We start from the raw sequence: 71773 nt of genomic DNA, 5'->3' as shown, positions 1-71773 counted from the left end.
CTCTGGTGGTTTCTGCCAGGACCAACCTCCGACACACCAAGGGAGTCTCCGCCACCTGCACATGGAGATAGAGGTTGTGTAGCAGGGGCCACAAAGGTGGCCACAAAGGACCTGGTCACCGAAAAAAAGCTTCCAGGTCCGGAGGAGGTCCTGGTAGAAGACCGGCAGTTCTGAGAGGTTTCACGGAAGACCTCTCGGATGGAGAAAAAAGAGCTGCCAGTCATATCTGAGCCCTCAGAGGTGGCGGAGGAAGGCGTGTGCCAATGTGCTCCACGCTGGACTACCTGCACCATAAAGGAGCCTCTGCAGGGCCTGGAGGTGGAAAACATGGACCTGGCTGCGCAAGCAAACCAGGCCCTGTCCTCCCTCCTCCAGGGGAAGACTCAGGACCCCTGCAGAAACCCAGTGCAGTCCCGGCCAGAAGAACTCCAGAGCCATCCTCTGGAGCCTGGCCAGGATCCTTGGGGCTGAGCTCAGGGTGTGAGTCAGTGCCAGAGCATGGACAGGACCAGTTGGTTCAGCACCAGCACCCTCCCTCGCAGGGAGGGACACCGGAACAGTCCTGTCCATCTCCACAGCCGCTCACCCACCCTGGCCTCCAAATCCTGCCAGTTCTCCGGCGGAGAAGGATGTGTGGCGGATAGATAAATGCCAAGATAGAGCAGGGGACCTGTGCTCCACCAGATGGCTTGAAGCGTGGGTGGGAGGGTGCTCGCCTGCCACCCGTCCCCGACCACCAGGCCAGAGCTCTTGACCCAGTTGACCTGGGTGGAGGAGGCCACCAAGTAAACGGCCTGGCAGGTCTCCACCCACATCAGGTCGTCCAGGTCCTGGACCATGAGGAGCACGTCGTCGGCATACGCCGACAGGACCAGCCGCAGCTCCGGCTCCCGAAGCGCCAACCCCATCAACCTCTGGCGAAGGAGACTGAGGAAGGGCTCGATCGCCAGAGCAACAGCTGGCCCAAGAGGGGGCACCCCTGCCATACTCCCTGCCCAAAGTTGACCGGTTTGGTCAGGGTCCAGTTGAGCCTGACCAGACACTCCGCATCAGCGTACAGCACCTGGAGAGAGCCTACAAACTGGGGCCTGAAGCCAAACGCTCGCGGGGTGCCCAGGAGATATCCTTGGTCCACCCTGTTGAACGCCAGGGACAGGAGGGCAAACAGACCATCCCTACGCCCCAGCTCCAAGAGGTCCCAGACCAAATACAAGTTGTCAAAGATGGTCCATCCCAGGACAGTGTAGGTCTGGTCGGGATGGACCACGTCCACCAGCACAGACCCCAGCCGCAGCGAGATGGCCTTCGCTACGACCTTATAGTCCGTGCTGAGGAGCGAGACGGGACGCCAATTCTGTAGGTCGTGGGGGTCCCCCTTCTTCAGCAATAAGGCGAGCACAGCTCACCTGCACGAGAGAGGGAGGACTCCACTTTGCAAGGACTCGGCCCAGACGATGACAAGGTCCAGGCCAAGGACGTCCCAGAACACGCAGTAGAACTCCACGGTCAGCCCATCCATGCTTGGAGATTTATTAGTGGGCATGCGACAGAGGGCTTCCGACAGCTCTGCCAGAGAGAGAGGCAGCTCCAGCCAGTCTCTGTCGCCCGCGCTGACCAGCGGGAGTTCGGTTCAGAGCACCCTGCAGGCATCGGCGTCGGTCAGATTCAGGGAGAAAAGGCTAGTGTAGAAGGCTCTGGCCCTTCCACACATCTCCTCCTGATCTGTGACGGGGGTCCCGTCCTCCACCAGGAGGCAGGTAACGTGCTTTTTGGCCCCCCTCCTTTTCTCCAGAGCATAGAAGAAGCAGGAGCCACGATCCATCTCCCAAAGGAGGAGGATGCAGGATCGAACAAAAGTGCCCCAGGCTCGATGGTCCTCCAGGGCCCGGAGCTCCTCCCAGTACGCTGCACGGAGGGGTGGATCCTTGGGGCCGGAGGCCAGACACCTCTCCAGCTCTAAGACCTCCCGCTCCAACTGCCCTATCACCGCATCCCTCCTCAGGGTGGCGCCCCAGCTGTAGTCGCAGCAGAAGAGCCCTGCGCACACCTTCCCCACATCCCACCACCGCCTCACTGAGGGAAAGGCATGCCGCTGCCCCCACCAGGCCAGCCAAAACTCCCGGAAGGACGCCACGAAGCCCACTTCCTCCAGCAAGCTGTTTTTAAAATGCCAATAGGCTGGCCCTGGCCTCTCCGAACTGAGAGAGGCTGTCACGGTCACCAAGTGGTGATCCAAGAACGGGGCCGGGTGGACGCCGGAGGTGTGGGCTCGTGCCAGATGGAAGTGTGAGAAATAGATGCAGTCCAACTGGGAGTGGTGCGACCAATCCTCCTCCACCCAGACATAGGTAAAGGTGACATCATCATCCGGGGGGTGGTCGCACCAGATGTCTACCAGGGAGTGATGGTCTACAATCTCCCTGAGGATGCCCACGGCTGCCTGCGATGTCTCAACTCCTGAGCGGTCCCAGTCCTCGAGGGTGGTGTTGAAGTCCCCGCCCAGGATCAGGCACTTGTGAGGATCCAGGGTGCCAAGGAAGGCCGACATCTGCCAATATAAATGCACTCATTCTGGGCCCGTGTTCAGGGCATAGACGTTGACCAGGTTTAATACCAGCCACTGCACGCAGGCCCGGACGTGCAGTAGGCGACCTGGCACAACCTCTGCTACCCCTAGAACCTCGGGCCATAGCTCAGGGGAGAACAGAGAAGCCACCCCAGCCAAACGAGCACCAAGGTGGCTAAAGTAAACCTCATCCCCCCACTCCAGCCGTCAGCTAGCCTCGATGGCTGGAGCCATGTGGGTCTCCTGCAGGAAGATCAGAGTACCCCACCTCCCAAAGGAAGGAGAGCACCTCGCTCCTGTGGAGACCCACGCTACAGCCCCTGATGTTCAATGTAGCAAAGATGGTGTCCTTCATAGGGAGGGCTGGGGCATATTCTCACTGGCAGAGTGATCGACAGCCTCCAGTGGGCCCCACAACAACCCATGTTCGACCACAAAGGTCATCAAGGAGTTGCAGAACTTGTGATCCCGCTGGTAGGCCGCAAGGCCCTGCCTCCCGGTCCCTCTCCTCTCCCCCAGGAGGGCCTTCACGGCCCGGAGGATGTGGTGGAAGTCCCCCCCAGCGCTGAAGGGCGAGCTGCACCTTGACCTTTGAGCCATGGGTGTCCAGCAGGAAACAGCACAGCTCTTTCTTCAGCCCAGAGGGGGATGTGGCAACCAACCCGCTGCCGTCCTCCGGTGGGGCCCGCGAACAACCCTTGCGGCCTGCAGAGACAGGCAAGCAAGGGGCGGAGCCCTAGCGTGGTTGTGCCTGGCAGCCCGTCCCCATCCCTGGCATGGGAGGGAGTGGCGGACGGAATAGTGCAGCCCCCACAGTGTTTGGAAAAAGGGGACACGAAAACTGCCCCCTGAGGGTTGTTCTCAAATACAGACGTAAATTCAGTCCCCACGGCCCCAGAGTCCTCCCTGCCAGCAACTGGGGCAGTAATAGCCTCAGTAAAAACGGCAGCAGGGGGGCACAGATGGAAAAGGGGCCAGGGGAACTCCTACAGAGGCCTCCTCAGGAGGGGACTCAACAAGGGGAGCAGTGGTGTCTCCGTCCGCTGCCATGGCTACCGTGGCCGGCGTCTCCTGCTGGGCTCTATCTGGGGGCGCGATGGAAGTAGTAACAGCATCAGCCCCCCACAGCATCTTTCGGGGGGCCTTCTCTCCCTCTTTGTCGGAGGGGAGGAATCGAGCCCGTGATTTACGGGCTCCGCGCTTCCCCCGGACGAGCACCCAACCCTCCGAAGTGGAGGTGGAGGGCTGGTCAGCAGGGGCAGGGCCAGGGGGCAAGGGCGATCATTCCAGGGCTTGGGGCAGCAAGGGCGGGACAACAGGGGGAAGGGAAACCTCCCCCTGGGGCGGGCCCTCAGCCGGCAAAGGTCTTGCCGCCCTCTCCTCCACAGGAGGCGGGGCAGTGGCAGCAGCAGCCGGGCTACCAGGGTCGCTGGCGGTGACAGGGCCGGTGCCCTCCTGGGTCCTGGAGGCTTCTCCGGGCCGGGCCAGAGGGCAGTCCTTCCGGACGTGCCCCATCGCCCAGCAGAGAAAGCACCGGGCCTCCCCCATCGAATAATGGACCCAGTAATGGGCCCCCTGATAGGGCACCAAGAAGGACCCCTCGAGTGCCACCCCACCATGCGTCACGGGCGGCACTTGGATCTGCACCTGCCGGCGGAAGGACAGAACGTGGCAGAGGGTGGGGTCCTTGCAGCCCAGCGGGAGAGGGCTGATGATGGAAATGGGCATCCCCAGGATAGAGAGGGCAGGCAACCGGGCAACGTTGGGCAGAAAAGGCAGGACGGATGTCAGTACCACCAAGTCCTCCAGGGGTTCTAGAGGGATGAGCACGCCCCCTCCCCACCGCCAAGCCCTTCTCTACCACCTCCTGAGCGGCAGCCTCTGACGCTAGGAAGAACACAACTTTACCATACATCTTAGAGGCCGCCACGACGGCCGTGGGCCCTACTATCCTTGCCAGCGCCTGCATGTACGTTTCAATGTGGGGCGGGGCGGGCACCAGGAGGCAGCGGATGCTGTGCCTCCTGGTCAGCGAGGGGAAGGGGCCCTGGCCGCCAGGAATGGTACCGGAGGCTGCAGTCGGGGCAGATGGCGCGGCAGCCACCTGGGCGTACGCTCTAGGGGCTAGGGATGGAGCTCCTCTGGAGCTGGTGGAGGGAACGGCTGGGGAGGAAGGGGCCGCGGCAGGGAGGGCAGCCCCACCAATGGGAGGTTTTATTTTCCGAGCGGGGCCTTTGCCCTTTTTATTCCCCTGGCCCTTTTTGCCAGGGGAAGGGGCGGCCATGGCAGTGGCGGAGTCTGGGCTAGTGGTGGCCGAGAGGGCATCTGCTGGGGTGAGCGGGGGCGGTGACAAGGGAGGAACCATGGGGTCAGCAGGGGCAGGAACAGGGTCCTCCTCCATGATAGTGAGAGGCAGGAGGAGACCCTAATATGGGGCTGGGGGCACGATGGGCAGCCACTTCTCCCCAATAAGCAATGCGCAGGGGAGGAGGGTCCAGTAGGAAGGGCAGGGGAATGTGGGGGAAGGGGCTAACCACTCCTCCCTGTTAAGCAGTAGGCAGGGAAGGAGGGCACCCCTGGGGTGGGGGAGGGGGAAAAGCAAACATTGCTCCCCGCTAGGCTGCGGGCATGGGAGGAGGGCGTTAGCAGTGGGGATGGAGGGGTAAGAGGGGAGTCACAGGCTCTGGGTAGGGATACAACTCCTCCAGCTGCACTAGGAAGGGGGGGAGCTACAATATCATTGGGGAGTCTGTGAACAGTGATGGGGGGCAATGGAAAGGGGGGACACAAGTGCTTATGGAGGGGGCATGGGCACTTAGGTAAGAGGGACTGAGCTTGGGGTGGGCAAAAAAGGACAAGGGGGAAAAAAGGGAGCAGGCAAAGCACAGGAGGGAGCTTCAGGTCTAAGGGCGGGGCAGGCAACCAAACCAAATCTCAAAGTTTGGGGCAGGGCAGGTAGCAAACGCGGAAGGGCCGGGGCGGGAAAGGCAAAACTAACAAAAGGGAAACTCCCAGGGGAGCAAAGCAAGTAGCAGGCGGGACAGGCTGTGGGGGGGCAAACTAGCACAGGAGGGCTGGGGGCACAGCAGGGAGGGGACCCCACCAGCCAAATGCAGCTGGGGGGAGGGAAAGTCCAAGGTAGGGAGACACGTGCGCCCACGTGCACCTGTGTAGCTCGGTCTAGTGCTGCTCACTGCTGCAAATAGTCCCAGGTGGTGAATGGAGGGAAACAATCAGCCACATCGAGGAGCGAAGAGCAGGTCCGGTTGGTATGTGGGGCGGTGGAGTGGGTAACAATGATGGTGGTGGTAGTGGGGGAGCAGATAAACAAGGGGGAGGGCTCCATGCCTCTCCCCCGTGCTCCCCACAACAGCAATAAAGGTCACCACCACCCCAGGAGCAGAGATGTCAAAAGTCACTCCGTTTATAAATAAACCCCCTCCACAATGTCCCTCTGCAGGAGTCCTCCTCAGCAGCAGCGAGCAGCAATCAGCCAGCCAGGCAGGAGGGACCTATAGATGGTGGTGGGGTCCTGACTTCTCCCTCCAGAGGCTGGAGGGGCGGGGTCAGGCTGACAAGCCCCACAACTCAGCAAGAGCAGCAGTCATCCAGGAAGGGAGACTCCAGCCAGCAGAAGTAGCAGCCCAGGAAAGGAGAAGGTTCCAGCTAGCAGCAGCCCAAGAAGGGAGAGAGCTCCAGCCAGCAGAGCAGTCTGAGCAGACTGACCCTCCAGCCCTGTGTGGCTTAAAAGCCAGCCCTAGGAGAGAACCAGGGCTGAGGGCAAGGAAAGCTAGGTTGATTGGGGAAATGGCCGCAGCTGGGCCAAGCCCCAATCAGGCCGCAGCTGGGCCTATAAAGGGGCTGCTAGGCTGCATTCAGAGAGAGAAGGGCCTGGCTGCAGAGACCTGAGGGAATATCGAAATTGGAGCAGGGCTAAAGGGGAAAGGCCTTTGGAGCAGGGAAACCCCCTGGAAACCCCCAGGCTGCAAAGCCTAGCTTAGGGCCTATTAGGTACTGGAGTTGCAAGGGGGCAACCCATGGGTAGACAGAGGTAGCAGGTCCAAACCCTCTCACCTGTGATGAGTGGCTGATACACTGCAGTCTGCCCTGGGGAGCAGGACTAAGCGATGACTGGCAGTAGCCAAGACTGAGCCAAAATGGGGGTAGTGGGTGGGGTTTCCCCAGGGGGGGAGACCCTTGGGGATTATTGGGGTTTACTGTCGGGGGCAGCACCCCAGTGGGGGTCTGGGAGGGACTGGGGCAGGCGGTAAGGCGGATCACCAGACGGCAGAGGGTTCTCCAGAGGCTGATGAGCTAATTCCCAAGGACAACCAGTAGGAGGCGCTGCTAGGTGAGTCCATCTCCATTACAGAGAGTAACTCCCATTGACGTAAATAGGAGTTGCATCACACAACTGAAGGCTGAATTGGGCCCTTTGACTCTGATTTTCAGAAGTGCTGAGCACCTAGAACTTCAGCTAAAGTCAATGGAAGCTGTGGGTGCTGGGTGACTGAAATCAGACTCTCTGCCTTTAGCCACCTTCACTATATTCAATCCTATTATCCAAGGGTACTGATGCATAATATGGCAGAATGAGTATATTCTTGTTATGTTACATTGTTTTTTTTAATTTATTTAATCACTACTTAATTTTTTAAAATACAATTCTAGGTATCCATTCAGTGCTCTGGGAGCCTATTGCATAATTAAAAATTACAGCACAAACAAAAGGACTGCCCTTAAAAATATCCATCTCAGCCCACACCTTTCTCCTTATTTTTTCTTAAAATATCAGTTTGCACACTTTACAATGTATATCATTCTAATGATGCACCAACATCCAGTAACGTGTCCAGAAATTAATTCTTGCTGCTCTGTTGGATTGATGAGGGCAGAGCATAGAGCGCTGGCTTTAGCAGCATAAGTGTGGAATGATCACCTCATGCTGCTTTTTTTCAGAATTGCCATTGAACTGAAAATCATCCAACTCTAAAGATCTCTCTCACAGACGGATTATTTGTTTTTAAATATTTGAAAGAGCTTTGGGAGTTGGACTGTCGAATACATTCCCATGGATGGATTAGTGGCCAAATGTCAGGTGATGTGGCTGAAGGAGAGTAAGAAATAAATGCACATTTAGGACCTAAATTTAAAATGGCCTGATTTTCAGAGGTACTGTGCATATGTGACTCCCTTTTTGATTTCAACAGGAATCATTAGACTCAAGGCTGGTCTACGCTGAACACTCATGTCAGCATAGTTATGTCCATCAAGCCCTTGGGTAGCTACCCCTTCCTGCTTCTCCACGTGGGCACCAATGATACTGCCAAGAATGACCTTGAGCGGATCACTGCAGACTGTTTCTCTGGGAAGAAGGATAAAGGAGTTTGAGGCGCAAGTGGTCTTCTCGTCCATCCTCCCCGTGGAAGGAAAAGGCCCAGGTAGAGACCATTGAATTGTGGAAGTCAACGAATGGCTACGCAGGTGCTGTCGGAGAGAAGGCTTTGGATTCTTTGACCATGGTATGGTGCTCCAAGAAGGAGGAGTGCTAGGCAGAGACTGGCTCCACCTAACAAAGAGAGGGAAGAGCATCTTCACAAGCAGGCTGGCTAACCTAGTGAGGAGGGCTTTAAACTAGGTTTACCGGGGGAAGGAGACCCAGAGCCCTGAGGTAAGTGGGATACTGGGAGGAAGCATGAGCAGGAGAGCGCGAGAGGGGAGGGCTCCAGCCTCATACTGAGGAAGAGGGACTATCAGCGAGTTATCTCAAGTGCCTGTACACCAATGCAAGAAGCCTGGGAAACAAGCAGGGAGAACTGGAAGTCCTGGCACAGTCAAGGAATTATGATGTGATCGGAATAACAGAGACTTGGTGGGATAACTCACATGACTGGAGTACTGTCATGGATAGATATTAAACTGTTCAGGAAGGACAGGCAGGGCAGAAAAGGTGGGGGAGTTGTATGTAGGAGAGCAGTATGACTGCTCAGAGCACCAGTATGAAATTGTAGAAAAACCTGAGAGTCTCTGGATTAAGTTTAGAAGTGTAAGCAACAAGGGTGATGTCGTGGTGGGAGTCTGCTGTAGATCACCATGAGGTGGATGAGGCTTTCTTCCGGCAACTAACGGAAGTTACTAGATCACAGACCCTGGTTCTTATGGGAGACTTCAATCACCCTGATATCTGCTGAAAGAGCAATACAATGGTGCACAGACAATCCAGGAAGTTTTTGGAAAATGTAGGGGACAATTTCCTGGTGCAAGTGCTGGAGGAACCAACTAGGGGCAGAGCTCTTCTTGACCTGCTGCTCACAAACTGGGAAGAATTAGTAGGGGAAGCAAAAGTGGATGGGAACCTGGGAGGCAGTGACCATGAGATGGTCAAGTTCAGGATCCTGACACAAGGAAGGAAGGAGAGCAGCAGAATAGGGACCCTGGACTTCAGAAAAGCAGACTTTGACTCCCTCAGGGAAATGATGGGCAGGATCCCCTGGAGAATAACATGAGGGGGAAAGAAGTCCAGGAGAGCTGGCTGTATTTTAAAGAATCCTTATTGAGGTTACAGGGACAAACCATCCCAATGTGTCAAAAGAATAGTAAATATGGCAGGCGACCAGCTTGGCTTAACAGTGAAATCCTTGCTGATCTTAAACACAAAAAAGAAGCTTACAAGAAGTGGAAGATTGGACAAATGACCAGGGAGGAGTATAAAAAATATTGCTCATGCATGGAGGAGTGAAATCAGAAAGGCCAAATCACACCTGTAGGTGCAGCTAGCAAGAGATGTTAAGAGTAACAAGAAGGGTTTCTTCAGGTATGTTAGCAACAAGAAGAAAGCCAAGGAAAGTGTGGGCCCCTTACTGAATGAGGGAGGCAACCTAGTGACAGAGGATGTGGAAAAAGCTAAGGTACTCAATGCTTTTTGCCTCTGTCTTCACGAACAAGGTCAACTCCAAGACTACTGTACTGGGCAGCACAGCATGGGGAGGAGGTGACCAGCCCTCTGTGAAGAAAGAAGTGGTTCGGGACTATTTAGAAAAGCTGGATGAGCACAAGTCCGTGGGGCCAGATGTGCTGCATCCAAAAGTGCTAAAGGAGTTGGAGAATGTGATTGCAGAGCCATTGGCCATTATCTTTGAAAACTCATGGTGATCGAGGAGGTCCTGGACGACTGGAAAAAGGCTAATATAGTGTCCATCTTTATAAAAGGGAAGGAGAAGGATCTGGGGAACTACAGGCCAGTCAGCCTCACCTCAGTCCCTGGAAAAATCATGGAGCAGGTCCTCAAGGAATCAATTCTGAAGCACTTAGAGTAGAGGAAAGTGATCAGGAACAGTCAGCATGGATTCACCAAGGGCAAGTCATGCCTGACTAACCTAATTGCCTTCTATGATGAGATAACTGGCTCTGTGGATGAGGGGAAAGCAGTGGACATGTACCAATGGAGACATAGTTGTTATTGGGGCATTTAGTGCCACTGGATGAGTCACACCACATATTGTGATATAGCTCCTGGTCTGTGGGGAGCTTGTTTCTGATTAACTTGGTGAAGGGTGGGCAAAAATAAGGGACGGTACTTGGTCCTGCTATGAAGGCAGGGGACTGGACTCAATGACCTTTTAAGGTCCCTTCCAGTTCTATGAGATAGGTAGATCTCCATATTAAAAATATGGATTTAAATTTCTAATTTTAGGCACTTAAATTTGAAAAACAAAATGGCTAGTGTATAGTTACATGTAATAGTGCAAATGTGTATCTCCTAACCATTCCTTTCTCTGAAAGTCAGTCTTGAAAATGCCATTGTTCCAAGGCAAAATCTTAGAAACTGGTATGTATATTGCTCATCAGAGGTTATATATTTGTCACAATCAATTGATTTTAAATTAGAAGTCATATGTGTTGTATCTACATTAACAAATACCACTTTAAGTTGATTTTTACGGTAACATCAGTCTATTCATATAGTTGCCAATGTCCCTCTTGATAAGTTTAACTCTTCCCCCAGACCTCTTTTAATATTGCCCTTCTTGGTGGTGTTTTTTTATTTTTCTGTGTGTGTGCTTGTGCCCTCTACTGAACAGATAGTTGCTGTAGTGTTCACACAGCTTGTACTCCTTAGTTGATGAGCTGAAGAAAAGTGATCATTAGAGATGATTTATAGATATTATTCTTTAATTCAAGTGCTGTAGACCTATATTTTTGGAGCAGGAAGTCATGATTGCTATTTCTGTTTCAATTATGCTATTAGCTGGTAATGTTAAATGGTATTTACTTGGCCTATGGATCATTAAATACAATGTGTTTAGCAAGAGCAGCAAAAATAATATTAACAAGAGGTAAAAATACTGAACTGATTGCTATAGAACAGATAATCTAAACATATATAAAACCTTTCAACCACTTTTTTTGTTACTGTACTGCAATTTGTCCTCAAGAATAACAGATGTGGATTATTTGCAACATCCTTTGCTAAAGAGGTAAACTAAGTTACAAATAGTTGTTTTCTTAAAATTTTGTGGCAATGCTAATGGTATTTTAATTATAACAAACATGAGACAAGGTGGGTGAGGTATCAAACAACTACAGCCCATATTTGATGGGGACCCTATCCTGAAATAAATCTTTCCTGACTCCCTCTTCTGGCCTTCAAACAACTTTTTCCCCACCCCCACACCTGACCCTTCACCTAGGGTATGTCTACACTACGAAATTAGGTCGAATTTATAGAAGTCGGTTTTTTAGAAATCGGTTTTATATATTCGAGTGTGTGTGTCCCCACAGAAAATGCTAAGTGCATTAACTCGGCGGAGCGCTTCCACAGTACCGAGGCAAGCGTCGACTTCCGGAGCGTTGCACTGTGGGTAGCTATCCCACAGTTCCTGCAGTCTCCGCTGCCCATTGGAATTCTGGGTTGAGATCCCAATGCCTAATGGGGCTAAAACATTGTCGCGGGTGGTTCTGGGTACATATCGTCAGCCCCCCGTTCCCTCCCACCACCACCCCCGTGAAAGCAAGGGCAGACAATCATTTCGCGCCTTTTTTCCTGAGTTACCTGTGCAGACGCCATACCACGGCAAGCATGGAGCCCGCTCAGGTAACCGTCACCCTATGTCTCCTGGGTGCTGGCAGACGCGGTACGGCTTTGCTGCACAGTAGCAGCAACCCATTGCCTTCTGGCAGCAGACGGTGCAATACGATTGGTAGTCATCCTCGTCGTGTCCGAGGTGCTCCTGGCCACGTCGGCTGGGAGCGCCTGGGCAGACATGGGCGCAGGGACTAAATTTGGAGTGACTTGACCAGGTCATTCTCTTTAGTCCTGCAGTCAGTCCTATTGAACCGTCTTATGGTGAGCGGGCAGGCGATACGGACTGCTAGCAGTCGTACTGTACCATCTTCTGCCAGGCAGGCAAGAGATGAGGATTGCTAGCAGTCGTTTTGCACCATCTTCTGCCATGCAGGCAAGAGATGGGGATGGCTAGCAGTCGTACTGTACCATCTTCTGCCGAGCAGCCATGAGATGTGGATGGCATGCAGTCCTTCTGCACCGTCTGCTGCCAGCCAAAGATGTAAAAGATAGATGGAGTGGGTCAAAACAAGAAATAGACCAGATTTGTTTTGTACTCATTTGCCTCCTCCCCTGTCTAGGGGACTCATTCCTCTAGGTCACACTGCAGTCACTCACAGAGAAGGTGCAGCGAGGTAAATCTAGCCATGTATCAATCAGAGGCCAGGCTAACCTCCTTGTTCCAATAACAACGATAACTTAGGTACACCATTTCTTATTGGAACCCTCCGTGCAGTCCTGCCTGAAATACTCCTTGATGTACAGGCACACCCTTTGTTGATTTTAGCTCCCTGAAGCCAACCCTGTAAGCCGTGTCGTCAGTCGCCCCTCCCTCCGTCAGAGCAACGGCAGACAATCGTTCCGCGCCTTTTTTCTGTGCGGACGCCATACCAAGGCAAGCATGGAGGCCGCTCAGCTCACTTTGGCAATTAGGAGCACATTAACCACCACACGCATTATCCAGCAGTATATGCAGCACCAGAACATGGCAACGCGATACCGGGCGAGGAGGCGACGTCAGCGCAGTCCCGTGAGTGATCAGGACATGGACACAGATTTCTCTGAAAGCATGGGCCCTGACAATGCATGCATTATGGTGCTAATGGGGTAGGTTCATGCTGTGGAATGCCGATTCTGGGCTCGGGAAACAAGCACAGACTGGTGGGACCGCATAGTGTTGCAGGTCTGGGACGATTCCCAGTGGCTGCGAAACTTTCGCATGCGTAGGGGCACTTTCATGGAACTTTGTGACTTGCTTTCCCCTGCCCTGAAGCGCATGAATACCAAGATGAGAGCAGCCCTCACAGTTGAGAAGCGACTGGCAATAGCCCTGTGGAAGCTTGCAACGCCAGACAGCTACCGGTCAGTTGGGAATCAATTTGGAGTGGGCAAATCTACTGTGGGGGCTGCTGTGATGCAAGTAGCCCACGCAATCAAAGATCTGCTGATATCAAGGGTAGTGACCCTGGGAAATGTGCAGGTCATAGTGGATGGCTTTGCTGCAATGGGATTCCCTAACGGTGGTGGGGCTATAGACGGAACCCATATCCCTATCTTGGCACCGGAGCACCAAGCCGCCGAGTACATAAACCGCAAGGGGTACTTTTCAATAGTGCTGCAAGCTCTGGTGGATCACAAGGGACGTTTCACCAACATCAACGTGGGATGGCCGGGAAAGGTACATGACGCTCGCATCTTCAGGAACTCTGGTCTGTTTCAAAAGCTGCAGGAAGGGACTTTATTCCCAGACCAGAAAATAACTGTTGGGGATGTTGAAATGCCTATATGTCTCCTTGGGGACCCAGCCTACCCCTTAATGCCATGGCTCATGAAGCCGTACACAGGCAGCCTGGACAGTAGTCAGGAGCTGTTCAACTACAGGCTGAGCAAGTGCAGAATGGTGGTAGAATGTGCATTTGGACGTTTAAAGGCACGCTGGCGCAGTTTACTGACTCGCTTAGACCTCAGCGAAACCAATATTCCCACTGTTATTACTGCTTGCTGTGTGCTCCACAATATCTGTGAGAGTAAGGGGGAGATGTTTATGGCGGGGTGGGAGGTTGAGGCAAATCGCCTAGCTGCTGGTTACGCGCAGCCAGACACCAGGGCTGTTAGAAGAGCACAGGAGGGCGCGGTACGCATCAGAGAAGCTTTGAAAACCAGTTTCATGACTGGCCAGGCTACGGTGTGAAAGTTCTGTTTGTTTCTCCTTGATGAAACCCCCCGCCCCTTGGTTCACTCTACTTCCCTGTAAGCTAACCACCCTTCCCTCCTCCCTTTAATCATTGCTTGCAGAGGCAATAAAGTCATTTCTGCTTCACAGTCATGCATTCGTTATTCATTCATCACACAAATAGGGGGATGACTACCAAGGTATCCCAGGAGGGGTGGTGGAGGAGGGAAGGAAAATGCCACACAGCACTTTAAGCACAGCACTTTAAAAGTTTACAACTTTAAAATTTATTGAATGACAGCCTTCTTTTTTTTTGGGCAATCCTCTGTGCTGGAGTGGCTGGTTGGCCGGAGGGCCCCCCACCGCGTTCTTGGGCGTCTGGGTGTGGAGACTATGGAACTTGGGGAGGAGGGCGGTTGGTTACAGAGGGGAAGCAGTGGCAGTCTGTGCTCCAGCTGCCTTTGCTGCAGCTCAACCATACACTGGAGCATACTGGTTTGGTCCTGCAGCAGCCTCAGCATTGAATCCTGCCTCCTCTCATCACGCTGCCGCCACATTTGAGCTTCAGCCCTGTCTTCAGCCCGCCACTTACTCTCTTCAGCCCTCCACCTCTCCTCCCGGTCATTTTGTGCTTTCCTGCACTCTGACATTATTTGCCTCCACGCATTCGTCTGTGCTCTGTCAGTGTGGGAGGACAGCATGAGCTCGGAGAACATTTCATCGCGAGTGCGTTTTTTTTTTCTTTCTAAGCTTCACTAGCCTCTGGGAAGGAGAAGATCCTGTGATCATTGAAACACATGCAGCTGGTGGAGAAAAAAAAAGGGACAGCGGTATTTAAAAAGACACATTTTATAAAACAGTGGCTACACTCTTTCAGGGTAAACCTTGCTGTTAACATTACATACATAGCACATGTGCTTTCGTTACAAGGTCGCATTTTGCCTCCTCCCACCGCGTGACTACCCCCTCAACCTTCTCCCCTCCCTGTGGCTAACAGCGGGGTACATTTCTGTTTAGCCACAGGCAAACAGCCCAGCAGGAATGGGCTCCTCTGAGTGTCCCCTGAAGAAAAGCACTCTATTTCAACCAGGTGACCATGAATTATATCTCACTCTCCTGAGGATAACACAGAGAGATAAAGAACGGATTTTGGTTGAATGCCAGCAAACATACACTGCAATGCTTTGTTCTACAGTGATTCCCAAGTACGTGTTACTGGCCTGGAGTGGTAAAGTGTCCTATCATGAAGGACGAAATAAGGCTGCCCTCCCCAGAAACCTTTTGCAAAGGCTTTAGGACTACATCTAGGAGAACCGCAAATGCCAGGGCAAAGTAATCCTTTCACATGCTTGCTTTTAAACCATGTATAGCATTTTAAAAGGTACACTCACCAGGGGTCCCTTCTCCGCCTGCTGGGTCCAGGAGGCAGCCTTGGGTGGGTTCGGGGGGTACTGGCTCCAGGTCTAGGGTGAGAAACAGTTCCTGGCTGTCGGGAAAACCGGTTTCTCCGCTTGCTTGCTGTGAGCTATCTACAACCTCCTCCTCATCATCATCTTCTTCGTCCCCAAAACCTACTTCCGTATTGCCTCCATCTCCATTGAAGGAGTCAAACAACACGGCTGGGGCAGTGGTGGCTGAACCCCCTAAAATGGCATGCAGCTCATCATAGAAGCGGCATGTTTGGGGCTCTGACCCAGAGCGGCTGTTCGCCTCTCTGGTTTTCTGGTAGGCTTGCCTCAGCTCCTTCAGTTTCACGTGGCACTGCTTCGGGTCCCTGTTATGGCCTCTGTCCTTCATGCCCTGGGAGATTTTCAGAAAGGTTTTGGCATTTCGAAAACTGGAACGGAGTTCTGATAGCACGGATTCCTCTCCCCAAACAGCGATCAGATCCCGTACCTCCCGTTCGGTCCATGCTGGAGCTCTTTTGCGATTCTGGGACTCCATCATGGTCACCTCTGCTGATGAGCTCTGCATGGTCACCTGCAGCTTGCCACGCTGGCCAAACAGGAAATGAGATTCAAAAGTTCGCGGTTCTTTTCCTGTCTACCTGGCCAGTGCATCTGAGTTGAGAGCGCTGTCCAGAGCGGTCAGAATGGAGCACTCTGGGATAGCTCCCGGAGGCCAATACCATCGAATTGTGTCCACAGTACCCCAAATTCGAGCCGGCAACGTCGATTTAAGCGCTAATCCACTTGTCAGGGGTGGAGTAAGGAAATTGATTTTAAGAGCCCTTTAAGTCGAAATAAAGGGCTTCATTGTGTGGACGGGTGCAGGTTTAAATCGATTTAACGCTGCTAAATTCGACCTAAAGTCCTAGTGTAAGACCAGGGCCAAGTTAATCAGAAGCAAGCTCCCCACATACCAGGATGCACCAACTCAAAGCAGCACCAGACTCTGCCAGAACCAATACATACAAAACCTGCAGATATCTCCATTGGTACAATGATCAACACACCCCACAACATACCTTTCAAGATCCATAGATTCTACACATGCCTATCACAATATGTGGTGTGACTCATCCAGTGCACTAAATGCCCCAATAACAACTATGCAGGTGAAACAAGACAGCAATCACTACACTCTCAAATGAACTCACACAGGAAGATGATAAAAGACAAAAACACCCTATCAACTGTGGGTGAACACTTTTCACAGAGTGATCATTCAGTCCTCATCCTCAAAGGAAACCTGTACAACACTTTCAAAAAAGACGAGCCTGGAAGCTTACACCCATAACTTTGCTAGACCATGCTAAAAGCATGGTCTTAATAAAGACACTGGATTTATGGCTTATTACAACAATCTGCAACCCCCTTTTTGTCCTATGATTATAGGGGTGTTGATGGGCCACTTAACCTTGAATGGTCCCTTATAATATGTGCTAACTATTTATGCTAAACTACCTGTTCAACTTTGAATTTAACTGTGACACTCTGAGTACCTTCTCTAGACCTGAAGGAAAGCTCTATGTAAGCTTGAAAGTTTCTCACTCACCAACAGAAATTTGGTCCAATAAAAGATATTACCTCACCCATTTGGTCTTTCTAATATCCTTGACTGACATGACTACAACACTGCATACATCATAACAAAGGTGGCATTTTTCAATTGAAGAGGAAAAGTAATTGCAATAAACAAACACATGAAAGAAATCAAATGGATGAAGGGAGAGAGAAGGAGGATATGGATGCATTGTACTTCAGAACAAACAATACTGACACTTGGCATGTAAGGAGCCTTATTTGCTTTCTCTTGGAATTGATTTGCAATGTTGCACAAAGCCATCAAAAAATTGGATGCCACAAAGAATTTGTGCATTTCACAATACCTAGAACACTGATTTGATTTTAAGATACTTTTAGCAATGTATTCCCAAATAGAAATATTAGCTAACAACAAAGCCTCCTTTAAGCTATCCACACTGGATTTTCCAAAAGCAAATTCAGTGGATTCATTTTCATTTGATAGACTTTGGCTGTTAGGCACCAACACACTTTTCTTGGTAGAGAAACTGTTTGCTACCAACAATGGCCCATTAAGAGTCAATGTAAGGGATTCCTTTTTTCCCCCTCATCCAGCACAATTATTGACTTCTCACAGTCTTTAAAGACTTCACTAAAATTCCTTCCTTTCTGCAGTACCATGAACTGCAACAGATTCTTTTTGAGCTCTAGTGATGTTTAGAACCAACTTTGGTATAAAAAACAAATTAACAAACTCCTTCTGATTTTTCACTCAAATTCAGAACTACCTCCGGACCATCAGGAAGAATTTCACACAACTTCCTTTCAGGCAAGCTTCTAGACTCCACAGTCAAAAGTTTAGAGGCATTCCCTTCCCCTTTGCAGCTCTTCTTGCAGACAACATGCAGGTTACCAGGCTCAACACACACAAGTTTCCATTCTTTCAGTGGGTAACACAGTCAAATCACCTTTATGCTTTCCTTGTGCCCTGGTCATGATATAAACCTAACCAGACACGGTTGTCATATCTTTACCTAGCAACAGGCAAAATAGAAGCACCAGAATCTCCTGGTCCCTGGGACCTACTTATGATATCACCTGGATGCAAGCTGGTTACAATGTCATTCTCCCTAGCCAAAACAAACTTAGGGACACTTCCTTCCTGGGCTTCAGTTGTGTCCAAAATCAACTCTGAGACATCTGATAAATTTTTAACCATCATAGGTTGACAGGCTTCTTCTGTCTGCTCCACAAAGAACTAGAGAAACATTCTTCTTTAGCAAACACATTGCAATTCTCAACAGACAAACAATTTGAGATATCCTTTCTTTTGTCCCAGTACCCATGGCTGTCTACAGACAAATACTTGGAAAGTGGGACCGCTTCCTTAACAGGCAAGTTGCCAGTGCCACTCCCAACAGACAAACTGTTGCTTTCCACAGGCAGTGGTGGCTCATACTGAACTACCTTAAGCAAATCTCTTTTATATTGTCTAGGCTCACTTTCATAAGCTTCGCTTGCCAACAATTCAGTATCTACACAAAATGTACCCTCTTCTTCCACAGTTAGGGTATTAACCTGACCATCAACTTTAATTTGCTCCAGAGAAACATTTTCCTGAGCAATGAGTTCTTTCTCTGCCTTATCTAATGCCAGATTCACTTCTGGGATATTAGACATTCAGAAATTTCTTCCACATATAAACTGCTTTTCTGGTCAGTCAAATACCTACTTTCCTCAGACAAACATTTGGAGAAACCCTCCATAAGCAAGTCATTGCCTGTAATAGACACAGGCTTAGGATCATTTCTTTCCTGTGACTGGTTCATGATATTAACTTGACTGCACAAAGCTTTAAGATAATTCCCTATAAAAAGATCTGAAGGAATTGTATTTTTTGCTCCCACAATCGTGGTGCCATCAAATCCCTTCCACTAAGGGGGATTTTAGCCAAAGGCATTCTTACAAAATATTCAGATAATGCTACAACAGTTACACTTTCACTGGCAAATAATCTTTCTCCCTGACAAGTCTTGCTTCAACCAAAGTAATATCTGCTGCAGTGTCCCTCCATGCCATACACCTTATTCCATTAACTTCTGCATTGCTAATAAACTCTGTATTATTGTTCCCATATTTATGATGTAGATAACCTTCTTAAAGAATGTGTAGTATATATGTGCACGTATTATATGTACAGTATATGTGTGTATATATAGAATGTATGCAGTATTAATAATCACTCAACTTCTACAATGTTTTCTGTTTGTAGGAAAATATTTTACTGTGAACTCTGAATAGATATCTTCTCTCAGATGTTAATAAATGAGGCCCTGATCTAATTAGCTGTTCTGTATACCAAGACAGAGCCCTAATAACTTCAATGTCATCAAATATTAAAATATTTCATAAAAATAAGTGAGATAGAAGAACACATTGGACGGTTGTCTCCTGTGCCATTCTTTGGAAGTGTAAGTATTTTGCAAATATTCACGCTACAGTCAAGTTTCTTTTGTATTCTGCATAATTTTTATCTACTGCTCATGCCTTAATTTTTTTTTTCTCTGAACAAGAGGTCACTTCTGGTTCAAGTCTATACTCCATTATTGGGGCTACACTTACAGTAATTGAGATTTATATATTTGTATATATGTATTGTTCATAAACCATAAAATATGTAGTTAATTTCTTTCTTTTGAAGCATATTTGTATTTGAGTATCTTAGAAAAGTATTCAACTAAAAATATAATTGACTCTCCTTGTGGCCCTGAACCTGACCCTCCTAAAATAGGCATTTCAATAAGTACATGATCAGAACCATATTTAATTTACTCATGTTTTATCACACAGTCTATATGCTTAAAGTAGACTAGACTCTAGTTACTGTCCATAAATTTGTTTAAGGAAGCATTTTAGGATGATGTGTTGCTCTCTTTTTAAATTTGTGCTAAAAGTTCTGATGTAAAATTGATCTTAATCACTTAAATGTAATGGAATAATAGTAATTTATATCTAACAAAATCCAGATTGCATACTGCACTGCTTTTCTTAAGAGTAGTCTTTTCTCACTACCAACCGAAAAAAACAAAGTGACCTAAAAGCCACGCAGAAGTGATAACATATGGGGTAAATATATCTTGGAAAAGCTGTATGTAATCTCACATTCCTCTGTATCCAGCTTAGATATTTTAACTCTCCAGCTAATGTTCAAAGAATGACTTCATAAACCTCTCAGATGATTCTTTTCTTTGAAAGTAATTGAGTTCTGTTCTCTTCCCACTTGACACTTCTGCAAAGAAATTCTCCTTCTGAAACAAGTATTCTTTCTCTTCTGTCAAATTTCCCTATTCCTCTCACTGATATTTAAATCTGCTACAGAAAGTTTTACTTAATTATCACCTAACACCAGGAAATGCAGAGTCAGCTTCTTTGCTTAAATGCTTCTGAAATGGAGCATTCTGTTTTGATATTATTACCTTTAGCTCTGATCTTGCATATAGATGCACCAGTGTGGACTCTTACAGCACGTGGTATCTCACTGCAGTCAATAGTATTCCAAGTGGTGTAAAAGTCTGCTGGGTCACATTTTGTTTACGGGACTGGGAGCTATGGGAGGAAGAATGCAAGATTTCAACTTCACATTGACTAAGGCAGGTGGAGGGCTCTTCATCAGCCACCTGAAAGCAGTCATGAAGCAGCTGGCTGGTATGTGTCAAAAACTGATTAAATCCCTTTACTGACCTGAACAAGAACAGGTTGGTAAATACTGACACTCTCAAATGCCACATGGATTCATGCTATGGTTTTCATAAAATTAATGGGAGTATGGATTATTTATCCCTTTTGAAATGTGACTGCTTTGACAAAAAGAACAAATTATTTATAACACAGCTCTACCATTAGTCATTTTTTTCTTTTCAAATAATGTGCTATAAAGTAGTTTCTATGAAAAAAAACACCCAGAAAGCTTTCCTCCTGCCCCCTCTTGAGATTTCATGTAATTTCTAGAAGCACTAATTCTGTCAAAGTACAAAAATTAGTTAAGGTGAAACTGGCTGGCTGGCCTGAATCCATCCAACCAAGACTATTAGAAGGCTATGTCATAAACTGCTGAGTTTAATCGGTTGAGTACATTACTCATATATGTAAGTACTGTAGTCTTAAATAACTGTAATCATAGTGGAATAAATCCACAGTTAGAGTGTCAGCAGACAGATACATCACAAAACATGGATCTGTTGATACACTAGAATTTATCTAGCATATCTGATCTGTGCTCCTTCTTGACAGAACTAGGTGACACAAAGCAGAATCCCAAAGCTATTTTGACTGCTAATCAAATTGTACTGGAAGTACAGAGACCATGGGTGAAATCATAGACTTACTGAAGTCTATGGCAAAACTCTTTGATTTCAGTGGGGCCCGGATTCTATCCCAAAAATATTTAGAGCTCTGAACATTTGCAACAAAATTGAAAACGCTTAAGCCCCATATCCTCTAAACAATAACAGCAAGCAGTGATACTGGGTATGTCTGTAGCTTTAAAATGTTGTGCTTCTAGGGATTATCTGGTAAAGATTGTTTGGCCTTCAGTAGCCATATGAAGCACAACATCACAATGAAATTTGGTGTTCCCCAGAAACATCTGTACCAGTGAGGGCTCAGATAGCAACAGCAGTGGGCCCAGGTGCCATTATTAAATGATGAAAGGTTGGAGGTGGGGCAAATTTCAGTGAACTTTTCCAAATCACAAAAGGGTTCTGGTTTCATAGAAGGACAGAGGAAGGTTTAGGTTGTTTTTTGGTTTAATTCACTTAACTTGGTTGAACCACATCCCATAAATAGGAAGTTTTAATCTTAAGTCGTAACTAAGGCCCAGTAGTAGGGGACACAACACTCTTAGCCAGTGAGTTAAAGAAATTCTACATAAAGTTACTAGCAGTTGCAAACAGCAGTTGAGAATGGTGGTGCCTGCCATCTGTGTAAAGTAAAACATTCCTATCCTAATGTTATGATACAAAGGCTACATTGGCATGCATACTACTGGGCTCTGTATATGCTTGTGCATGTACCCCAAACCCATGCCAAGTGTCAAAATATGTTGTGCTGGACACAAATGTACCCAAGTATACCTGCGTTCACACTGCCTTGTTCTTGTATGCAAGGTTAGGGCTAATATTTCAGGGGCGGTAACATGGGAGACACTCTAGGATCTGCCTTGCTGTGTGTTGATGGGACTGTAAACACTTCACACATCTGTCAGTGTTGGAAGACATGGAGCAAGTGACTGACAATGTGGTTCTGCTCTTGCTCGTTCATGGAGGACAAATATATGTGTGTTGCAGTACTCAGCTGGTGAGAATCTTAGGTGAATGGGCTCAGACCTTTCTGAGCCAAGGAAGGGTGACTGGGGTGGTGACTGATTCACTGTTGCCCATGACACAGACACGCAGGAGACTGCCAGTGTTGTGACTGTGTGTCCATGCGTGGACCACTGCTTCTGGGTCGGAACCAGCACAGTGTGATGGGATCACAGCATCTTGGAAACCTGGGATGATGAAAAGTGCTTACCAAACTTCAGAATGAGGAAGCAGATGTTCCAGGAGCTCTAGAGGAGCTGGCCCCAACCCTACAATGGAAAAATCCTCAATTCCAGACACTCCTACAGGTGCAGAGGTGGTGGCTATTGCCCTCTGGAAGCTGACAATGCCAGACTGCTACGGGTCAGGAGCAAATCACTTTGGGGTGGGGAAGCCCACTGTCGGGGTCATGATGGTGCAGGTTTGTGAAGCTATCAACACTCTTATCTACTCACAGGTGGTCGCCATTACGAAAATTCCAGAAATGATGGCTGGGTTCCAGAGAATGGGTTTTCTAAACTGTGCAGGGACCACTGCTGGCATACTCATTTCCATACTTTTCCCACAGAAAGAAGTGAGTGAGTACATTGAACAAAAAGCTTACTATTCACTCATCCTTCAATGCCTAGTGGACTACAAAGGCAGGTTCATGAACACTAACATTGGACACAGAGGAAGGGTTCATGTTGCCAGGGTGCTGAAGAGATTAGAACTGTACTTGAAGAGGGAGGAAGGGACATTATTCCCCAGAAATGACATCATTCTGTACAGTGTCTCCATGCCGACAGTTATTCTGGGGAACCCCACCTACCTGATGCTACCCTGACGAATGAAAACCTCCTCCAACCTCAATGACCCAGCAAAATGGGAATTTATCTTCAAACTAAGCAGCTCCAGGATGGATTTGAAAATTTTGGCCCAATTATTTAACTGAGTAGATATTTCACCATATATGATTTATCATATGTTTGATGAAACTGGCAATATTTGAGAAGAGTATGGTGTGTGTGAGAGAGAGAACGAACCTTCACTGTATACCACCTGGCTTTTGTGGAGTTAGTCAGATTATGTTATTTCAACATAGTTTGGAGGGGGGTGGGTGTGTTTCAATCTCTATTTTCCCCCCTATAAGAATGAAAAATCAGTGTGGGTATGTGATGGGGCAGACGGGGCCCACACTGACAATAAGAGGGTAATATGAGCCTCTGGACCCAACTGGCCTTGCCCCGCTACACCTGCTGCCAATCTCAGGCATAGAGAGGGGAGTTAAAAGGAGGAGACTGAGCTCAGTTCAGGGCTTCCCAGGGCTTCCTAGCTCTGCTGCCTCTTATGTGAGAGAAGCCTGGTTGTGGTCCAGAGATTGAGCTGGCTTACTGGCTGGACGAGCCTCGTGTTAGAAGGGATGACCAAATCCTGGGGGATCAACTGAAGTGTGGATTGTGCGAAGAAAAGCCCTGAATAGAAGGGTGAATCCAACTGAGGGTTCATCATAGAATCATAGAATATCAGGGTTGGAAGGGACCCCAGAAGATCATCTAGTCCAACCCCCTGCTCGAAGCAGGACCAATTCCCAGTTAAATCATCCCAGCCAGGGCTTTGTCAAGCCTGACCTTAAAAACCTCTAAGGAAGGAGATTCTACCACCTCCCTAGGTAACGCATTCCAGTGTTTCACCACCCTCTTAGTGAAAAAGTTTTTCCTAATATCCAATCTAAACCTCCCCCACTGCAACTTGAGACCATTACTCCTCGTTCTGTCATCTCCTACCATTGAGAACAGTCTAGAGCCATCCTCTTTGGAACCCCCTTTCAGGTAGTTGAAAGCAGCTATCAAATCCCCCCTCATTCTTCTCTTCTGCAGGCTAAACAAGCCCAGCTCCCTCAGCCTCTCCTCATAAGTCATGTGTTCTAGACCCCTAATCATTTTTGTTGCCCTTCGCTGGACTCTCTCCAATTTATCCACATCCTTCTTGAAGTGTGGGGCCCAAAACTGGACACAGTACTCCAGATGAGGCCTCACCAATGTCGAATAGAGGGGAACGATCACGTCCCTCGATCTGCTCGCTATGCCCCTACTTATACATCCCAAAATGCCATTGGCCTTCTTGGCAACAAGGGCACACTGCTGACTCATATCCAGCTTCTCGTCCACTGTCACCCCTAGGTCCTTTTCCGCAGAACTGCTGCCTAGCCATTCGGTCCCTAGTCTGTAGCGGTGCATTGGATTCTTCCATCCTAAGTGCAGGACCCTGCACTTATCCTTATTGAACCTCATCAGATTTCTTTTGGCCCAATCCTCCAATTTGTCTAGGTCCTTCTGTATCCTATCCCTCCCCTCCAGCGTATCTACCACTCCTCCCAGTTTAGTATCATCCGCAAATTTGCTGAGAGTGCAATTCACACCATCCTCCAGATCATTTATGAAGATATTGAACAAAACCGGCCCCAGGACCGACCCTTGGGGCACTCCACTTGATACCGGCTGCCAACTAGACATGGAGCCATTGATCACTACCCGTTGAGCCTGACAATCTAGCCAGCTTTCTACCCACCTTATAGTGCATTCATCCAGCCCATACTTCCTTAACTTGCTGACAAGAATACTGTGGGAGACCGTGTCAAAAGCTTTGCTAAAGTCAAGAAACAATACATCCACTGCTTTCCCTTCATCCACAGAACCAGTAATCTCATCATAATAGGCGATTAGATTAGTCAGGCATGACCTTCCCTTGGTGAATCCATTCTGGCTGTTCCTGATCACTTTCCTCTCATGCAAGTGCATCAGGATTGATTCTTTGAGGACCTGCTCCATGATTTTTCTAGGGACTGAGGTGAGGCTGACTGGCCTGTAGTTCCCAGGATCCTCTTCCTTCCCTTTTTTAAAAAAAGATAGATGGAGTGGATCAAAACAAGAAATAGATCAGTTTTGTTCTGTATTCATTTGCTTCCACCCCTCCCCCATCTAGGGGACTCATTCCTCTAGGTCACACTGCAGTCACTCACAGAGAAGGTGCAGCGAGGTAAATCTAGCCATGTATCAATCAGAGGCCAGGCTAACCTCTTTGTTCCAATAAGAACAATAACTTAGGTGCACCATTTCTTATTGGAACCCTCCGTGAAGTCCTGCCTCAAATACTCCTAGATGTAAAGCCACCCCCTTTGTTGATTTTAGCTCCCTGAAGCCAACCCTGTAAGCCGTGTCGTCAGTCGCCCCTCCCTTCGTCAGAGCAACGGCAGACAATCGTTCCGCGCCTTTTTTCTGTGTGGACGTCATACCAAGGCAAGCATGGAGGCCACTCAGCTCACTTTGGCAATTAGGAGCACATAAAACACCACACGCATTATCCAGCAGTATATGCAGCACCAGAACCTGGCAAAATGATACCGGGCAAGGAGGCGACGTCAGCGCGGTCACATGAGTGATCAGGACATGGACACAGATTTCTCTGAAAGCGTGGGCCCTGCCAATGCATGCATCATGGTGCTAATGGGGTAGGTTCATGCTGTGGAACGCCAATTCTGGGCTCGGGAAACAAGCACAGACTGGTGGGACCGCATAGTGTTGCAGGTCTGGGACGATTCCCAGTGGCTGCGAAACTTTCGCATGCGTAAGGGCACTTTCATGGAACTTTGTGACTTGCTTTCCCCTGCCCTGAAGCGCATGAATACCAAGATGAGAGCAGCCCTCACAGTTGAGAAGCGAGTGGCGATAGCCCTGTGGAAGCTTGCAACGCCAGACAGCTACCAGTCAGTTGGGAATCAATTTGGAGTGGGCAAATCTACTGTGGGGGCTGCTGTGATGCAAGTAGCCCACGCAATCAAAGATCTGCTGATATCAAGGGTAGTGACCCTGGGAAATGTGCAGGTCATAGTGGATGGCTTTGCTGCAATGGGATTCCCTAACTGTGGTGGGGCCATAGACGGAACCCATATCCCTATCTTGGCACTGGAGCACCAAGCCGCCGAGTACATAAACCGCAAGGGGTACTTTTCAATAGTGCTGCAAGCTCTGGTGGATCACAAGGGACGTTTCACCAACATCAACGTGGGATGGCCGGGAAAGGTACATGACGCTCGCATCTTCAGGAACTCTGGTCTGTTTCAAAAGCTGCAGGAAGGGACTTTATTCCCAGACCAGAAAATAACTGTTGGGGATGTTGAAATGCCTATATGTCTCCTTGGGGACCCAGCCTACCCCTTAATGCCATGGCTCATGAAGCCGTACACAGGCAGCCTGGACAGTAGTCAGGAGCTGTTCAACTACAGACTGAGCAAGTGCAGAATGGTGGTAGAATGTGCATTTGGACGTTTAAAGGCGCGCTGGTGCAGTTTACTGACTCGCTTAGACCTCAGCGAAACCAATATTCCCACTGTTATTACTGCTTGCTGTGTGCTCCACAATATCTGTGAGAGTAAGGGGGAGATGTTTATGGTGGGGTGGGAGGTTGAGGCAAATCACCTGGCTGCTGGTTACGCGCAGCCAGACACCAGGGCGGTTAGAAGAGCACAGGAGGGTGCGGTACGCATCAGAGAAGCTTTGAAAACCGGTTTCATGACTGGCCAGGCTACGGTGTGAAAGTTCTGTTTGTTTCTCCTTGATGAAACCCCCGACCCCTTGGTTCACTCTACTTCCCTGTAAGCTAACCACCCTTCCCTCCTCCCTTCAATCACCGCTTGCAGAGGCAATAAAGTCATTGTTGCTTCACATTCATACATTCTTTATTCATTCATCACACAAATAGGGGGATGACTACCAAGGTACCCCAGGAGGGGTGGTGGAGGAGGGAAGGAAAATGCCACACAACACTTTAAAAGTTTACAACTTTAAAATTTATTGAATGCCAGCCTTCTTTTTTTTGGGGCAATCCTCTGTGGTGGAGTGGCTGGTTGGCCGGTGGCCCCCCCACCGTGTTCTTGGGCGTCTGGGTGTGGAGGCTATGGAACTTGGGGAGGAGGGCGGTTGGTTACACAGGGGCTGTAGTGGCAGTCTGTGCTCCAGCTGCCTTTGCTGCAGCTCAACCATACACTGCAGCATACTGGTTTGGTCCTCCAGCAGCCTCAGCATTGAATCCTGCCTCCTCTCATCACGCTGCCACCACATTTGAGCTTCAGCCCTCTCTTCAGCCCGCCAGTTACTCTCTTCAGCCCGCCACTTACTCTCTTCAGCCCGCCACCTCTCCTCCCGGTCATTTTGTGCTTTCCTGCACTCTGACATTATTTGCCTCCACGCATTCGTCTGTGGTCTGTCAGTGTGGGAGGACAGCATGAGCTTGGAGAACATTTCATCGCGAGTGCGTTGTTTTTTCTTTCTAAGCTTCACTAGCCTCTGGGAAGGAGAAGAAGAATCTGTGATCATTGAAACACATGCAGCTGGTGGAGAAAAAAAAAGGGACAGCGGTATTTAAAAAGACACATTTTATAAAACAGTGGCTACACTCTTTCAGGGTAAACCTTGCTGTTAACATTACATACATAGCACATGTGCTTTCGTTACAAAGTCGCATTTTGCCTCCCCCCACCACGTGGCTACCCCCTCAACCTTCCCCCCTCCCTGTGGCTAACAGCGGGGAACATTTCTGTTTAGACACAGGCAAACAGCCCAGCAGGAATGGGCTCCTCTGAGTGTCCCCTGAAGAAAAGCACTCTATTTCAACCAGGTGACCATGAATTATATCTCACTCTCCTGAGGATAACACAGAGAGATAAAGAATGGATGTTGTTTGAACGCCAGCAAACATACACTGCGATGCTTTGTTGTACAATGATTCCCGAGTACGTGTTACTGGCCTGGAGTGGTAAAGTGTCCTACCATGAAGGACGCAATAAGGCTGCCCTCCCCAGAAAGCTTTTGCAAAGGCTTTGGGAGTACATCCAGGAGAGCCGCGAATGCCAGGGCAAAGTAATCCTTTCACATGCTTGCTTTTAAACCACGTATAGTATTTTTAAAAAGTACACTCACCGGAGGTCCCTTCTCCGCTTGCTGGGTCCAGGAGGCAGCCTTGGGTGGGTTCGGGGGATACTGGCTGCAGGTCCAGGGTGAGAAACAGTTCCTGGCTGTCAGGAAAACCGGTTTCTCCACTTGCTTGCTGTGAGCTATCTACAACCTCATCATCACCATCATCTTCTTCGTCCCCAAAACCTGCTTCCGTGTTGCCTCCATCTCCATTGAAGGAGTCAAACAACACGGCTGGGGTAGTGGTGGCTGAACCCCCTAAAATGGCATGCAGTTCATCATAGGAGCGGCATGTTTGGGGCTCTGACCCGGAGCGGCCATTCGCCTCAGCTCCTTCAGTTTCACGCGGCATTGCTTCAGGTCCCTGTTATGGCCTCTGTCCTTCATGCCCTGGGAGATTTTCAGAAAGGTTTTGGCATTTCGAAAACTGGAACGGAGTTCTGATAGTACGGATTCCTCTCCCCATACAGCGATCAGATCCCGTACCTCCCGTTCAGTCAATGCTGGAGCTCTTTTGCGATTCTGGGACTCCATCATGGTCACCTCTGCTGATGAGCTTTGCATGGTCACCTGCAGCTTGCCACGCTGGCCAAACAGGAAATGAGATTCAAAAGTTCGCGGTTCTTTTCCTGTCTACCTGGCCAGTGCATCTGAGTTGAGAGTGCTGTCCAGAGCGGTCACAATGGAGCACTCTGGGATAGCTCCCGGAGGCCAATACCGTCGAATTGTGTCCACAGTACCCCAAATTTGAGCCGGCAAGGCCGATTTAAGTGCTAATCCACTTGTCAGGGGTGGAGTAAGGAAATCGATTTTAAGAGCCCTTTAAGTCGAAATAAAGGGCTTCATCGTGTGGACAGGTGCAGGTTTACATCGATTTAATGCTGCTAAATTCGACCTAAAGTAATTTGTTCCAATGGCTAATTAACTTCTCTGTTGAAATTCTGCATCTTATTTCCCGTTTGAATTTTGCTGACATCAACTTCCAGCCACTGTATCTTGTTATGGAATGTATTTTGTATTTAATGGTTTCCAAAGTAAATGTGTCATTCTGCTTGCTTTAAGTGGGTATAAAAGGTGAAGTTAAACTTAACTTTTCTGCCTATCATTGGGATATTTAGACAGCTTCTTTCATTTGTAGGACAACTGTTGCAACGTGATGACAAAAAGAAAAGGAGTACTTGTGGCACCTTAGAGATTAACTAATTTATTTGAGCATAAGTTTTTGTGAGTTACAGCTCACTTCATTGGATGCATTCCAAGTATCTTAAAGCCTATGAGATATGGACAGGAGATGCTAATAGTGCAAATCGTGATTTTTGCACTTGCACTAGTGCCATCAAAAGAGGGGAAAGTGTTAAGAGGATTGTTATTTGGGTACAAGCAACAGGAACTAAGATTTTCGATACCATTTCATTTTAAATGGATTCTTCTGATGAATAATAACACCATTCTCAGTGTTAGTTTTAAGGATCAGTAGTATAATCACTTGTAGGATGGTGCAAGTAAATGTAAAATTAAATGGCTAGGCAATGTCACCTTTGAATGGACCAACATGTAACTTTCTTTTTCAAAAGCGTTCAGGTTCACAAAACCCTCAACAAATGATTACCCGCTCCCCAAAAAAGTCCTACATTCAAAGTAAAAGTCACTTTTTCAAAACATTAAATGCTGATCGGTCAAAATTGACTCACCTTATTTTCTTTGGGGACTGTAAAATAGCCAAAGTTTATCCCCAAATGTTGGTATCTTCTGTTTTCTGTGGCTTTATGGATTCATAGTTCTTTGGATTCAGATTTTTCTGACATATTGACATTAACTTCAAACAGTAAAATTACTGGGGAGAAGAGTCTAGTGATAACTTAGCAAGTTCCTGTGGGGATAAAATACTCTAAATACGTATTTCTAGTGCTTTTGGGAAAGGATGTTGGGGGACAACATTGTTTTCTGGTGTAGAAGCAGTGGCTATACTTTTTGAGCTAGATTTTCAATTTAGATAGGTGACTCATGGATGACCCCCCATGTGACTCCTCCCTGCCCAGCCCGGGCCCACACACTCCGCCCGTCCCCACGTTACCTGGGGGCGGGGCTCTGTCCTCCCGCTGCGCCAGAAACCAATTTCAGGCAAAGTTAGGAAAACGTTGGGCTGCCGGGCGGCCCCAGGCCGGCAGCTCCTCCAGCACGGGTGTACAGACCCCAGCCAGCTGCATGGAAGGGCTGGGGGCAGGAAAGCCCTGGCAGCCCCACGTTCTGCTCCTTCTCACCACTGCGGTTCCCTGCTGAATGTGCCCCTCCAGGTGTCTGGGGAGGGGCACGTGAACCTGCTTGCCCCTCCCAAGCGTCGCCTTTTGCTGCTTATTGACCATTTTAAAATGGGAGGGGATGACAGGATCCAAATGCCTGCAATGGGTTTCTGGGTGTTGTTCCCGCTGTAAGTCAGAGTCTGGATTTTTCTGGTGAAATAGCAGTGACCCCATTTTTCTATTTCTGTAGTAGAATTTAGGGCTACACGGCCAAACACTGGCTGGCTCTACCATAGATGGAGCGAAGTGCCAGATCCGATTTTTTTCTGAGCTCTTGCCCCAAAGGAGTAAGTTTCCAAAGTTTTCTAGCTATACTTGTGTATTTCTGTGGTTCTCCAGTAGAATTCAAGGGTTCAAATCCCTAGACTGGTAGCAGGAGACAGGTTCCTGCAGCAATCTCGTGCCAGGTACTTAGCTGGGGTCTTTGGGTTGTTTGTTTGTTTTTTCCTGGTATGGTGACAGGGGATCCACCTGTGTATATGGCAGAATTCAGGCCAAATATTGACTAGGTCCAGTAGGATCTACGTTTCAATGTAAACCTTTGACAGTTTGCTTGTTTTAGGATGAATTAGTCACCGGATTTTAGTTTATATTTTAATGTGTGTGTCTGCGTGTGTAATGGCAGCAGCAACATTGTTTGCCTATTTTGAGGGTATGATTTGGTGTCCCCCAAAATTGGCTGGATCAAGCAATCCCCAAGTGCTAGATACAGAGGTTTGCATTATTATTGCATAGCGGTCAATTAGATTTTTTTTTAATGCAATGGCCCAGGCTACTCTTGTTGAGTATAGACAGCATAATTCAAGGATTCAGAGGAAAAACCTGTCTGAAACCCAGGTGCCAGATACGTGGGGGGTGGCGGAGGGAGGGGGGAGGTTCACAATGCTCTCCCTCCTCCAATGTGAGCTGTGGTCCTGTTTTTTCTGTCGGATTGCCAGTGGCTACCCAGCAAGAGTCAGCTTTCAATTTACGTAAAATCCACCTCAGTTAAGCTCTGTCTCCAGCACCTTCGCTTAGCTCCCTCCCCATCAGCTCCCCCGTAAAGAGCCGCCCACCACGAAGGAGCAGCGGAGCAGCTACTCCGTCCTAGCTCCAAACGCAGCGCCCGAGGAGCCAGGAGCAGGAGAAGCGCGTGCCGTGCCCCAAGTGCTGTGCGCGCCTCCTTCCCTGCTTGTCCCGGGGCTGGACCCGAGCCGGAGGCTGCGGCATTGGGGGCTGAGCCATCTGCTGCAGGAGACAAAAGCTGGCGAATTGCTTTGCACTCTCCCCGAAGTGCCTGGAGGGAAAGAGCTGTGGTGCCGGGAAATGCTGCAAGCTGCCTGCATGGTCCGTTTGCTTTGAAAGCAGTGATCTCGGGATTTGTTGTCTTTAACAATAACAAAAGGTGGATGGATTTCGAGGGCTAATTCTTTTTTTTTTTTTGGAGCCATGACTCCCCAACCTGGATGGCGGGCAATGCGAAGGCATAAGGAATTATAGCCCGGGGCTGAGCCACGTTTGTTTGGGCTGAGATGAACTTTTGGAGCCCGGGGTGCCACCCAATGACAGACACACAGCCAGAGCACGCAGTGTCGGAAACAGCCACATTCCTGGGCATACCTTAGACGAGCTCCTGGCAGCGATGGGCGCTGCGGCCGCCGGAGTTTTGTGATACCAAAGGGCAGTGCAGGTAATGGCTGTTGCACCAAATGCCTTTTCGCTGTCTGTCCCTGGTCGCGTTGCTGCGTGCTGTCCGTTGCATTTTAACGGGCAATGTGTGCCCTTGCAGAGGAGCCCCTCGGGGTGGGGGGGAGTAAGAGTTGGAAAAGTGTCTGATTAACTCAAACAAACTCACGCCACTTCAGCCACTTTGGATGTGGTGCTTTCCTTCCCTGGGCTGCTTGGAAGCCTCAGGCTGTAAAGGTGAAATGCTGCCTGAATGCAGCTGGGGTGGGTGGGTGTCACCTCCATGCAATAGGGCCTTGTTTTATTTCTCTCTGTTTGTTCGGTGCTCACTGTCTGGCTGTGTAGGGAATGGACTCCCTTCCAGTCGGCCTCGGTGAATTAGGGGAATTCTTCCCTAATGGGAAGCATCTGCCCTGAAATAGGCTAAGAAGGGAAGCCTCCCACCCCCAGGCTTTCTGAGATTCCTGGCGCAGCAGCTCCAGCAGATCGTGCTGCTGAAACAAGCCCTCGGTGACGGAAACCTGAGGCCACCGTGAGAGGCCAGATACTGGCTTCGGGCTTTTGCAGTCCTTCCCCCGGCGGAGCTCCCGGTGACGTCGCAGCGGTATCGGCGGAGAGCCGCGCCAGGAGGCTGGGTCGCTCTCAGCTCACTTTGTTACAGGGGGGGTCATAGAATCATAGAATATCAGGGTTGGAAGGGACCCCAGAAGGTCATCTAGTCCAACCCCCTGCTCAAAGCAGGACCAATTCCCAGTTAAATCATCAAACTTCCCCACTTCCCCTGCACCCAGCTGCGCCCTCCCCTAGTCAGCCACTCAGCTCCCCAGTGATGCTGTCGCTCATACCTGGGCATTGTCAGTGCCCCCCCCCCCCCCAGTGCAGTTTCGGGAGAGGGGCCACCTCGTGCCACTGTTGGGGAGACTGAGGCCCGTTGGTTCTCACTCCGCTATGAACAGTTGAAAACGTCCCTCTGGTTTGTGCCATCAGAGGAGCGAGGGACCTGCTACCTCAGACCTGAGCCAAACTACGACTGCACGGAGCCATGCTTGTGGGGAGTAGAGCCAGCCCTGGCAGGAGGTGGGGCCTTAAACTCTGCGAGTGTGGGCCGTTCTGGAAAGAATTCCAAGTGGAGCTGGCCAGGGGCTTTCCGCATCTCTTCCCCCCGCATCCCAAATTGCACCCTTTGCTCTCCGAGCTGCTCTTACCTTGCTCTGCTGATTGTGTGTGCGCTCTGGGGGGCGGTGGTGTCTTAAATGCTTTGTACCATGGGCCCCTTCCCCTCACCGTGCCACTCATGATCGTGCAATGTTCCTGTGGCAACTGCATATTTAATTGTATTGATTGTGACAATGTCTTGTCCTCTTTTTGGGGGGTGGAAATCACACTTTTTTGTTGTTGTTGTTGATTTCCACTCCCCTCCCACATGTTCTGTCTCTCTGTTTTCCTGGTATATGCTACTCTATAGGTGTTTGATTCTTCTCTCCCTCCGTATGTGAAGTCTCAATCCTTCTTCCATCTGCAACACACCCATGCAGCCCCCTCCTGTGAATATGTGTGTTACCCCCTGATTCTCTTCTCCTGTGCCCATGCTGTCCAGTTCCCTTCTGTCCTGCATACACTGCTCACTCAGCTGCCTGGTTCCCAGCTCCCCTAAATATACTGCTCAGTAGCCTGTTCCCCTGCACACAATTCCTAGCTATTTGATTGCCTCCTTCCCTACACATAATGGCCACCTGCCTCATTCCTTGGTCCACTTGACATGCTGGCAAACCTACCTGGTTCTATTCTCTCTGCTCCCATTCTCAGATTCCCATTTCAGGGAAATTCTCAATTTCTCAATTTCCCTGAAAGGGGTTTCCAAAGAGGATGGATCTAGACTGTTCTCAGTGAAACCAGATGGCAGAACAAGAAGTAATGGTCTCAAGTTGCAGTGGGGGAGGTTTAGGTTGGATATTAGGAACAACTTTTTCACTAGGCGGGAGGTGAAGCACTGGTATGGGCTAGCTAGGGAGGTGGTAGAATCTCCTTCCTTAGATGTTTTTAAGGTCAGGCTTGACAAAGCCCTGGCTGGGATGATTTAGTTGAGGATTGGTCCTGCTTTGAGCAGGGGGTTGGACTAGATGACCTCCTGAGATCCCTTCCAACCCTGATATTCTATGATTAATGACTCCTAGTGGTGGCTGGCAACACCACACTCACTTGTGTTTCCAGTCCTTCTGTTTTCTCTCATGGTATGTGGCAGCAGCTCCTTGTGGAGAGAAAAAGGTAATTGCTCCTTATTTACACCTGCCTCTACAGGGGTTTGGGCTCTTCCACAGTCTGAGAAACACTGGTCTAGTGATTACTGCTGGGGACTAGAAGTCAGAACTCCTCGGGTTCCATTATTTACTCTCCCACTGACTTATTCTGTGATGTTGGAGAAGTCAGCTAATCATCTGCAAAATGAGAAGAATGTTTCTCTAGTTAACAGGAGTGTTGTAAGATTCAATGAATGTTTGGGGAATAACTGAAAAGTTAAATATCATTATTAGTTACAGAAATTGTGGTTAATGATGAAAACATCAAAAATGAATCATGAAACTGAGGTTACAGTAAATGTAACTCCTCTTAAAGAAATGAATCCTATATCAGTTTAAACTTTTTGCTTTTAGTAACTTAAAGTTATTTAGACTCTTAATGGGACTTAGGTGTCTAAATACCCCATGGAGATCTGGGCCTTAGGTTCTCTTTGTTGTTGGTGGTGGTGGTTTTGTCCTTTCTGTCCCAAATCTACATCTTGACGTATCTATCAAGGCCTCCAAAGAGATCTTGCCAAATGAGCAGTGCCTCTTGTAGGACATTTCCTTGAGTTCCCTAAATTTAACAAACTGATCCCTTTCTATTGATAAAATATATTATGAAGACTCTGATTTATCTCTTTTCAAAAATTTCAAATGTTTTTGTGTTATTGGGCTAAATAATATTTAGAATGATTAAAAAGAGAGGGATTTTTGTATTGCACTGAAAGGGGAATAAATTTTCCTGCAAGTTAGTAAATATTAGGTGGATATTTTTCCAAATTTAACAATTTCAATTTGTGAGCATTTTGCATGATTGTTATTCATTTTATTTTCTTAAATGGAGAAAAAAATGCAATCTATAATTTCCCACTTAGAAGTTTAATTCTTGACCTTGCTTAGCATGTCCTCCTGTTGTTGTAACTTCTGCTTGACTCCTGCAAGAATTATATGAAAGAAAATGGAGGTTTAGTACTCTTCAAAAGAAAATGAAATGTGTAAGGTATTTTAACATGACAACTTTCACTTAAGAGAATACCTGAATAAGTGCATAGTTCTTACACATGTTATGTAGTGTTTTTGTTGAGAATAATAACTGTCTTATTAACTTGACCACAGACATTTGAGAAACCTCTTTAGATTGATGGGTCTCTTCTTTGAATTATAATGGTTTGCATATGATGTTGGTAGGAAAATGGCAGTCGTATTGTTTGGAGATTTAAGAAATTTGACTTTTATACTAAGGGTAATATCTTGATGTAGGCAATACTGGATGAGTTTTTAATATAGCTGAAATCCACAAGCCACCATAGACTTGGATGAGTGTCCTTCATTGTTACACTGGGTTGTACAACAATAACAACAAAATTAATAATAAGTTGCCTTTATGTGGCACTTTTCATCTGAGGAACTCAAAGATCTTCATAAAGGTCTAACAATTAGAACTAAATTTTTCAACTTGTTTGCTTGAAGCTAGTCTCTTCAAGCCATAATTAGTCACCCAAGTAAATTATCTGGTTTTCTAAAGTGCTCAGTCCTCAAAGTCAATGACAGCTGCAGGTTCTGAGCAGCTTTGTAAAATGTGGATCGTTACTGAGGTGCCTTAATATGAATTTAACAGCTTAACTTCTGGAGTCCAAGTTTTAAAAATATTGGCTTAAATTTTATAGATGTTAAGGCCAAACTTTTCACACTTGGGAGTTTAAGCTTCCTCCTTAAGCTTCCATGTTTAGGCCTCTAAATAAGTGGCTTGGTTTTAGAAGTCCTGATTATCCATAGCTCCCATTGAAAGTTTTGGCTTAAATGATGTCGCATACCAACATCAGACAACAAGTGAGAGGTAAAGTATGACAGTCCAGATATAATGACTCCTAGTTCTCTGCCCTAAGCTACTAGAGAATGCCTTCTCCCATAAAAGTTATATGTGTAAACCAAAAGTATACAATATTTTACCACAGAGAAACAGAAAATTAGTATAATTATGGTAAAATAGAAAGTTTTCTATTCAAAAGTTGATTTTGAAATAGCAAAGAATAGCTTGAAAGAAAAAGCTCTTTTTGCACCATATTTCACAGACTTTTGCCTAAATTGCCTATCAGATTGCATAGAAATAGATTTGTACAAAGTTTTCTTTATTTACATTTTCTCTATTCTATAGCTTAGTCAGGAAGCCTTAAGAAAAGTAGCTCCTACAGAAGCCATCATTTAAGTGATCATGCTCTACAAGTGTGTTTACAAAGATAAAAACATTTTCTTTTACAAATAAAACAGATACAACGAAATGAAGACAACTGACAAGATGCGAAAGAGGGCAAATTTTGGGGCACTATCCGTGGTGCTGATTGTGTCTCTGGGGCTTCCACAAATCGCTTTTGCATGTCCACGCCCATGTGCCTGTTACGTTCCCACTGAAGTTCACTGCACATTTCGATCCTTGGCAGCAGTGCCAGCAAGAATCTCTAAACATGTGGAAAGAATCAATTTGGGGTTTGTATTGCAATTTTACTGAAGTGTTTTACATTTTCTGTGTATAATCCTATATAGCTCAGCACACATGCTGCAAGATGAAAGTGTTATGTATCCTTGCTGAGAAGAATTGCAATTGTGGATGATTATTGATAACTGCTTGAGTTCAAAATGACATTAGAGTCACTGGTAACAAGGAAGTTTTGGTCAAGCCTAATTTTCCAAGTTCGGTTCCCATTTTTTTCAAACTAAACTTATTGTGATGGGAATTATTATTAAATGCTATACACATATTTTAATAGCATTTTATGAACATTGGTAAGACAAATTCAATGTTTTAAAGTCTATACAAATGAATATTTTACCTGAGATTATATTTTATTAGGAATGTCTGGAATAAGACGTATTTTAGAGAAATATTGCACCCAACAGGAAATTGATAACTGCACTGGTAGTAAACTGTTTTGCACAATAACTTTAGAACAATACTAGAAACCGGAAAAAGTCTATAATTTATGAGTGATAGTTTGGATGTTGATATAATTGCTCTACTGAAGTTGGAAAAAAAGGATCTCTTCCCATCTTAGACTAATTCTGTACATCAAATAATATTCATTTTAGAAGAGGACCTATTTTTATACTGCATCCTATTATAGTTTCGTAGCTTGTTTAGTCTTTCCACTGCCCATTCTGAAATCAATGGGACTGCTCATAGAATAATGTATAACTCCCACAATACAGAGGGGATGCCTAGTTAGGACAGCATTATTACTCCTTTTCATTGCTCCAGTGGTGCAAAAGGCTATAGAGTTGGCCCAGGTCAGGTCTGTGATTATGTCAGACCATCTGCTATTACTATAATTTTTAATGGGCCCCATTTAGAAAATAAATTTTATGCACAAATAAATGGGAAATAAATCTTAAATTACATTAAACAGATATGGTACCCCAGGGAGTCATTTGAGTTGTTGTCTCAAAGCTGTAGCCAAACAAGCTGAAATGAAGAGAGGTTGAATTCTGTCCTGCCATGTGTGCACTGCTCCAGTTGGCCCTAAAACTTTTGGTGAATCTTTGGTTGGAAAATGCAAAAATTATTGAACATTCACAGGAGTCATTATTAAATAAAATTATATCCAAAAATCTATGCTAAAAGAATAATATGGTTGCAAAGTCAAGCACTTAAAATTTAGGAAGTGTCAGACTTAAGGTTGCCTGTGAAAGGTTAATTTCCCCCCTTGTGCATATGCATTATTAGACAATCTTTAATTACATGATTTCACTGATTATTTTTTCCACTGAAAATTTACAAAATAATTCAGTCTGAGGCAAACATCTGACATGGAAAATTTCAGCCCAAACAGTTAAAGTCTGGCAAGCATGTGAACAGCATTTTAGATGGAAATTTTTAAGCAACCTTACCTATAGACATCATTACTAGTTCTACCTATAACAACTGTGTGGAGGTCTTGCCCTAAAGATCTGCTCATGGAGGGCACCATCAATATGGGGGGTTCGCCTCCTAATATGGAAAAGGAATAGAGAATTGGACATCTCCATGGCAGCACTCCCAGCTTTCTTTCCCCAGACAAATGGCCCATTCTGCACTAGGTGGGGGAAAATCTTACCTCCCAGTCAGAATGGTTTAGTAGGAGTTCAGGTTTAGGCCCCTCTTTCAGGTTTTACCACAGGGAGGAGAGAGATTCTCTATTGTTTGGTTGGTTTACCCTTTATTTTGTGAATGAACTTAGTTCTCATGAGCCAGACATAGTAAAGACAAGCATTACTCAAGCTTTTATAAACAGTTCTGTCTTAGTCCTTATTTACAGTAATCTTGTTCTACTAATCTTTGGACTGTCTTAGTCATATATTTGAAATCATGATGCTAAGTGTATTGCTGTTGTTTTTAGAATTAGGTGAAAGTTTTTGGCTAAAACATTTTCAGCGAAAAATGAAGATTCAGCTACACCAATTCATTTTGTGAATTTCCGTCACTTTTGCCAATTTATTTCAGTCAGGAAAAAAACGGTAAAACAATCAAAACATTTAGTTTTGATATTTTCAGAACAAAATGGTTCCATTTTTTTCAGCTTGAAATTACCGGTAATTTTCATTGAAAAAGTCCTTTAAGTTTATTTTTTAAAAATCCAATAAAAACATGTTAAAATGGTCAAAATTAAAATGACATGTTTTGATTTTGTTGAAACAAAACCTTAAATTAAACTTGAAACTATTTTTTTTCAATTGTAAGAATTGCCAGTGAACTGCAAAATCTGTTATTAGCACAGATCTAGTTATTAATTATGATTTTTGGGCCAAATCCTCAGCTGACCTTCAGAAATTAGCATAGCTGTGCTGATTTAGACCAGCTGATTATCTGAACTACTGTTTTTCAGTGACAATGGTGTGCAGGCTTTTTGTTGTGCATAGATGGGAACTAGGATGAAAACACTAATGTTGTGTCTACACAGGGGTTTAATCTGAAGCTTTTTGATACGGGTCAGGTAACTCACAGTACACAAGTTTCACCAATAGCATGCACACACAATGCCTGCTCCATTTTCATTTCACATCAGTGAACACACAGCTGCAGTTTGCTGCCAACTGAGGGTGTAGTGTTCTCCAAGGATATCCCATGGTCCTTTACTCCACTGCTGAGCAGCTTGCATTCTGGGATTATATTTGCTGTGAATTTGGAGATGTCAGATAGGTTCAGTTCTTTTTTTTAAAAAAAAAGTCACGTTTCCAGTGTCTCTACCCTGTGCTTCCTTTCTGGGCTGATTTGTGCCATTTTCAAATTCCTGTTAGCCATATGGCCCCAACAATGCTCTGTGCTGCTATGGTGACATGTGAATATGCGCAGGCTGCTTGGGCTGTATTACAGCTCTCAGAGCTGGACAAATTCGGCATTAGACTTTGCCTGTCATATCAATGAGCTGCAGGACCAGGACAATATTTGATAGCAGTAGCAGCAGCTTCTCTGGCATCAGGAGGGAGGAGGAAGAACAGGAAGACGCCAAGCTGTTGGAACAAGAGGCCTGGTTCTGGATCACCTACACATCAATCAGTGCTGTCTCTGGGCTCGGGAAACCAGCATGGATTGGTGCGAGAGAATCGTTCTGCAGAGCCAGGATGACCAGCAATAGCTAGAGAACTTCAAAATGGGGAGAGCTACCTTTTTGGAGATCTGTAGAGACCTGACTCCAGAGATTCAGCAACAGTATATCAACAGTATATTCAGCAACATATATATAAAATGGGTCACTATTGCCATCTGGAAGCTGACCACCCCAGAAGGTTCTTGCTCTGTAGCCATCCAATTGGGCATAGGAAGATCAGCTGTTGGGGCCATTCTCCTAAAGGTCTCATATGGCTTTGATAAGGTACAGTCTAATTAGGTCATGAAACTGAGTAACACTCAGGAAATTATTGATGGCTTTGCATGCATGGGGTTCCCAAAGTGTATTGGGGCAATTGATGGAACTCATATGCCTATCATTCCCCACCCTCCAGAGCACAGAATGTACAGACAGAAAGGGGTATTTCTTCATAGTGCTCCAAGGACTGGTGGACCACTGCGGCAGGCTTCAGACAAAATTGCAGAGAGGGTCCATGATACTAAGGTCTTTCAGAACTCAGTACTGTTTAAACTATGGAGAAAGGACTGTTTGTCCCAGGAGCTTGGTGGCCATTAACGGTGTGGAGGTTTGTCGGGTTATTCACTGCAGAATGGTAGTTGAGTGTGCATCTGGCTGTTTGAAAGACGGATAGGACTGTTTATGGAATAGGTTGGAAACAGCAGAAAAAAAAATGTTCCAGTCATTCTAACAGCATGTTGTGTTTTGCACAATATTTATGAGAGCAAGAGAGGAAGCTTTACTGAAGGGTGGGAGGCTGAGGCGTGGAAACTTGCTTTGTGGTTTGAGCAGACCTCAGGGAGTTCCACAGAATTCCACAAACGTGCTGGGGGCATGCTGTCAGGGATGCCTATTGTTCATATATTGAGCCTCCTGCCTGAACATGTTAGCCCATGGAGGGTGTGGGGATGCAGATTGTGGGTGGGTGGTTGAAGTGCCACATTCCTATGTGCTCTTGTAAAATCCTATGAATTATTTCAGCTTTATTTAAAGGATTTTTTGTGTTAAATGCAATCAAGAGTCTTGGATTTATTGTAAGCAGTTTTATTATGAAATAACAATAAACAACAATAGTTAAGTTTTAATGAAAACAATGGAATAATAATATCTTTGTATCTGGAAAAACATTTAACTTACCAAACTTCATAAATAACCAGCTATATACAAACCTTTAATTACTGCAGCAGTATAAACAAAACTCAAAGTGCTACAGTTTTGTGAAGGGCATAAAGTTAGGCACATATATACGCTTTGTTTCTGGCTCTTCTTGTCCTCATCAGTTGTGGGTTGAGTGCTCGGGGTTCAAAAGAGCCAGAGTTCAGGTGAAGTGGGTTTGGTGCCCAAAGGCTGAATCTAAGAGGTTTATGGGAGCCGCTTGGAGTACTGCTGATGGGATTCAGAGGTTAGGAGTTGCTGCTGGTCCCCATAGCCAGCATTGCCCAGGGGCAGAAGGACATGGCTGAGTCACAAATTATGGGACTGAGGCCTAGCATGACCATGTTTTGCAGGAGGGCATTCTGGCTCAGGACAGCGTCCATGAGTTGCCTCTGCACTTCTGTCTTTTTCCATGCTCTTCTTCGCCATAGTGATGCTGTTTTTGGCCACAGCCACTCTTTCCCTGGCAACTGTGACACTGTCCTTGGCTACTGCCAGGCTCTCCTAGGAAAGCTGCATGTATTTGTCCCATTGGGTCCTTGTGTACAGCCTCCACTTCTCAGCCAGCCTAGTTTTCCTTTCACTCTGCCATGTGTTCTGCAAATGTCTCATTCAGAGTCTTCCTTCCCTCCCTTCTCCTCCCCCCAGGCTGGCCAGTCTGTCAGCAGTACAGACCCTGTCATTGGTGGTCTGGCTGTTGCAGGTGCAGTGGCTATGGGAGCAGGAAGGAAAAAAACAGTTGCTTGTATCCCAGGCAAGTTATGATATTTTTCTTTTTTTAAAAAGTATGTATATGTGACTTTACCTCCACTCTTTGGGGAACCTCAGAGAACATAGAGTGCATTTGGATTTCAGTCTACTGTAGCTGCATTCATCTGCTGGTAGGGGTCAGGCTGGGTGGTTTGAGCTATGTTACAGGTTTGTTTTTGCAGTTTTGTTGGTGCGCTGGAATGCTTCTGTGGCATCAGAGACAAAGTAAAAAGAGGCATGCAGGGGAGTGGTGCTGGATAGTAATCCCCTCTACATCCCCTTGAGGCTGTCCCTCCCGTCGCTGACTATGCAGAGGCAGGCGACTAGGCAGTTGAGAATAGTCTTACTCAGAAAAGCAGATGTTGCTGGTGTGTAATTTGCCGTGAAGTTATTCACCAGGATTGTTCCCCCAGAAGCTCTGCAGGAGTGGAGGGGGCTTGCAAGCTATACCCGGGGTCATGGGTGTGTGGCTATTTCTTATAATGTGCTAAACAAAATGGAGCGATTTCTCAGTCTTAAGTTCTGCTACATCTGCCCTGAAGACAAGGGGAAAGTGCAGAGAAAATTAAATAGGGTCCTGCAATGATTGTCAGCTAGAAAGCAGGGTAAAAGGCATTTGTACCTCATCAGGGAGCAGTATTGTTTGTGCCTTGACTGGGTATGCAATCTGCCCTCATACCTAATGGAAACTATGAAAACTAACCACATTTCTTTTCCTGTAAACCCTGTCTCAATAAACAGTTGAGTTTTTGCACAATGAATGCTTTTGGTAGTCAAATCTGCTGAGGGGTAGAGGCAGGTGGGGGATGGGGAACATTTTGTGACTGTGCCATGCTGACAGGCACCATTTTGAATCAGTAAAAGAAGGGGGTAGGAGGAAGGCGGGGGGCTCCTAGCTCACATTCACCACCAATAATCAATAATAAATTGTAAAGATAGGTACTTACATGCTGAAATTCCCTCTGGGGGATCTGACTCTTTGGTCCCAGCCTGGGTTTCTGGTGGGGACTCAGGATCAGTTGATACAGGGCAGGAATCAGGGTCCACTGTAGCAGGGCAGGACTTAGGCTGGCTTTCCATCTGACCATCTTCAGGTTCCTGAATCCCCCAAAGATCCTGCCACATAGAGGGCAGCTCCTCTGCTGCTCATCCCCTGATGGGCTGAGCCAGCCATCCTAGACTGAGAGGGTAGGGAGTGCAGGAAGCAAGCTCAAATAGTTCTGGGATGGGTTGTGCTGTCACTGTGTAGAATCCTCTCCAGTTCATCAAAAAAATGGGGCATAGCGAGCAGATCGAGGGACGTGATCGTTCCCCTCTATTCGACATTGGTGAGGCCTCATCTGGAGTACTGTGTCCAGTTTTGGGACCCACACTACAAGAAGGATGTGGATAAATTGGAGAGAGTCCAGCGAAGGGCAACAAAAATGATTAGGGGTCTGGAATACATGACTTATGAGGAGAGGCTGAGGGAGCTGGGATTGTTTAGCCTGCAGAAGAGAAGAATGAGGGGGGATTTGATAGCTGCTTTCAACTACCTGAAAGGGGGTTCCAAAGAGGATGGCTCTAGACTGTTCTCAATGGTAGCAGATGACAGAACGAGGAGTAATGGTCTCAAGTTGCAGTGGGGGAGGTTTAGATTGGATATTAGGAAAAACTTTTTCACTAAGAGGGTGGTGAAACACTGGAATGCGTTACCTAGGGAGGTGGTAGAATCTCCTTCCTTAGAGGTTTTTAAGGTCAGGCTTGACAAAGCCCTGGCTGGGATGATTTAACTGGGAATTGGTCCTGCTTCAAGCAGGGGGTTGGACTAGATGACCTTCTGGGGTCCCTTCCAACCCTGATAGTCTATGATTCTATGATTCTATGATTAATGCACAGGTTACATGTCTCCTGCCAGATGTCTCTTTTTATCCCTCCTTTCAGTGTCATTTCTCCTGAGCTGCTTGTTCTTTATCTGGCACTGGTCATGATCCCTCACAGAGATATGCTTTGCAATGTCCACAAAAAGGTCCTTATTCCTGTGGCCACAAGAGCTTCCCAAATCGATGCTTCTCCCCAGAAGGCGATGAGATCCAGGGGCGCAGCATGGCTCCAGGCAGCTGTGCAATGCATGTTGTGGGGCTTCTGACATGCTATTGTGATTGTATCACATAGGATCCACGAGCAAATGGGCAAAATCTGCCTCTGCACCACCTTTTAAAGGAGGGAAGGGAAGGGTCGTCCTGGAAACTTGACACCAGGGCTGGGAGAGCACACAAGTAAATGGAAAGAACAGTAACAGTGGACCTACAAAGCACTGTAGATTAGCTGTTGACAATATGCAAAAAGTGGTGCACAGCAATTGTGTGAACACAAACAAAAGACAGAACTAATTACATTCAAAGTCAACCACTTTGTAGGAGGACTCCAGAGTTCCCGATAATCGCAGAGTTAGTGTGCACTGATGGGTTGCATCTTATGTAGGCAAATGCTTTCAAAACAGATTAATTTGATTAGATCTTGTTTAAAATGCCTATGTAGACAAGCCCTACATATGTGGTCTAATCCCAAAGCTCCAGGCCTATACCCTCACCTCATTTAAAACCTCTTCATTTTTAGATGAGAAGAGTGAGAGGCAGGATGCATGGGTAAAATCCTGGCCCTATTTAAATTAATGGCAAAACTCTCTTTGACTTCAATGGGATCAGGATTTCACGCCATGTATTTTAAAGACATACAAGCCAGCACTATTTCTTGGTTTCCCAGTTTTTGTCTTATCTCTGTTTCTGTCTTTTAGATGTAATACATCTCTCCTCTCCCTCCCCTCCGCCCACGCTTTTACTTGTATAGCCATGAGCACATCATTGGCCCTTAACAAATAGTAATTAAAACAAGACCCTATAGCCTGTTCTGTGATTTATAGCTGTGACTAAGGTGGGACTGAATGGAGTGTAAATCAGTTCTCCAGAACTGAGAACTGTGATTGGTCTACCTATTCTTTTTCTTTTAGAGCCCCATCCCCTTCTCTCAGTGAAGTTAGCAGGAGTAAGATCAGTTCCTTCATTTCTTGCATCCATATCCTGCAGCCTTTGTACAGGCACAATTCTCCTTTGTTTCATTAGAAGTTTTACCTATAGGATCAAGTATTTTGCTGCTACATTTCCTCCCCTCTCCCCTTCGTTCCCTCAGACACCTAAAGTAACAAATAGAAATCACTGTAGTGCAATGAAGAATTTTATCTTAAAAATAGCTGATTACTTTAAGTCATGGTACAGACAGTATTTGAAACTACAGCTGTATTCTTTCAACTTGCATGCTTTTCTCTTGCATTGCTCTAATGCAGTAAAAATAGGAGGATTTCAGAATTTGTGTATATTTTATGACTCGTAGAATGAAACTGTCTCTGATATGTTTCTTCTGCAGCAAATATTTGTTGCTAAAGGTAAAGTAACTGTAAGGTTTAACATAACTGTAAATATACCTAGGGTTCCAAGCATCAGTGCTTGGCTGTCTTTTACTTCGCATTTCTATTAATCTGACCTGGAAGGAGGGCTAAACTATGAGTTAATTATATTTTCAGATACTATAAAATTGGGATTTGCTGCAAATGCTAGTGAGGACAGAAAATTGAGACAGAGGTCTTGAACTTGATCCAGATTAACTGAAGTCAGTGGAAAGATTTTTTCAGTCTCAGCTGAGCAGGTCAGAAAACAGAATTTCCATGCTGTCAGAAATTCTGACATTTCAAAATTTGTTTTCATCCTAAATTGGGATTAAAGGTCAAAATCTTGAAATATTTCAGGGAACAGAAATTCCAAAATATTTTGATTCAGAAACATGGCTTAGAAATTTTTCATTCAAAAATTTCATTGTGTTTCCACAAAACCTTTAGAGTTTGACAAAATAGCATTTTCCAATAGAAAACTGTTCCATCAATTTTTTTTGACCAGTTCTAGTCTTAATGGGAGTTGGATTTCCCCAATGTAGGTTAGAAACAGGGGAACAAATAGTCATAGGGAGGTTAATAACTGGAATACGGTAGTGTAAATAAGACCTAAGAATCAAAGTGGGCAGCACATTGGATATGAAGATACTGTACAACATGATGGCAAAAAACAGCCAATGTGCTTTTTGGCTACAATCACAAAAGTGTCATAGCATGGATCAGTGAGGCCCTCACCTTTTTCTACATGGCACAGGTGAGACCATGCCTGAAGTACTGTGTACATTTCTGAGTCCATCAGAAAACGAAAACTTATTCAGAGAAGAGCAACAAAAATGATTATGAGGCTAGAGAGACTGATTTAAATGAATGACGTAAAGTGCTAAACATTATAAACCAGATGCTCAGCTAATATAATTTTGTGTAACTCTATTGTAGATAACAGAGTTATACCAATATTCACCAGCATCTTGACCAAGTGACAATCAAGGGGGCAGATATTTGATAATGGTTGTAGATATACCAAAGCTCTGGTAGCCATATCCAGTCAGTGGATAATAACTTCTTATTTCCTACCCTTTGAGAGGAGTTGGTACAGCTGCCTTTTACCACCCGAGGGTTCCTATGCACAAAGACAATCCTCTGGGAGACATTTAAGTCAGAGTTATGACTGTTTGTGCTACTGAAGCAGCAGAAATTGATCAAAGAGTACTAGAGAATCATGTTCATTGTTTCCTAAACTGCTTACTGAATTGTGAAAGAGGTACATGAATCAGCTAAAGGGTTCTAATCTTTCTGATGGCTGAATTATTCCCTGCAAAGAGGATTCTTTAAGTATGTCTTTCCACCATGTATAGGAGCTCATAAAATGGGCCACATTGACCTACAGGGTTTGATTGTTTTGTGCTGCTCTGGTGAAGCAAAGTAGTCATAAACCCAACTGAACCTGATGATTTAGAGGGGTTTACTGTGGTTTGGCATTATAAGTTTGACACCAGTGAATCTGACTACATATTTTTAAAAAAAAATGAATTATGATCCTGATTCTGCACCTGTTATGTTGGGTTTATGACATTTAACTCTGAAATACAATGGTATAAAAATTACATAAGGGATTGGAGAACGAGGCCCAGTAACTCCATTTATTCTGGTGTGCCTGTCTCCCTCCAAACAGAATATTTATTTTAGTTTCAGCTTGCTGTTCTTTCCATCTGATGGTATGTATTCATTTAGAATAGAAAAAGGTCAGCCACATATATGTCACCTCTCAATTACAGTATTTTCCACCTCCCTTTAATTTCTTTGATTTAGACTCCTAGATATTCATTCCAAGTTGAGAATGACTATGTGCATATTTAAGGTAAATATGAACTTCCCCTCTTTCCACATCTGTCTTTCTCCTCTTCTGTCTGTGTCTAACCCTGCCATTCTCTCTGTCTCTCCTCTCCTTTTCCCATGTAATTTCACTCCTTTTTTTGTTCTTTCTTGTCTTTCTTATTATTACTATTATTTTGTACTTTAGAAGCAGTGGAAATGTAGAGCCATATTCCTATGTAGATGTTCTTTACCTCTCACACTAGCTACGGAGAGAAAATTATCTCATAATCTTACTCAGTTTTACTGCACTCAACAAGAATAATATAAATCAAATCTAGTTGTGCAGACATAAAATATTTCTTTTCTTCTTTTCTCAGTGTCACTAATGGCAAGTTTCCTTGCTCCCAATAAAGGCAAGGAGGATTTGGCAGAATTTCTACAGTTACAGTCATAGTGACACTGAAGGTTGGACTGTTGCTGGGGACCTGTCAGGGTTCCCTCCCCACTCTGAACTCTAGGGTACAGATGTGGGGACCCGCATGAAGACCCCCTAAGCTTATTTCTACTAGTTTAGGTTAAAAATTCCCCAAGGCACAAATCCTTCCTTGTCCTTGGATGGGTACTGCTGCCACCACCAAGTGAGTTAGGCAAAGATTCAGGAAAAGGACCACTTGGAGTTCCTGTTTCCCTCAAATATCCTGCCAAGCCCCTTCGCCCCCTTTCCTGGGAAGGCTTGAGAATAATCTACCAACCAAATAGGTAAACCAGATGAAAACAGACCAGACTCTTGTGTTCTTAGGACACTTAAAACCCCAATCAGATTCTTAAAAACAGAACTTTATTATAAAGAAAAAAGTAAAAGAAGCACCTCTGTAAAATCAGGATGGAAGGTGACTTTACGGGGTAAACAGATTCAAAACACAGAGGATTCCCCTCTAGCCAAACTTTAAAGTTACAAAAACAGGGATAAACCTCCCTCTTAGCACAGGGAAAATTCACAAGCTAAAACAAAAGATAAACTAATGCGTTCTCTTGCTATACTTACAATTTTTGTAATCCTAGACCTTATTTCAGGCAGGGTTTTAAGAGATGTTTTTTCCTGCCCCGGTCCCTTTCTGGCTCCGTGAGAACACAAAGAAAAACCTCCCCCCACCCCCCCCCCCGTCCCCCACAGATTTGAAAGTATCTTCTCCCCTTATTGGTCCTTTTGGTCAGGTGCCAACCAGGTTATCTGAGCTTCTTAACCCTTTACAGGTAAAGGAGGGATTTTATGCTACCCTTAGCTGTATGTTTATGACAGAACTCCTTAATGAACTTCCTAAACCCCTTAGATCTTCCATAATCTGTAGTAACTTCCTTCTTTCCAGCCTTTCTGATTATTTCTCCCTCTTCAACCTGTCCAATATCCTGCAAATAAACATTTTTTCCACTACTCTGACTACATCGCTCCTGTTTCTACTGCTTCCCTCCACGGCCTCTCTCACTCACTCACACACTTTTGCATCAACTCTGAACACCTAATTCTTATTTTCAAGGTGACACACGAGTCTGACTCAATCTATATCTCACCTTTGTCTCTACCTACTCCCCACAATGTGATCTGTGCTCTGTCAACTCTTCTCACCTTGATACTTTTCCTTTTTCTCTCATGACTTTCTACCTTTTTCTTATGCCCAGAATGACCTTCCAATTTAACTGTCAGTGTGGGGCATTGTGGGATGGCTTCTGAAAGGCAGCAGCAGTCAATGTAAGCAACACAGTGTCTACACTGACACTGTGTCAACCTAACTATATCAACCCAATTCAATTGGTATAGTAGGTGAGTTACATCAGTGGGAGGTACGTTTTGGTTTAGAATAATCTGTATTGTAGACCAGGCCTTATTCTCAAGTGCAATTGTGTGGACTTTCAAGATGCATGCACAACATATAGTCCCAATCTCTGTATTTGTTCAATTCTCATCCCTTTCCTTCTCCTTCCTTCTCAGTATTTCCTGTGTTTGTCCAATTTAGATTTTAAGTTCTCCAGAGCAAGGATCATGTCTTTTTATTTCTATAAACTTCCATGTAAAACCCTGTTGCTAGATAAATGTTTATTAATAATCATCATCATCGTAATAATATAATATCTATCTGCTTATTGTAATGGCATTTTCTATTAAAAACTGTTAAAGGCACACTGAGCTAAATTTTTCACCATTGGCCATGAAATTGAGCTTGCAGACAGTGCACCCATTAAAACAGTGAATTGCACATGCAGAGTACATATGTACAAGCACAAAATAGTTAAGCAAAAGGGTACTTGGGTATACAAATATACATTTGTGTAAGCAGTTATTTGTTTTATGCTCACAGAATGTGTTTCTCTTGCATTATTAGCTATTTGTGAACACACTTTTTGTGAGCAACACTCAGGCACTCCTGGTTGAAAATTTGGCTCTGTAGATCAAGAATACATTTTTTCAAAACCACTTATGTGAGTTATGAGGCCAAAGATCCATTTTCAAAAGCATTTTAGGTACTTGAGTCATATTTTTAATCTGGACATTGATTTCAGTGGCAGTTAGGCACCTCAGTTTCTTTAGGTGCTTTTGAAAATCCCACATACGCACCTATCTGCATCTTTAGGCACCTAAACACCTTTAAAAGTCAAGCCCTAAATCACTGCTGAAAATGGGACGTAGGTTTATAATCCATTTAGTCGCTTTTGAAAACATTAACCCAGCAGATGAGTTTTTCATATAAAAGTGACTTATTTAATGATGGTAGCATTACAATGGTCTTTGCTGTGCTTTAAAGTTAGCTTTTCATTAGTGCAAATAGTGTTTGTGCTCTGGAGTAAAGTATTATTATGCATGTTTGCTGTTGCATTTGTTTTCAGACTGGAAAGTTTTCTTGATAAGTATCATGAAAACAATAGATTTGGGAAGAAAACATTATTTTCCAAATGGAAATGGATGATTTTGAAATCAAGAAATAGAAGGTACAAAACAGATCTTTTGCCACCTATAAAAGGACTAAAAATGTCTTTTTAAAAAAGCCTGAAATCTTTAGAAAAAAGAACGAGGAGTACGTGTGGCACCTTAGAGACTAACAGATTTATTTGGGCAAATAAATGTGTTAGTCTCTAGGGTGCCACAAGTACTCCTCGTTCTTTTTGTTGATACAAACTAAAATGGCTACCACTCTGAACTCTGAAACCTGAAATCTTTAGCAAATTTATCAAGACCATACATCTCAGTATCTAAATGTATCTCCTCCATGCTCCTGATATTCTGCTTTTCCTGAAAAATAATGCATTGCGGCATTAGAAAGCATGAAAAATCCAATTTTAAAACTTGGGTGTCTAATTTAGAGTTCCCGGTGCTCAGGTCAGCACTGGATATTCCTGCATTTGGGTGCCCAAATGCAGAATTGGGCATCCTAATTTAAGGACCCAAGTTGGCAAATGGAACCTGACATGTCAGTTCAAAAAGCTGAAATGAGTTGTTTTCAAATAGCAAATTCTGTCTCCCTTACTCCTCAAAAGAAAGCTCAAATAATACTCATCTTCCAGTTGCAGAATCTGGATTTTATGTCAGTAGTAAAATATCCAGTAACACCTGGTAACAGCAGGGCAAGCAGCTGAGCTAGTAACTGTGGTTTTCCGATTCAGGAACTGCTTGGCAAATGTCTATTTTCAAATAGTCCTCTTCACAAAGCTTCATTCATTTATTGTTAGTTGCTTTGTTGGCAACTCTGCTATTGGCAACACTGCAGTAGTTTGCCAATCTCCATACTATCATAGACTGGCAACATGCCATTAACTAATACCATTCCCATAATGAGAACTCCATGGAAAAAATATACTAACTGACATCTCTTAGAATTTAAACTCCCATTTCCTTTTACTTTAAATTATGGCTAAACTCGCACAAATTGAGTTAAAAAAACATAATGTAAATATGGGCTAAGTACACATGGCCTTATAAAAATGTTTACTGAAACATTTGGTCCTTTAACTGCACATTTTAGGATGCATCCAATGTTTCCTAGAAAGTCAAGTTCTATTAATTTAGCCTTAGCAATCCATGAGAGACTGTCATGCATGAAATATAATTGAATATGTTGTGGTTTTTCCCCCAGGTTTAATAGCATACAGTCCATATCTGAAAACTCATTTGCAGGACTTACAAAACTGGAATTGCTCATGATTCATGGAAATGACATCCAAACTATACCTAATGGGGCTTTAAAAGATCTCATGACTCTACAGGTAATACTAAGGTGTTTCTAAATATAATAAATTACAAATTACACAATGATAAAAGACTGAAATAAGTTGGTTTCTTTAATGCTTTGTTTATTGTCCAACAGATTATCCATTTTTGTTCCAAATATATTGAAAGATTTTGAATTACAATAATATCATGAGTAATAATGTCCATTAATGGCTGATGTTATTCTGTTACTCTGCTCTCTGTTTCACTATTAGGTATTTCTTTTTTAGGTATTCAAAATTAGCTACAACAAGCTGAACGTTCTAACAGGCCAAACTCTCCAAGGACTTTCAAGCTTAATGAGACTGCACATGGACCACAACAGAATTGAATTCATCCACCCGAATGCTTTTAATGGGTTAACTTCTCTGAGATTGCTCCATTTGGAAGGAAACTTACTCCAGCAGCTTCATCCCAACACATTTTCAACATTTTCATTCCTTGATTATTTCAGACTGTCAACAGTAAAACACCTCTATCTGTCTGAAAATATTATTAGGACACTGCCTGCAGGGATGTTTCAAGGAATGCCACTCCTGGAGAATCTTTACCTTCATGGGAATCCCTGGTCCTGTGACTGCAGCTTGAAATGGCTCCTGGAATGGGATAAGAAGTCTGGAGGTGAGAAAAGATAAATGATTATTCTATTCATTATAGTGACAACATTCCAGTAATATGCCCTTCTTCTGCTGGGTACATGAAACCATTGGTTTTGCTCTTGGCTGTTCCGCTTATATATTGTGACTTCCCTAAGGACTGCTCTATTTTTTCCACTATCTCACAAACAAGAAACATTTCAAAAAGTAACATGATGGAGAAGTAATTATAAATATCAGGCAAACATTCTGTATTTATACAGGAGGGAAACATGGTCACAACTGATTTAAAAAGCATGATTTCTAAAAATTGTAATTGGAATAAAAAGGTGGTAGAGCACACTATATTAATGGAGAAATAAGCAATATCCATGGTGCAAGAGCCAAGAAGCTGGCTTTGTTGCAATGAATTCAGCTGCAGTTAACACAGAGAAAATTAAAGGCCATTTCCAAGAATGGATTGGGAGGACAGTCACACCCAGGCAAACCTCATCTCAGGGAAGAAGAAAAGAAGACTAGAAGTTGGAAGTCTTTTGAGGAAGATCAAGAAGGGTGCAGCACTGGGAAGGGTCAGCCAGGTCAGGGACTCTCATAAGTGTGGGACTGGAGTTATACCAGTCTGAAAAAGAACAGGTAGAGGACTCATAAGAGACTGCAAGAGTTGCTGTAGCTGATAGGGCATCAAGAAGGGACTGTTTTCCTCAGGAAGGTTGATGAAACTGAAGAGATTTGGGCAGGGTTAGTGACAAGGTATGAGGGCTGCTATCATGGAGGTGAATCAAAAGATTTATAGCACTTGGGAGCAGGTTGAGCAGATGTAATCAATCATAACAAATTCTGATTTCCTCATACCATGTGTATAGCTTATAGCACTTTGTTGGGGGTCAGATTCATACAGATCTTTGTGTTGTAGAACTTTATTTTGGACTTGCGAGGGAGGGATACCTAACAGGACTAAAATGATTTTAAGCATTTACCTTTAGCTTTGTATTTAGATAGTTTGCCTTCTAATAGTCTGATAAATTGTCCTTAACACACATCAGTAGATGTGTCAAATTATTTTAAATTGTCCCATTTCGCCTTATAGATATTAACTTTCCTCTACACATGCACTAATTTAGGCTCAACCACTGTGTTAAGCACTGTTTTCTTACACAGTAATAGGTTGCCACGGTTTTTATTGGATTAGTTTTGTTTTCTAAACCAGCATGCTAGTGCTGGGAATTACTTTTGGATGTAGTAAGAAAATCATTGTTGTGATTGTCAAATAGATGTACCTTTTATGTTCAGTTATTTTTATACAAATCCTTCACTGACTTCATTAGAAGTTGGGTACATGCCAGTGCATAAATATTGTTAAAGTGGTCATTTGAAATTTGAGGGTGCTTCCTTTTTGCTGAATAAACTCTCAGGCTGAAGGTGCTTTATTTGTTTTTAAAATATCACAATTAATAGTCTAGTTTAATTAAATACTCCACATTTGAATGGGGAGTGGGGGAGAGCCTTACATAAAAGGGCTGTCAAACTGACAATCAATTGTTTAAATAAAAAAAGTTTTAAAACTCTTGCCCCTTCCCTCTCTAATCCTATTGTCATCCTTTCTTTTCCTTCCTCATTTCACCCCTGTTTCATTCACCCACCCCTGCTCCCTCACTGGAAGTCAGCATGACTCTTGTACCCAGAATAATTGCAATATATTTTGTTTACATTGAGTTTCCAAATGGAATTTGGAGGAGGCAGCTGGGATTCTACTAACCAAAATAATGTGAATACAAGTATATAGCAGAGGACAAGGGTCTTGCTAGCCTGTATGGAGGGAAGGATCCTGGCAGGCAATAGGATTTCCCTTTCATAACTTCAACAGCCCCATTTTCTTTTCTGTTTGGTATTTTTTTTCCTTTTTCTTCATGTAAATTGTGAAGATTGTTAGCTTCTGCTGAAGGAAGGGAAAAGCTGATAAAGCCATTTTTGCTGCTGGCAAATAGCTTGAAAGTACACGAATCAGTCAGAGCAAAGGGATTATGGCAGACAGAGTAAAAAGGTTTGCATAAATCCAGTATTATTATTGAGGAATAAGCATAAAATATTTATGTAGAACAAAAACCCCAAGCCCTCACAGTGTGGGGAAGTGCATAAATTGAAAAAGTGTTGTTTCCCCTCAATAATTATGTATACCATTTTACTCTGCATCCCTGACAATTCCATTTCAGCCTAATTATAAATAATCTGCTGGAACATTTGATGAATGAAGAATGTGTGCTGCATTCCTCAAGTAAACTCTACAAATATATTTTTTTAAAGTTTGTGACTGAAGACCTTTGCATGACTTGCAAAAAGCATTTTGAACTTGTTTTAAGTATGCCACTTGTAAACCTAATAAAGTTGCTGTAAACACGTAATAACCAAGTAACCATTCAACTATGTTGGATATTTTCCACAATTTGGCCATGACTGTTTGTAACAGTCACATAAATCACAATGATAATGTTGAAAGCTTTGTGTAAGCTTGCTACAGATGTTCACCATATCCATTTGTATGCTCCCATTTTTGTCATCAAGTTACAAGATAAAAGAATCTAATTTCATAGTTACCATGCTATAATGAATGTTTACATAATACTGGAGACATGAAACTCCAAACCTTACAAAATCTTCTTTTTCGAATTGTTGTTGTTCCATAGACTTAAGTAAATAAGTACTTAGGCACAGCTTATCTGCACTGCTTAAGCAAATGTCCATTTGCTTGTGTGAAAAGGTGTGCATGCTCATGTTGTGGGCACAGCACAAACACAGACATGAAAAATTGACTTGTACTATATAGGTAACATTTAAAAAAGTGGCCTTAGATTCCTCGATAACTGGGTGCCCAACTTGAGAGAGAGGGGTCTGATTTTTCAGAGGCTTGGAGCATTCAAACTTCCCATTAAAGTCAATGAGAGCCATGGTTGCACAGCAACTTTGAAAATCAGGCCCTTTATTGCATCAAGTCAAAAATCTAGAAACTAAGGCACCCAAAATCAGTGGCCACTTTTGAAAATTTGGCTGAAGATATGTGTGTTCTTACAACATTCATTTAGCACTCTAAAAATGCTAGAATTCTGTGTCAGAATTCTGTGTTGGTCTCTAGAATGTATCTTTTTTTTTTTCCTTCCAGGTATATTAAAGTGCAAGAAGGATAAAGCTTATGAAGGAGGTCAGCTCTGCCCTAAGTGCACCAGCCCCAAACAACTGCAGAAACAAGATATTCAAAATTTGAAAGATCTTTCCTGTAAGAAACCTATTATACAATCCCAACTGAAACAGAACAGCAGCATTGATGAGGTGGAAGATAGGGCCAGTTATGAACTTCCTGAAGAGGCATTTCAGCTATCTCCATGGAACATTACTCTCAATATGACAGATGAGCATGGGAACGTAGTGAACCTAAACTGTGAAATCAAGATGCCAACAGACTCTGCCAAAATTCAGTGGAACCAAATCGATCCTCAGGAAATTGATATCAATGCTACAGTTTCACTCGATTTTGAATGTCCAATGAAACGAGAAAACTATGAAAAATTATGGAAACTTATAGCTTATTACAGTGAAGTGCCTGTTAAATTACAAAGGGAACTCATGCTCAGCAAAGAGTCTAAAATAAGTTATGAGTACCGGCAAGATTCAGATGATGATGCCCTTTATTACACGGGTGTGAAAGCTCAAATAATTGCAGAACCTGCCTGGGTTATGCAACCGCTGATAAACATCCAATTAAACAGACACCAGAGCACAGGGAAAAAAGTGGTGCTGTCTTTTTTTACCAAGTTTTCTCAAACAATTCAGATGAAAGACATAAGGCAGCACAGACGAAGCTGGGTGATGATAGAGCAACCTCAGAATTCAAAGACAGCCCAGAGTGTTGTTGAAGGCTCAGACTGTCAGCTGAGATGCAATGTGAGAGCATCAGAGAGTCCTGTCATCCAGTGGGTGTTGCCAGATGGGAGTAAGTTGACAGCTCCATTTAATCAGAAAGACAGTAGGTTTTCCATCCTCAGCAGTGGCCAGCTAATGATCAAAAAAGTGGATTACACGGATTCTGGTTTGTACCACTGTGTTGCCCAGGTGAGAGATGATGCAGACAGAATGACCTACAGAGTTTTAGTGCAGCCGCCAGTCATTCAGCCCACTGACTCTGATGTAATGAGGGTTGAAAAAAATGTAGGGGACCCAATAGTTTTGCCCTGCAGTGCAATGGCCATACCGGATGCACAGCTGAGTTGGATCCTTCCAAGCAGCCATGTGCTTAATGATTTGTCAAACTCCTCCAAAGGGTACGTGTCACACAATGGCACGTTGTTAATTCCAAAGAGTCATGTCAGTGACAGCGGGTATTACAGGTGTGTGGCTGTCAATCAGCAGGGATCAGATCAGTTTGCTGTTAGGATATCAGTAAATAAGATGGTATCTGACAGATCATCTAAAAGGATAAAAACGAGGAAGCGTCCAGGTTTGAAAACCTCTGGAAAAAGAAGAGGGGGGGTGATAGAAGATGAAGGGGGATCAGGAGTGGAAGTCCCAGCTGAGTCCCAGCACAAAAAGAACCATCTGAAGGACCGTGAAGCATCCATTAAACAAAAAAATGACCTCATGCCTGAGGTTCAGGTTAAAAAAAACAAGAAAGGCAGGAGAAAAATGAAGTTATGGAAAGGTACAGATAGAACCCAAGACAGCAATGTTGCAGAAGGCCGTAGGGTATTTGAATCTCGAAGAAGAATAAATATGTCAAACAAACAGATTAATCCACAACACTGGGCTGACATTTTGGCAAAGGTCCGTGGGAAAAATATTCTTAAAACGACCGCAGCAGCCAGCCCTTCTTTAATGACTACATTGCCGTCATTCGTTCAGAAAGCCAGTACAGCTCCTTCTCCTATGGCCAGTCCTCCCCAGAAGCCTTCTCTAGAGACTGCAGCCAATGGGGAAGAGTCTTCTTCAGATGTATCACACTTGGGTGAGGACAAGATCTTCTCAATCACTATTTCCCCCACCATTCTAGCACTAGATTATAGCCCAGATCAAACAACTTCTGCTCAACCGACATTAATGAGCACAGAAACTGAGCCCTCCATAGAACTCCAGTCTTTAGGAACACCTGAAAGTATATACACTGTAGAACCATCTTTTGTGTGGTCTACATACTTTACTCCAATCTCTCCAACTATATACTCACATCACTCATATGATCAGCAGCATGTTGATGTAAAGACTGATTATTCACCAGTAGCAGAAGAAAGCATTAACGCTGTCACTGAAGAGCCTCTAGATGAACAAACAACTACCTTGCCCAATATTCAAAGCAGTTTGCACACAGTGGAAAATGCAGCTACAACAACGCTGTATATCACAGAGGAATCTTCCACTTCTGCTGAGCTACCAGTGGATGCCACTGTCCTTGCAGAACCTCAGACTGCTGTAAATCTCCCTACCACCTTGGAGACAGAGTCACAGCACAATGAAGTGGATGCAGGGTCCATAAATTCCACAGCTTCTCAGGGTGATAAGATCAGCTATTTAGATTTAATAGCCACTACTACTATTTCATCTTCTGCTTCTCCATTTAAGGATTTTGTTACTAGAGAGAGTAATGTCGTAAAGCATCAGCACAGGGAGGTACCTACAGATAAGACTAAAGTTACGGACATTGACTTAAGCACAATTTTTCAAGTTTTCACATTAGTTAATGAGGAACCACAGACCAACAAGGATATAGAGACTCAGGTAAGAGTGTCTAGTAGCAGTTATGGGAGCTCTGAAGGAACTGCACATGAAGACATGCCTGTTCCAAAATCAGACTCCACATTCACTCTGGCAAGTACCATTGCTCCTCTTAAAAAAACAGAGTCAGTAACAACTGCTGTTTTATTTGGCAACCTGACCACTATGGCTGAGATTACAACTCCCTCTAGAAAGACTACTATCTCTAACACACTGCTTACCCAGCATCCCAGAAGACGACCCTATGGGAGAAGGAGATTAAGACCAAACAGATTTCGACAAAGACCAAAACCTATTCCTCCTCCTGCTTTTACCACAGAGGAGATGCCTGTTACTCAAAAATCACCTAAAATAGAAGATGCTACTAGAAGTTCTCCTGGAACTGTTGTTAAGGGTGATCATAAAACTGATGCTAAAATACAAATTAAGAAACATAATAATTTAGAGATGATTGCTTCATTGATTACAGAGGCAAATGTGTTAGAGAGGTTGACCAAAGTCAGAGACACAGAGGGAGCTTTTTCACATGTGCCTACTGCTTCTCTACCTGAAACAAAACATTCAACACTTTCTAATGCTGGTGAAACCCAGGTACTTCCTGTGACTACAGCTATCACAACTGCATCGTCATATGGTGGACTTAACACAGCCTCTGTTACAGAGTCACATTTGTCCCAAGGACCAGATCAGAAGACAACCGCAACGTACCATACACTAGTTAATGTGTCTGAAGAAAATGTCATTAAAACAAGTTATGAAGTTACAGGTGGTAAGGCACAAAAAACAAGCGATTCAGTCTCCGCTGAGTACATTAATAGCCTGCTTAGCCCTGGTTATTCAGTGACTCCGGAATTTCGAGAAGATTCCACTCCTCTTGGATCAAAAGTTGGAGAGAATGGAATCAGCCCAAGAGTATCTCAGCCAATACCTCCCACTGTGCTGCACTCGAGTGCTCCTGTTGGCACAGTGGAAAGTTTTAAGGACCTGTCAATTTCAGATGAACTTCAGAAGCCTTCAAAATCTTTAAAAACAACTACAGTAACCACACCACCTCAGCAAAGAGAAATTATGACTGTATCCTTTCCCTTCAGCACAACAAGATCTCAACCTTTCACACCTACAGAAAACAAGAAACCAATTATTGTTCCTGTACAATTTTGGACAAAAACAGTATCATCTTCCTGGGACAAGAAGGAAACCAAACCTCATGCATTTGATCATGATCAAATTGCTATATACACAACTGAAAACCCTGAATCTCCAGTTGCAACCGTTGACTTTGTTCCATTTACAAAACCTGGCACTCCTCCCCCATCAGTTTCAAGCACTGTACATTTGTCTATTCATTCTTCTACCAAGCAAAATACCACATTCAATCAAGTAAGATTTTCAGAGACCAAAGGATTTGAAATTGATGCTACAACAATCACATACAGCACAAGACAAAACAAAGATGTATTTTCCACATCTCATTCAAACCAAAACAGGATTAAAGCACAACACAAACAAGATCAATTTAAAGAGACATTTGGTCTCATTAGGTCTAACAGTAGTTTATTGTTAAATCCAAACTTTCCCCATCAGTCAGCGGGAATGGTACCAATCTTTAACCAGCAACCGGCTGTAGCACCTCCAAAGCATATTCCAGTGAGGGGGACAAAGAGGCCACCATATCTCATGATACAAGGCTCATTTCATCATTTTATAACTCACCAGCCCCTCCATTATACCAACAAACCAGAGATAACAGCATATGCCGCACACACGACACAGGACAGAAAAACCTCTGCTCCTCAAACAGAGCCAACCACTACGGCGACAGCCACTCCATTATACAGACCTATCCCACTTGCTCCAGGTAGATTTGGCAATCAGGGACAAAACAGATACAATGTTCACTCAAGAGTTTTTGGCAATAACTATATTCCTGATAACAGAGGCACAGCTGGGAGACTACCGAGTCAAGGAATCCCATATTACCCCAACCCTGGAATCTCCTTTGTCTTTAATAGAACCAGAACATTTTCACACTTAGGAGTGAATCCTAAGCCAGTGGTGCCTAGTCCACTTGCCCCAGTAAATACAAGTGAGAAGAAAGCCATCCAAGTCTCATCTGCTGGGATTACAATACGAGGCACTGCTCTAAAGGCCACAGCTGTTCCAGTAGGTCCATTGTTCCACACCTCAAGTACCACACCACCAGCCACAACTGCTTTGAAGAGCACTCTTCCATCATTCATCTCTCAAAGCATTAGACCCCAAATATCCTCTGACATTCAGTCCTTCAGAAGTGTCCTTTATAATAATCAAAAAGTCCCATCTGTGCCTAAACTGGGAGGAATTATGCCAAATAATTCTAGTGTTATTCAACCTTCAACTAACTTCAGGGCACATGGTGAAAGACCTAAAATTACCACAAAAGGTCCTCAGAGCTTATCCATCCTTGCTGAAACAGATGTTGTTATCCCATGTGATGCAGGAGGAGAACCCAAGCCCTTTGTTACTTGGACAAAAGTCTCTACAGGTAAGTTAGTTAAACATTTGATCTCCCATATAGCTGTAAAAGGGGACACATACAGTAACTTCCATATTTAAAAAAATACAATAGTACTGTACAGTAATGATTCAAAACACAATATAACACTTTTATCCATGTTAATAGTTTGGACCACTATAATATTTTAGTCTTTTTTAAGGCTACCCATTTCTGCATGTGGACATGAGAAAAACCTCCACTGTCTGCTACTCTCAAATAAAAATGACCTTTAGGTCTTTTGCTAAAAGGTACTCTAAGGACCTGATCCAAAATCAGTGCTTCATTGCCCTTTGGATCAGGCTATCAATGCACTATATTTTTTACCATCCAAAGTTACCCCCACTAAAAAATGTAAAATGCAGGGGGAGGAGGGAAATGTCTTTAAGAGATCCTGGCATCCAAGTGTGCATGTTCTCCTAGGCTGGAATTTATGCTAGAGGAGCCTAGGGGCACTGATTAGTTAGGAGAGTGTTTCAGAGTTCTTTGTTATATGTCTAAGTATATCAGTAAAATGTTCCTGGAAATCATGTGAGAGGTTAATTGACACCCCAAAGCATTAAGAGTGTATTGTACTCTGAGAACATTTTCCCACTGTTTTTAAGTCTTGGACTTTTTGGATGATTAGTTTTGACAACAAAAACTCCAGCCACAGGAGTATATCAGAAGGCATATATCAGATCTTGCCCATGTAGATCATTCTTAACTGAGGAGTCTGTTCTCCCCATTCATCTTCACTCCTAGATTCTACTTCATTATTGTTAATATGCAATAAGTAGAGAAGTTTCCATAAATGTCTTTCAGTGCAATGTTGTCTGTCTTAAGAACAAACTCTCCAATTTTCTTTCTTTCGTCTATCCTCCCAGGATCTCTGATGACAGCAAACACAAGGATACAACGGTTTGAAGTCTTGAAAAATGGCACATTCATTATCCGAAATGTTCAACTCCAGGATCGTGGGCAGTACTTGTGCACTGCTCAGAACCTGTATGGTGTTGATAAAATGATTGTCCTGTTGACAGTGACAGCCCAGCAGCCCAAAATGTTAGTTTCCCGCTACCGAGATGCCACTGTTTATTTTGGAGACACGGTGGCAATGGAATGCCAGGCCAAAGGGATCCCAAGCCCACATATTTCATGGATTTTACCTGACAGGAAGATACTGCAGACAGTAACCAGCTCTGAGAGCAGGATAATGTTCCATGAAAATAGAACTTTGTCTATCAAGGAGGTGACGTTTTCAGACCGAGGCGTGTACAAGTGCATAGCTAGCAACACTGCAGGAGCGGACAGCATAGCCGTGAGGCTTCACATTGCGGCATTACCCCCAATCATCCAGCAGGAAAAACAGGAGAATATTTCCTTGTCCTTTGGTCACAACATTCACATTCACTGCACTGCCAAAGCAGCACCCCTCCCTAGCATCCGCTGGGTGCTCTTTGATGGCACCCAGATCCGACCCTCCCAGTTTGTCAATGGGAATTTATTTGTCTTCCCCAATGGAACCCTTTACATACGCAATGTCTCCCCCAAGGACGGTGGGAGCTATGAGTGCATCGCTGCTAACATGGTGGGGGCAGCCAGGAGAACAGTTCAGCTGTATGTGAAGAAGCAGTCATCAAATGCCAAGATCACTTGGAGCTCTCCGCAGAGAACAGATGTAACCTACGGCAGCAGCCTGCATCTGGACTGCACTGCTTCTGGGGATCCCTGGCCCTGGATATTATGGAGGCTGCCTTCTAAAAGGATGATTGATTCTCTGCACAGGTAGATTGCTATTTGTTGTGGCCTGCATACATTATTTTTCTAATGAGGCCGATGCAAAGCCCACTGAAATAAAGAGAAGTGTTGTTATTGACTTGATTTGATAGAAGAGTCTAAAGCAAAAGCTATTTTAAAATAATGACACTAATAAAATGGGAAAAAATCCAATTTAAATCTATTACAGTCATACTGCCAGGATAGTAAAGAGCCAGGCAGTAAAAGATTTATGATTAGGGCCCTATCAAATTCGTGGCCATGCAAAACACATCATGGACCATGAAATCTGGTCTCCCAGCTGTGAAATTTGGTCTTTTGTGTTCTTTTACCTTATACTACACATATTTCACTGGGAAGACCAGCATTCCTCAAAGTGGGGGTCCTGACCCAAAAGGGAGTTGCAAGGGGTCGCAAGGTTATTTCAGGGGAGTTACAGTATTGCCACCCTTACTTATGTCTTCAGAGATGGGTGGCCGGAGAGCGGTGGCTGTTGGCCAGGTGCCCAGCTCTGAAGGCAGCGCCCTGCCAGCAGCAGGGCAGAAGTAAAAGTGGCCATACCACACCATGCCACCCTTACTTCTGCGCTGCTGCCTTCAGAGCTGGGCAGCTGGAGAATGGTGGCTGCTATCCAAGGGCCCAACTATGAAGGCAGCAGCACTGAGGTAAGGGTGGCAACTCCTGGCAATGGATCTGCCTTCAGAGCTGGGCTCCTCGCTCTCCGGCTACCCAGCTCTGACGACCGTGCCACTGCCAGCAGCAGCGCAGAAGTAAGGGTCATAGTACTGCAACCCCCCTACAATAACCTTGCAACCCCCACACAACTCCCATTTGGGTCAGGACCCCTACAATTACAACACCATGAAATTTCAGATTTAAATAGCTAATATCATGAAATTTACGATTTTTAAAATCCTATGACTGTGAAATTGAGCAAAATGGACTGTGAATTTGTGATATAGGTTTGTTTGGGGTCATATAGCATTTCAGTGCCGTCTAATTGCATACCTGGAATTTGCCTAGTACTGAATAGACACCTGTCTGTCAAAGAAAAGTCCTTCCTCTTGGGAAATGAGAGACTGATTGTTTTGGGGGGGGGGGACTGTTATGAAATGGTTCTTTGTGGGGGGGATCCATTGTGTCACTGTTGTACAAGATTACGACAGACTAAATGGAGCATTGTTAACTCCCTCATGAAAAATATAGATCTTTCCCAAATATTATAATGTAATATTATTTAAAATATATTCCAGGTTCAGGAAAAAATAAATCGGAGGTTAAAACTAGGTACATCTTTACAAAACTAGTAATTTTTCCTGGTGTTGAAAATATATGGTGTAATGATAGGGTTAAAAATCACTGAAAATGTCTAGTTTGGTACACATGAAAATGTATGGGCTAGCTGAGCACCCATAACTTCGGTCAAGCTCGAAAGGAGCCGTGGATGCTCAGAACTTCTGTAAATCAGTTCATATATATCCATTACACTAATTCTTACGCTTGCACAAATACCTAGGTCTAGCTGGAAAACAAGTATGTCATTTAAAATTTTGGAGTTTTGGAAGTTATTTTCATTTTGCTATGGAACAAAAATGCGATCTTTTGAATTTTTTTGCAAAAAAAATAGGAGAGAAACCCACCCCAGGTTAGCCAGTACCCAGTGTTTGGAGCACTCACTGGGAGGGGGGAAGATTCCAGTTTGAGTCCCTTCTCCAAATCATGCAGAGCAGGAACATCTCAGGCAAGTGTCCTAACCACCAGCCAATAGAGTCAGTCTCCTTACTCGCCTTTCCACTTTGTATGAATAAATAACTATTCATTGAACCAGAGAGAGAGAGAATGACTCTATGCAGGACACTCACATGGCAGACCCATCTTCAAGCCCCTGATGTGAATCAGGGAGAACAGAGATTTCATCCTGGGTCCTTTACATCTGAAATGAGTATCCCAACCAATTGGCTCCTCTGGATCTCTGAACATTACATGGTGGGAGGTGTATACGCTGACTTCATTTACTTCATTTTCTGTTCTGCTCTGCTCCTTCCCCCTCCCCACCCCCCAATCAGATGAGCCCCATTCTAGTGTGAGCCATTAAATTTTGTCTATTTGACCCATTGGCCAGAAATGACCTTAGCATAATTTCAGTGCTGAAGAAATGAAACCCCCTACAATTATTTATTTAAATAAGTACAGTCATTCCAGCATTAATAATGGCTTGTAAATAGATCTGTGCAAATACAACTCTACGTAGGTTCTTATGAGAGAAATGGATCTCTAATGCTCTTGAAATCAAATCACACTACCACTGTAATAATCAGTCTCACAATTTGCAATCAATACCACTGATATGTTTTCCCCAAAACATAAATTTTCCACACAGATATGTAAAATGCCACTCAATCATTCACTGAGGACCATAGACAGAGTGACAAGAGATATTTTGCAATTAACAACATGCTTGCTGCCTGATAATGCCAGATTATTTGCCAACAGCATTCCTGATTAATGAACAAGTTCATCATGGTTTATTTCATGTTGACTTATTTAATATTTGGGCAGGCTGTGAGTATTATCCACGGTACATTTTTATACCTTTTAGCTATAGCAACAAAATGGCATCTTGTATAATTTGTGTAACAATAATTCCCTCCTCCCTTTAGCCATCATGAGATCCATTATAAGGTGATTTAATTTTGTGTACAAATATATAACTCTGTTAAAAATTTTCTCAAAATTATTCTGAAAGTTTAAAAAGGTTGTATGGGAATCTGTAGGAAGTAACACATTTTGGTTCATAATTGACTTGAGTATAGCATTCCATTCTCCCCATAGTTATGGTATGTAGATGCATGTATATATAAATTAATGTTCAGTGTTACCATGTCTGAATATTACAGAGTATGGTAGATGCACTCCACATTAAAAGAGTAATAGAATGAATCAAAAATCCTTAACTCCGCAGATGGGTCAATTTAAGTTCAGAGAACAACTGTCCAGTTGCAACTGAACAGAATTATTTTTGTATTTTCTTTCTGGTGAAAAAAACTGTTAAAATTTCTAGTACATTCTAGTTACCTAGCTGTAGCAACACTGCTATTTTTAATGGGTTTTTCCGTGAGTTACAGTAAATAATAAAATAATGAAAACTGATTTTGCAGCTCATATCGCATTCTCTTTTCTTTCCCCAAATTAGCTTGGAGACTAGAATCAAGGTGTTTGGCAACGGGACTTTGGTTGTCCATGCAGTCACAGATAAGGATGCAGGAGACTATCTGTGTATGGCCCGCAATAAGATCGGAGAGGACTATGTAGTTCTCAAAGTGAACGTGATGATGAGACCTGCCAAAATAGAACACAAGAATGAGAATAACCACAAGGTTATGTATGGCGGGGACTTGAAAGTTGACTGTGTAGCCACCGGTCTGCCAAACCCCGAGATCTCCTGGGGCCTCCCGGATGGCAGCATGATAAACACTTTCATGCAGTCAGACGACAGTGGAAACCGAGCAAAGAGATACGTGGTCTTTAACAATGGGACACTGTACTTCAATGATGTGGGGCTGAGAGAGGAAGGGGACTACACCTGTTATGCTGAGAACCAAATTGGGAAGGATGAGATGAGAATACGAGTCAAAGTGGTGGCTGAGCCTGCAACCATCAGAAACAAAACCTACTCTGTTATTAATGTGCCCTATGGAGACGTGGTCACTGTGGCTTGCGAAGCCAAAGGCGAGCCCACCCCTAGGGTGATATGGCTCTCTCCAACCAACAGGCCCATTCCTCTCCTGTCTGACAAATATCAAGTGTATGGGGATGGCACCCTCCTCATCCAAAAGGCCCAGAGATCTGACAGCGGCAATTATACTTGTGTGGTGCGGAACAGTGCTGGGGAAGACAGGAAAATAGTCTGGATTCAAGTCAATGTTCAGTCTCCCAGAATCAATGGGCACCCCAACCCGATCACATCTGTGAGAGAAACAGCCATGAGGGAGAGCCGGAAACTTATTGACTGTAAAGCTGAAGGCATACCTACTCCACGGATCCTATGGGCTTTCCCAGAAGGAGTGATCCTGCCTTCTCCCTACTATGGGAACAGAATTACTGTGCACCGCAATGGCACCCTGGACATCAGGGGGGTGAGGCAAACAGACTCAGTGCAGCTAGTGTGCATCGGGAGGAACGAAGGGGGAGAGGCTAGGCTGATTGTGCAGCTCCTGGTCACAGATCATTTGGAGAAACCCACCTTCAGGGACCCAGTCAGTGAAAGGATCACTGCCACAGCTGGTCACAGTATCAATCTGAACTGCTCAGTGCACGGGAACCCTGAACCCAGCACATCTTGGATCCTTCCCAATGGCACTGAGCTGCAGAGCGGCAGCCACTTGCAGAGATTCTACCACAAGAGGGATGGGAAATTGCACATCAGTGGCCTCTCCGCAGTGGATGCTGGGACTTATCGCTGCACGGCCAGGAACCCAGGTGGCTATGCAGAGAGGGTGATCTTCCTGAAGGTGGGTCTCAAGCCAGAAATCAGCAACCAGTACAAGAACTTGGTGAGCATTATCAATGGAGAGACTTTGCAGCTCCACTGCATCACCCAGCCGAACCCCCGGGCACACATTTCCTGGACACTGCCCAATGGGATGGTACTAGATGGCCCTCAAGCCATAGGTCGCTTCTCCCTCCTAGAGAACGGCTCGCTCACTGTGCGCGATGCCTCTGTATTTGACAGGGGCACCTACCTGTGCAAGGCAGTGACAGAGTATGGCACCTCTGTTATGAATGTCCCAGTCATAGTGATAGCCTATCCGCCCCGGATCACCAGTGAGCCAGCACCAGTCATCTACACCAGGCCTGGCAATGCAGTTAAGCTGAACTGCATGGCCATTGGGATTCCTAAAGCAGAAATAACATGGGAGCTCCCAGACAAATCGCATCTGACAACAGGAGCTCAGTCCCGTCTGTATGGAAACAAATTCCTTCACCCTCAGGGGTCATTAATCATCCAGCAATCTACACAAAGGGATGCAGGCTTTTACAAATGCACTGCTAAAAATATACTGGGCAGTGATTCAAAAACAACTTATATTCACATATTCTAACATTCAAACAAACTCCTTTGACTAGACACAAATGCCCAGTCACTGCCAAGCAAGTGCAGCAGAAAAGTACTGTTTGTAAGCAAAGCCAGGGATACTGAGGGCACAAAAGTGGGATTTTAATTCTCATTTTCATGAGCAGTACATCACTGCTTTCGTAATGACCATGATCCTGCAGCAGAAAGAGGCAACAAAAATACTTAAATGCGGGGGCTAACACAATTGTTTACATGATGTAACGTAATTTCTCATGGCATTCCACAGCACCTGAGACCTAATGTACTGTACACATACCTGTTGATATTCCAGAGCTATGCCTTGGCTTAACAAGCACTTTAAAAATACCAAAGAAGTATTAACTGTAATAAATGAGCTACAGTGATAAAAGTGCTTTATTATTTTTTAAGAAAGACATCCGTTTTTTTTATCCCCTGCAGTGCATTTCATAACCTAGCCTTATAGAATATGATTACTAACCTTTCTATTAATTTTTCTATTCGCTCTTCCAGATCAAAAATTAATTTAGCAAATAAGAGTGATCTATTTTTAATCAAGGACATTCAGACATTAGTTACTGTAATGAATGAACCTTTTCCAGCCAGTAAGGATGCTCCAGTTGAATTCAATCATTATATATTTTATATATATTTTTAAACCAGACTATGAGACTAGAAAGAACAACAATGATTTGTCTCATTTTATAAATTATTGGTCTTTACAAGACTCTGATACGTTACTGTATTTTATAATGTTAAGGTCAGTATACTGTACATTTTATAATAAAAAATATTTTCCAACCAACTTTTTTTCATGATTTTTCATGGTAATTCAGACAAATGCTAGCTGAAGACAACATAATTAAACTGAAGTAAAATGAGAAAATATAACAGATTGTTAGACATAATCTTCATCCTACTGAATATCATTTCTGAAACCTGCTGGCAGCCTCCCATACACACCATAAGCTATAGGCAGCCTGCCTCACTTTCCCTTCCTGGACTGGTCAAATAAAACTTCCCTTTAGGCTTTTTCTTGGTCAAAATTACCTCTTCCTGGGGACTAGGTTTATTAATGTAAAATAAAACTGCAGATAAAACTCAAAATATCTAAAGTCCATTTCTAAAACCACATAGCACAAGGTTTCTCTTCCTCCACCCAGGCCTTCCTGCCTGAGGCCTTTGCATTCTCTCCTCTGCTTGGACAGGATCTCTCTCAGGCCCCCCTGCCTTCGGCAACTCCCCTGGTCTTAGGGTCTTCCCTGCAGGAGCCTTTCATCGCTCTCTGCAGGCTCTGCCACAGCTTCCTGAGCCACCCCCTTCACTGCAGCCACCTGCTGCCCTTTATAGGGAATTAACTGATTTAACCCAGGTGTCCTTCATTCTGTAATCAGGACTGGCTAGCATCAGACCTACACCCATTAAGGGGCAAGCCGTCCTGCTACAGTTTCCTAACAGCTAACATGGAATCCGTGCTCCATATCTTTTAGATATGTTTTCATGTTCATAGTCTTTTGCTCAGAATCAAATATGGGATTATTTAATAGTATGATGTCCCCATTTAATTTGCCCAGATTTTGAATACCACAACCACGATTAGAGCAGCAAGTAAAAAGTTGACTCTGAGTTAGGAATGGAAGGATAACCTGTGGCGGTTCAGTGATGAGACAGAACACAGCTTTATGCAAGCAAGCAGGCTGGTCAGCGGAGATGGGCTGTTCTTCCCCCCCGCCTTCCACCTTCTCCTTTTATTATATTTCTCCCCCTAAGCATTACACACTGCTACCCAAAGGAATGTATGACGTTGATTAATATACTTAGTTACCATCCTTTATCTACTACAATCCTGGTTCTCAGGCCTTGAGCCCAGGCTAAGAAAGCCTCCCACAGTTGCTGTCCAAACAATCAAGTTCTCATGGTTCATATCTAGCCCTTGTCCTTGGATAGAGCAATGTGTGCATTGCTTCTACAGAACAGTCAGGGTGTGCCCTGCCTGCTTCCAGGTGGAATAGCTAAACATGAACTCTTCAGATAACCCATACCAGATTATCAGCTACGATTTTTGATTTCCTAAGGGCAGATTTTGTGAAATTCAGTGAATTTAGTTACTGAAGTCAACTGAATTGAAGAGCTCAAGAGCTTAAATATGGAGGAGGCTTGGAATTTCTTCAAATCAACTATACAAAAACAATCTGAAATTTGCATCCCAAGCAAGGAAATAAAATAAATAAGGAAAGGTCCCAGACCCAACTGGATGAATAACTACCTCCAAAAGGTTATTAGGAGTTAATAGAGACCCTTTAGGGAATGGAAAAAGGGATTGATTAACAAAGAAAATAACATCGTGGAAGTTAGACAACATAGGAATAAAGTGAGAATTGCTAAAAGTCAAGATGAATTAGATCTTGCCAAGGAAATTAAATGAATAGTGATGGGTTTTAGTTAAATAAATAAAAAAAGACAGAGGAAGGATGAAGTTGGGTCGCTATGCAGTGAGGAGCAGAAGGAGATTAAAGATAAGATAGGTGTGGACCAGAAACAGAATGAATCCTTTTAATCAGTTTTCAGTAAGGATGATAATATGAAATGCGGGCGTGAAGGCAGTATGGTTGTTTGTTAGAAATGAGTATTGGATATGGACATTGCCACATTTGAGGTGGAAGACAAATGTAAAGAGCTAAATGTACCCAAATTGGGGAAGTGAAGGGAGATTTCCATCCCAGATTACTGAAAGAACTGGCAGATAAGATTGCTAGTCCAGTAGCAAGGAATTCTAATAACTCTGTCTGTTCAAGAGTAATTACATATGACTGGAGAATAGTTAACGTTGTACCTATCTTTAAGAAAGTGTGTGGGGTGGGAGGGAAGTGATCAGAGTAATTATAGACCTGTTAGTCTCACTTCAGTGGTATTAGAACAAATTGTGAAGGAAAGAATAATTAATTTCATGAGGTAACTGGTAAAGGGAGTGTAATGCAATAGGGTTTACCAAAGGTTAGACTGTGCCAAAGTAACCTGATTTTTTTTCTTTGAGAAAATAACTGATATTTTTAGATAAGGGAAGTGCAGTTATTTAATCTACTTGGACTTCAGCAAAGCATTTGACACAGTACTGCATGGAAACTTATTAGTTAAATTAGAATCATAGAATATCAGGGTTGGAAGGGACCTCAGGAAGTCATCTAGTCCAACCCCCTGCTCAAAGCAGGACAAGTCCCCAGCTAAATCATCCCAGCCAGGGCTTTGTCAAGCCTGACCTTAAAAACCTCAAAGGAAGGAGATTCCACCACCTCCCTAGGTAACCCATTCCAGTGCTTCACCACCCTCCTAGTGAAAAAGTTTTTCCTAATGTCCAACCTAAACCTCCCCCACTGCAACTTGAGACCATTACTCCTTGTTCTGTCATCTGCTACCACTGAGAACAGTCTAGATCCATCTTCTTTGGAACCCCCTTTCAGGCAGTTGAAAGCAGATATCAATCCCCCTCATTCTTCTCTTCTGCAGACTAAGTAATCCTAGTTTCCTCAGCCTTTCCTCATAAGTCATGTGCTCCAGCCCCCTAATCATTTTTGTTGTCCTCCGCTGGACTCTTTCCAGTTTTTCCACATCCTTCTTGTAGTGTGGGGCCCAAAACTGGACACAGTACTCCAGATGAGGCCTCACCATGTCAAATAGAGGCGAATGATCACGTCGCTCAATCTGCTGGCAATGCTCCTACTAATACAGCCCAAAATACTGTTAGCCTTCTTGGCAACAAGGGCACACTGTTGACTCATATCCAGCCTCTCGTCCCCTGTAAACCCTACGTCCTTTTCTGCAGAACTTCTGCCTAGCCATTCGGTCCCTAGTCTGTAGCAGTGCATGGGATTCTTAGGGAAGATGGGGATCAGTACAAGAAATGTAAGGCCGATAAAGAACTGACTAAAAGGGAGAAGGCAACAGGTTCTGCTGAAAGATGAATTATTGGACTGGAGGAAGGTTATTAGTGGATCAGTCTTGGGAACAGTCTTAGTAATATTTTTATTAATGACCTTGGCACAAAAAGTAGGAGTGTGCCAATGACATTTGCTAATGATACAAAGTTGAAATGCATCATCCACATGGAGGGGGATTGGAATATTATGCAGGAAGATCTGGATGAACTTGAAGTCTGGAGGAATAGAAATGGGATGAAATTGAACAGTACAAAGTGCAAGGTCATGCATTTAGGGTCTAATAATAACAATTTCTCCAACAAGCTGGGAGCTTATCAGTTGGAAGCAACAGAAGAGAGGAGAGACCTGGGTGTGTGGACTGTTCACATGATGACTAGGAGCCACCAATATTATGCAGTTGTGAAAAAGACAAATATGATCCTAGAATGTATCAGGTAAGGCATTTCCAGTAGAGGTGGTGAAGTATGAATGCCATTGTACTAGGCATTGGTAAGATTCCATGTTGAAGAAAGATGAATTAAAACTGGAAAAGGTGCAGAGAAGCACTACTATGATGATCAGGGGAATGGAGGTCCTATTTTATGAAAGGAGATTGGAAGAGATTGGCTTGTTTAATTTAGCAAAAAGATGGCTGAGAGGGGATATACATAAATACATTAGGGGCGTAAATACCAGGGATGGTGAAGAGCTATTTAAGCTAAAGGACAGAGTTCACACAAGAACAAATGGATAAAAACTGGCTCTGAACAAATTCAGTCTGGAAATTAGAAGGTTTCAAG

The 71773-nt window shown here is 44.5% G+C and overlaps 2 protein-coding genes and 1 long non-coding RNA gene across 3 annotated transcripts; 1 reads left to right on the top strand and 2 right to left on the bottom strand.

The window, feature by feature from the left end:
• Positions 1 to 14013: 14013 nt before the first annotated feature.
• LOC142070189 (uncharacterized) lies at positions 14014 to 16119 on the bottom strand. Its single transcript, XM_075123653.1, has 2 exons — positions 15195 to 16119; positions 14014 to 14606 (listed from the first exon to the last, which is right to left on the bottom strand). Exons 1-2 carry the CDS (start codon positions 15775 to 15777, stop codon positions 14521 to 14523), a joined length of 669 nt encoding a protein of 222 aa, XP_074979754.1. The 5' UTR covers positions 15778 to 16119; the 3' UTR covers positions 14014 to 14520.
• Positions 16120 to 26934: 10815 nt separating this feature from the next.
• LOC142072842 (uncharacterized) lies at positions 26935 to 33393 on the bottom strand. Its single transcript, XR_012669448.1, has 2 exons — positions 33251 to 33393; positions 26935 to 27453 (listed from the first exon to the last, which is right to left on the bottom strand). It is a non-coding gene; the product is annotated as an uncharacterized LOC142072842 (long non-coding RNA).
• MXRA5 (matrix remodeling associated 5) lies at positions 31146 to 67864 on the top strand. Its single transcript, XM_048860022.2, has 7 exons — positions 31146 to 32049; positions 36593 to 36808; positions 51190 to 51319; positions 51554 to 51944; positions 55074 to 60197; positions 61073 to 61973; positions 65158 to 67864. The coding sequence occupies exons 2-7, from the start codon at positions 36603 to 36605 to the stop codon at positions 67064 to 67066; spliced, it is 8661 nt and encodes a 2886-aa protein (XP_048715979.2). The 5' UTR covers positions 31146 to 32049; positions 36593 to 36602; the 3' UTR covers positions 67067 to 67864.
• Positions 67865 to 71773: the final 3909 nt, after the last annotated feature.

Source organism: Caretta caretta, chromosome 1 (assembly GCF_965140235.1).
Source record: "Caretta caretta isolate rCarCar2 chromosome 1, rCarCar1.hap1, whole genome shotgun sequence".
Taxonomy (NCBI): Eukaryota; Metazoa; Chordata; order Testudines; family Cheloniidae; genus Caretta; species Caretta caretta.
The sequence above is the reverse complement of the archived record's forward strand: the minus strand, read 5'-3'. Positions and strand labels throughout refer to the sequence as shown.

What these genes read in the sequence shown, in the direction of transcription:
- MXRA5 (XM_048860022.2), top strand. Translation starts at nt 36,603, where the DNA reads ATGAAGACAACTGACAAGATGCGAAAGAGGGCAAATTTTGGGGCACTA. An exon ending in AAGATCTCATGACTCTACAG is followed by an intron (nt 51,320 to 51,553) that starts GTAATACTAAGG and finishes TTTCTTTTTTAG; the next exon opens with GTATTCAAAATTAGCTACAA. An exon ending in ATGATTGATTCTCTGCACAG is followed by an intron (nt 61,974 to 65,157) that starts GTAGATTGCTAT and finishes TCCCCAAATTAG; the next exon opens with CTTGGAGACTAGAATCAAGG.
- LOC142070189 (XM_075123653.1), bottom strand. Translation starts at nt 15,777, where the DNA reads ATGCAGAGCTCATCAGCAGAGGTGACCATGATGGAGTCCCAGAATCGC. An exon ending in AGGCGGAGAAGGGACCCCTG is followed by an intron (nt 14,607 to 15,194) that starts GTGAGTGTACCT and finishes TTTCTCCACCAG; the next exon opens with CTGCATGTGTTTCAATGATC.